This window comes from Xenopus laevis, chromosome 7L (genome assembly GCF_017654675.1).
Source record: "Xenopus laevis strain J_2021 chromosome 7L, Xenopus_laevis_v10.1, whole genome shotgun sequence".
NCBI lineage: Eukaryota > Metazoa > Chordata > Amphibia > Anura > Pipidae > Xenopus > Xenopus laevis.
The window spans coordinates 123592800-123664888 of record NC_054383.1 but is presented as its reverse complement, the minus strand read 5'-3'; the positions used below and the strand labels follow the sequence as shown (position 1 = coordinate 123664888).

The 72089-nt window shown below is 41.2% G+C and overlaps 1 protein-coding gene across 2 annotated transcripts; it reads left to right on the top strand.

Annotated features, from left to right (window-relative positions):
- The first annotated feature begins 39992 nt into the window (after positions 1–39992).
- mob2.2.L (Mps one binder kinase activator-like 2, gene 2 L homeolog) lies at positions 39993–71745 on the top strand. 2 transcript variants are annotated; one of them, XM_041568317.1, is made up of 6 exons: positions 39993–40086; positions 52305–52402; positions 52976–53142; positions 59975–60068; positions 68491–68615; positions 70837–71745. In XM_041568317.1, the coding sequence occupies exons 1-6, from the start codon at positions 40018–40020 to the stop codon at positions 71112–71114; spliced, it is 831 nt and encodes a 276-aa protein (XP_041424251.1). In that variant the 5' UTR covers positions 39993–40017; the 3' UTR covers positions 71115–71745.
- The last annotated feature ends 344 nt before the right edge of the window (positions 71746–72089 follow it).

Here is a 72089-nt window from a genome sequence, read left to right as displayed (position 1 = left end):
GGCTATAAACATCTTCAGATGGTTGAAGGGACCTCTGCCATTGACTTCTACGTGATCGTGAAAGATTATTTTTGGATTCGAAAAATTGCAGTTTTTTTTAAAACCCAAAAATTCAAGTTTTGACTGAAAAATAACCTTGAAAACTAGATTTTTTTGGGTTAAATACAACTCAACCTTTAATATATCTGCCCCTTAAAGGAGAAGGAAAGTCGTCTTGCACCCCCAAGTGATTGTATTGACTTACCTGAAACCCCGGGCTGGTGCTCCTATCCGCAGAAAACTGCACTGGCCCGGGGATATACCAGTGAGTACCACGGAACTATCCACTTGCGTTTTCTTCTGTCTTCAAATTTCTGGCGCAGTAGAACGAAATAGTCAACTTTTTAGATAAAGTTCGGCATTTCGTTCTACTGAGCATGTGCAGCCAGCGAAGGAAGATGAAAGAGGATCGCTCTGTGGTGCTCATTGGTATAACCCCGGGCCAGTGCAGTTTTCTGCTGATTGGAGCACCGGCCCGGGGTTTCAGGTAAGTCAATAAAATCACTTGGGGGTGCCTAATATTTGGCACCTCAAGTGCAAGACAACTTTCCTTCTCCTTTAATGATATATTATATATATTATAATATAATATATAATATTTATATATATATATAAATATTATATATATATATATATATATATATATATATATATATATATATATATATAAAAGTAGGAAATAGCGACACTCACAGGTTTTTTAAAGTTGCAAAAAACAAAAAAGATGTTTATTGTGGCTCACAATACACAATAAACATCTTTTTTGTTTTTTGCAACTTTAAAAAACCTGTGAGTGTCGCTATTTCCTACTTTTGCATTTACTCCAAACTGGCAGGCACTCAGGTATTCTCATTTGTAAACGGTGTGCACCTTTAGATTACATATATATATATATATATATATATATACAATATATATATATATAATATTGATCTAATTTATGTGGCTTGTCCAATAATGAGGTCTTTGAGTCTTCATTATGACAGCATAGCTTTTTAAAATACATGGGGACCTTGATTAGACAGCAGTGGTATAACTAAAAAATTATAATTTTTAGGTGTTTTAAATTCTCTCCTCCCCACCCCCTCCGTCACTTGTTTGGGGTTGGCAGACAATAGGGATGGGCAAGGATTCATACACTAGACCCCACAACAGTCCATGCCCCCAGTTCCCAGGGTCTGCTGTATGGCAGTATGGCTGCCTGACTGTCAGATAGGGACTCGTTTATCGATGCTAGAGGCACAAGTACTAAATTCAGCCCCATACATGTAGGACTGGTGGCACCAGGCTCTGCATCTCACACCAGATCAATAATCTGCATAATGTGCAGAGAGCAGCTCACATGGACTCAAGGGAGCTCTGTGCTTAATGTCTGCCAGGAGTTTAGGTCTACCCATTGCCTTGTGTCCCCTGGCTCTCTGCAGCTTGTTTGTTTTGAACGATGTGCAAGCCAGGGTGTTCCAGCAGCAACAGGAGTTTTGTGGAGGGGATGGAGGTTGTCATGGGTAGTGGGGACCTTTACACCGTGGGTGATGGGCCCTTGGGGTGATGCCCCAGAGGACTACTCAGAGGACTAATGAAGCACATGAAGGCCAGCAAGTACTGTATATACCTTACAACACTTCTAAACACAAAAAGAGAAAAAAAAAGTGATCTGCAGATCTGCAAGGGTGAACATTTGGCTACACCCACTCCATTAACCCCAGACTTGCCAGAAGAGCAATGTAGAAATGATAAATACTCATTCCATTAACCCAAGACATTCCAGTAAGACCACTGCAAAAATGGCCAATTCTCACGCCATTAACCCCAGACATTCCAGTAAGACTACTGCAAAAATGGCCAATTCTCACTCCATTAACCCCAGATATTCCAGTAAGACTACTGCAAAAATGGCCAATGAGAACTCCATTAGCTCCAGACATTCCAGCAAGACCGCTGCAAAAATGGCCCCTGAGCACTCCATTAACCCCAGACATTCCAGTAAGACTATGTCATGGTCGGCACCCAACACCAGAACAAATGCCAAGCACCCTGGTCTCAGCTCGTGCTTCACCTGTAGTGTGACCGTCTTTGTCCTCAGGAGGAGCCCTCAGCTATTAGGATGCCACCAGGACTTAAACGAGAGGTGCAAGGCAAGAGGTTCTGGATAAGCAGAGGGGCACGACTGTTAGCGAGAGTCTTTGGGCAGAAGGTCGTAGTACAAGGAGTTAGGCAATAGAGTAGTCAGATCATGCCGGGTTGGGGCAGGCAGAGAATAAACGTAGTCAGGCAGGCAAGGGTCAAACCAGGAAGTCAATCAGAAGGGTTACACAGAAGAGGTAGTCCATGTTCAGGCAAGGGTCAGGAATCAGAGGTCAGAATAGTCAGAAGCCAGGCAGGGGGTCACAACAGGAATCAATACAGAGTAATTCAGAAGCTCAAACACACAGAAGCACCAGGAACTAGATCCTATAACGGGCAATGCAAAAATTCAAAATGTCTCTTTAAATACTTTTAAAATTCGCGCCATTGCGCGCTGGCGTCATCACGTCAGCGTGCATGCGCCAATGAATAAGGAAGATGCGCGCCACGTGCCCTGACAACCTAGACTTTGGAGGAAGAGGAGTGGCAGCATGGCGGTCGTCCCCGCCGAGGGGGCAGTAGGCATCCCTACCGACCCCCTCGAATCGCTAGACCACCAGGGTGAGTAACCATTGTTATAGACTACTGCAAAAATGACCCATGAGCACTCCATTAACTCCACACATTCCAGTAAGACTACTGCAAAAATGGCCCATGAACACTCCATTAACTCCAGACTTGACAGTAACATGACTGCAGAAAGAGAAAGATTGAAAGCATTACTTCATCAAGCACAATACCACACTTTACCTCTTTCCCAATCTTAACATTGCTTCTCTCTCTCTATTTCTCTCTTCCTCTTGCACCTAGCTGAAATGTCAGTTAAAAAAAAAGATGGCTGAGCATTTCACATTGGAATGCACGGCCATCTTTAATTTATTCTTGCTGACCGGGGAGCTGTGGCTTTAAGCAGGTCTGGACTGGGAGTCAAAATAGGCCCTGTCATTCCAAACACACACAGGCCCAAAGAGCCCCCTACCAGCCCACTATATGGTAACTTTCTATGGAACCCCCTCTGGCATTTGCCAGAAACCACAGATTGCCAGTCCGTGCCTGGCTATAAGGTGCTAAATACAGCCCTGTTTAACACAAGCAGTAGTCTTGCACTGAGTGGCGTATAACCTGTGCAACCCAACAGGCAGAAGTGTATTCATACATTTCATTTAAGAGCCCAGAGACCTGTATGTACGGGTGCAAGTGTATCAAATCCATGAAGCTCCCTCCCAATGTGAAAGCTGTGCATGATGTAAGCAAGCTGTGTATAGCATGTGCACTAAATTTAACTCCCTCAATCAGTTTGGGAATGTGGTTGCTCATAGGAGTGTTCAGTGCACTGATCCAGATGGTGATTTCATGCCCTGCTGGCAGGCAATGATATTTTCTCAGTGCCCTTCACATTTAAAGGAATAGTCTGCGACTAATATTCATAGGCAGGGACTGTCCTCGCTAGGGGCTGAAACTGCAGCTGCTGCAGTAAAATACAAAGGGCAATTGAAACAAAACATTATTTGTGGTATATCCTTTGAAATAATACAATTCTGAATGTCTATATCAATAATATCTATGAAATGATATCATGCAAATTTCCCGTGACCCATATCTTGTGGGAAATTCCCATAAAATCACGGGTATTCCCATAATATTCTGGGCATACTCACCCATGAGTCATGGGGACTGGGAACTGGATCATTGGAAAGAAGGGGCCCATAGTTGTGAATGTATTGCACTGAGCTAAGAGTTGCATTTAATAAGCTTCTCAGTACAACTATTGGCAATGAAGAATAAAAGCAGTTGTTTACCTTTCAATTAACTTTTAGTATAATGTAGACAGTGATATTCTGTGACAGGTTTTTAATTTTTTATTATTTGGGGTTTTTGAGTTATTTTGCCTTTTATTCAGCAGCTCTCCAGTTTTATTCAGCAGCTCTCCAGATTTCAACAATCTAGTTGCTAGGTGCAAAATCCCCAAGCAACCATGCATTGATTTGAATAAGAGACTGGAATATGAATAGGAGAGGCAGGGTCGGACTGTCGCACTTGGGGCCCACCGGGTTCAAAACCTCGGGGGCCCCGTGTGCATGCGCGAATGCCGGAGCAATGCGCGCCTGTGTGAACGCCCGGCCGCCGTGCTCATGCTCACAAGGAAAACTTTGGGAGACTTCAGAAAACGAAGCAGTCGATTTTTCATTCTAGCAGGTGGAAGACAGGGGGAAGCAGTTCGGGGAGATTAGACACCCCACAGAAGAGGCGATTAGGCGCCGGGCGACTAAATCTCCCCAAATCTCCCAGTGTGACCTTACACTTACAGAGCATTAGCTTTTTATATGGGGTCAGTGACCCCCATTTGAAAGCTTAAAAGGACCAGAAGAAGATGAGAAATAATTAAAAAACTACAAAAAATTCAATAATGAATACCAGTCGAAAGGTTGTTTAGAATTAGCCATTCTATAATATACTAAAAGTTACAGTAAGTAAAAGGTGAACCATCCCTTTAAGTGTTTATTGCGTAAACATGCAATGTTTTGGGGGATGCCGCTTTCTCAGAAGGGACCCTTTTTTAGGTTTTATGATGGAGTCACTTTTGATTTATGGCAAAAGGGTGAGTCTAGAGATAAACATATATTATATGACAACATATAATAATGAAGTAATTTAAATGGGAAAGGTAAATGCAATGTCCATATGAAAAGCCTCACCCTGTAAATTCTTATTAAAGAGATAGATTTCCTTAAAGGCGTTGACCACGTTCGAGTTAACTTTTAGGGGCAGATTTATCAAGCATCGAAGTGAATTCGAGGGAATTTTTCGAAGTAAAAAATTTTTTTTTTCGATACTTCGACCATCGAATAGGATACTACGACTTCGACCTCGATTCGAAGTAAAATAGTTCGAATATTCGACCATTCCATAATCGACGAACTGTCTCTTTAAATAAACTTTGATTTCAATACTTCGTCAAATTAAACCTGCCAAGGTGCTATGTTAGCCTATAGCATTCGATGTAAAAAAAAACTTTGACTTCGATATTCAAAGTCAAAGTATTCCAATTCGATGGTCGAATTTCAAAGCTTTTTCTACTTCGAAATTCAACCCTTGATAAATCTGCCTCTAGTATGATGTAGGGAGCGATATTCTGAGACAATTTGTGGTTTTTGAGTGATTTAGCTTTTTATTCGGCAGCTCTATAGTTTGCAATTTCAGCATTCTGGTTGCTAGGGTCTAAATTACCCTAGCAACCATGCATTAAATTGAATAAGAGACTGGAATATAAATATGAGAGGGACTCAAGAGAAAGATGTGTAATAAAAAGTAGGGAGGCACTGAATCCAGGATTCAGTTCGGGATTCGGCCTTTTGCAGCAGGATTCGGATTCAGCCAAACTAAATATGAATCCTAATTTGGGGTGGGGAGGGAAATCACATGACTTTTTGTCACAAAACAAGGAAGTAAAAAACAATTCGAATTTGATTAGTTTTCAGCCAAAACTTTTGCTAAGGATTCGGGGGTTCGGCTGAATCCAAAAGAGTGGATTCGGTGCATCCCTAATAAAAAGTAGCAATAACAATACATTTTTAGCCTTACAGAGCATTGGTTTTCTAGATGGGGTCAGTGACCCCCATTTGAAAGCTGGAAAGAGTCAGAAAAAGAAGGCAAATAATTCAAAAACGATAACTAATATTATATAAATAATTTAGACCAATTAAAAAATTACTTCGAATTTGCCATTCTATAACACATTGAAAGTTAACTTAAAGGCTAACCATCTCTTTAAAGGGCACCTATCACCTAAAAATTATTTCCCACAACAGAGCAGAGCCCACACTCTAGAAACAATAGTATTTTACGAATAAAAGCCCCCAATCTGGCCTCTGTATTCAGTAACGTAACTACACTGCGAGGGGCCGTGCAGCCAAGCTCCCCCAACCCCCTCCATAAGTGATCTTTGCTGCCGATTCGCATGCGTGCAAACCACTGGTGGGCCCCAAAGGGGTGCGGACCTAGGTGCAATCGCATCCCCCGCACCCCCAGTTGTTCCGCCACTGCCTGTATTTGGAGGGTGCTCCCTCTGATGGGCGCAGGTATGAGCATAATAAGTGTCCCCGTCCCGGTATGCGCATTGCATGCGACTTAGATCGGATTAGATCAGTCAGCGTATCCATTATGTCCATCAAAGTTACAGTGTCTGGGTGTCAATCTTGAACGTTAGAAAACCACCACTATAACTCATTTTGTGTTTGCGGCATGACTGGGACCTGTTTGACAAAGATTTAGGGACACTTTGCTGCTTGCGTTATCCCCCACCCCCTATGAGGTCACTTATGGAAATTTCTCCCATGCATAAGAACTAAAAGTCAGTACCCATCACCCTTTCCCATGACTGGTGAGAAATACATGACTAACTGAACAAAAATATCCCCAGTTTATCTGACAAATCCCCCATGGCCTACTCCTAGCTATGTATTCATGTTCGAGCAGAAAGAGAAAGGGACCAACATCAGCCTCAGGTTATTTTCCCTATAGTCAACACAGCCGGATCCTGAATAAAAGTCATTCATTGCAGTGTTCTAAAGGCAGATGATGAAAAGATGAGAAACACAGGCTGCTGGATATTATTATTAGCACCTCTGAACAGAGGATTGAAGAGCCAAGGGGGGATTTAGTGAAAATATAAAATATCACAATGGCTCTACTGCCCTAATCCAGTGCCGCTCAACTTCTTCCATGTTTGGGCTCATCGCCTTTTCAAAAAGCTGTTTGAGATTCTCCATATATTAAAATTATGATGTGGTTAATAAAAATACTACAAAGGGCCATGAAAATCCCCAGAAAAGGTTGCTCCCTGCTTGCACCCCTCTAGTTAGATAAGCCTGGTCTAAATGTATCAAATGGAAGTTTCTCTGTGCTGCACCGGGTATTTATGCCTCATTTATAACATACAGACCAGGTCGGACTAGATGGGCCCTGCTGACCCAGACCAACACCGCCATCTCCCACCCCAGCCTGGATCATGGACGCAATAAAGGAGTTGTGGCTGGGGCATGTTGTGGAAGCCCCAGAGGGCCTTGGACCAGTCCGGAGCTGCATACAGGCCCTGGCCCTCAGAAATTTATTCTCGAGGGGGAAGGGTTGTTGGGGTGGCTGTCCACGGTAGTTATGCCACTGCTCCAGTTGGACAGCCCTGCCATAGCCTTGTTATTAAAGGGATACTGTCATGGGAAAAAACATTTTCTTCAAAATGAATCAGTTAATAGTGCTGCTCCAGCAGAATTCTGCACTGAAATCCATTTCTCAAAAGAGCAAACAGATTTTTTTTATATTCAATTTTGAAATCTGACATGGGGCTAGACATATTGTCAATTTCCCAGCTGCCCCAAGTCATGTGACTTGTGCTCTGATAAACTTCAATAACTCTTTACTGCTGTACTGCAAGTTGGAGTGATATCACCCTTCCTCCCCCCCCCAGCAGCCAAACAAAAGAACAATGGGAAGGTAACCAGATAGCAGCTCCCTAACACAAGATAACAGCTGCCTGGCAGATCTAAGAACAGCACTTAATAGGAAAAACCCATGTCCCACTGAGACACATTCAGTTACATTGAAAAGGAAAAACAGCAGCCTGCCAGAAAGCATTTCTCTCCTAAAGTGCAGGCACAAGTCACATGACCAGGGGCAGCTGGGAAATTGACAAAATGTCTAGCCCCGTGTCAGATTTCAAAATTGAATATAAAAAAATCTGTTTGCTCTTTTGAGAAATGGATTTCAGTGCAGAATTCTGCTGGAGCAGCACTATTAACTGATGCATTTTGGAATTTTTTTTTTCCCATGACAGTATCCCTTTAAACATTCTGCACTGTGCAGAACAAATTCCGGTGCAAAACAGAAGGCTATGCTTGTTACCCAGCAAGATGAAGTCTTAACTGTAGGTAATTTACCGGCCTGGCCAGTTAGAATGATGGTTGATCCCAATGTTATTAATAGGGAAAAAAGATAAATATATAGGAAGGCCGGTATTTTTTTCCCAGAAAAGGTGGCAACCCTACCTGTAAGGTGTCACTTTTCCCCCTTCCAACAGTCTATTCCCAATGGAAAACAATCTCTTTATGGCATCATAACCTTAGCCATTTAACCTCTAACTTTACTCTTTGATAAATATTACCCTTATTATGATACAGAGAGTGATATTCTGGCATTTGGTTTTCATTTTTTATTATTTGTGGTGTTTGAGTGATTTATCTTTTTATTCAGCAGCCCTCCAGTCTGTAATTTCAGCCATCTGGTTGCTAGGATCCAAATTACCCTAGCAACCATGCATTGATTTGAATAAGAGACAGGGATATAAATAGAAGAGGCCTGAATAGGAAGACGAGTAATACAAAGTAGCAATAAGGATACCGTTGTAGTCTTACGGAGCATTTGTTTTTAGATGGGGTCAGTGACCCCCATTTGAAAGCTGGAAAGAGTCAGAAAAAGAAGGCAAATAATTCAAATACTATGACAAAAAAATAATAAATTCTCTTTAAAAAATGTATTCAGATTCCAGATTCCTAAACTATCTTGCCAGGGAAATATTCCCAGTGCCAGTCTCCCTAGGTGTGTGCACTGCACTAAAGAGTCTATTCTGTATCAGAAGTGACATCTTCCAGCCCTTTATAACTGTAGTTATTTGTTATGCAGGTAGAGATAAATGTGTCTGTATTATACACTGCCAGCAGCAGGCATTTCAAATAATCTATTGGCCATATAGAATGTGCATTATTATACACAGTTACAGAGGGAGCTGCTTATCCCGCTTGCCTGTCTGGAATGTGTCTATATATAAGTAATGGGCAAATTAAATGTTAAAGAAGGGACCTTGAATGCCGCCTAGTGGTCAATTGCAACATAACAGCGTTGGAGAATTATTTTCCAATGATTGATTTAACATAGATGTTTGTGGCTTTAAATTCCTGCTGCAAATTGTTTACTCACTGTTTGATAACATTCAGATCGCACAGCCTGACCGATGATGTCAGGAGCTCCGTGGCGCTGGCAGTTACTTCCCCTTACCCTTGTGACTGTCACATTGATTATATGCAGCCAGCACAATACAGACTTAACTCTGTCACTACCACATCATCCCCATAATATCTATCTACAATACACCTACATTGTTTTAACATTTTCAATGACTTTATAGTTATTTGTAAATGTAATTGCTATTGAAAGCAGTACTGTCCGTCTATAGTCTCTGCACTGCTGGTTCTCAATCCGTAAACAATGTAGCAGAAGCCAGATCCGATGGAAAAATGGGCCTGGGGTTACAACGAGAGAATAAAATGGGATAAAGAAACACTGAAAAAGTGTAATGAATGTATATTGGAAAGCTGCTTAGAATTACATACACAGATTTTGGAGGAGTTGTTTAGAACTGTGTTGTAGGAGACTTTGATTGTGTTTATTGATCTAATTCTCTCACACATGACAAGCGGTTCATGCTTCTGCGGATATCAACTCTTTAAAGCCTGGCACTTGTATAATCTGCATGCTAATTAACAGTATTTGTACGCTGCATTGCTGCATAGATCCAACGCAGTGATGTGGATTTTAGGGGTTAGGTGGGATTAAGAACTGCTGAGGACTGGGGGTTTGGAGGCAAAAGGGAGGACGGCCCTAACAATTTCAATGGATATTGACATCCCACAAAATGTGTACAGATGAAGGATGAGATGTGTTCAATGCTGTACGCTTAGGGGCAAATTTACTGAAGGGTGAAGTGACTATTGCTAGCGAAAATTTGCTTCACCGATTTACTAACGGGCGCTGGCGTAAATTCACTAGTAAAGGAGATAGACTCTAGCGCTACTTCGCACTCTAACGCCAGGCGAATTTTCGCTCTGGCGAATGGACGTAACTATGCAAATTCACTAAGATGCGGATTTTACTGACCGTTACCTCTTGCGCCAGACTTGCCTTCACCACCTCAGACCAGGCGGAGTGCTATAGAGTAGATAGGAGTTCCTCGAAAAAAAGTTGAACATTTTTCTAAGTCCCAAAAAACGCTGGTGACTTTTCAGTTCTTCAGGGTGATAGGCTGAAAAAGATCGTAATTTTTTTTTTAGGGTACCCGGCTTCCCCCCTACATTTCCTAACAAATGGCACATAAACTATACACTGGGCTCACGTATAGGGCAATATAACAACTTTATTTTATTTTATTAATGTTTCCCTGGGCTTGTGTAGTGTAATGTATTTACTGCAACATATACGTCCATTCAACTTTAACTTCCCGCCATATGCAAATTAGCCAATGATAGCGTAACTGCGTTTTGCTTGCCGAATTAATGCTAGCGTAACGTCGACATCTTTCTGCGCCCTGGACGCAACTTTGCATTTTAGTGAATTAGCGTTGTCCTGGTGAATTTTCTCCTGGCGAAGTGTGGCGATGTGAGCGAAGCCGTCGCTGGCAAATTTCCGCAGGTTAGTGAATTTACACCTTAGTATTTGTTAATGGTACTTGCGCCAAACATGCTCCTTGCACTTCTATATAGTTGCAGTCAGAACCAGGCCAAGACGTATTTGCTCCCTGCCAGACTCAATTCACCCCCCATACACTGTGCCAGTGATTTATTCACTCTAACCCACATCTCCATCATCACCTCCACCTCAAAGCCACTTGCACATTTTGGATGCTCACTTCCAAACTGATTCCACCTTCATAGTGTGCCAGTCATATCTTTGGGCTCTCCCTTAGAAGTGACCCCTTCAATCCATCTTGTACCCTAGGAAGCTGCCTCACCCTGGTTCTGGCCACTCAGCACCAATGTGTTTCTTTTTCTGATTTTCTGTTGAAAATGCCTTTCATAACAACAGAAAATATACATCAGCACTATCTAAATAAAGAATAATAATAAGTCTAATTGCAAATGATATCACAGTGTCAAGTGCAATGGGGAACCAAATCTGGTTATGGTGAGAAGGGCTGAAAGGAGCCAAAAAGCCCTTAGCTAGCAATTATATGCAAAGTGATGCCTTCTGGAATCAGAAGGGATTTACTTGTCTCATGCCATATAAACAGCACTGCCTAGATACCAAAAATGACAGTTTTAATTCTTCCATAAAGCATCATAGGCAGAGACATGCAAATCATTCCTATGTCCCTTTGGCCAACTCTGCATCCAGAACCGCTGGTTTATAGCACAGATACAGCCTAATGGTTCACAGCCGTATATCCAAACTTGCAGACAGGCTGTTTCAATCTTGTTAGATCTCATCAGTGCAAGATATTGGAACATGGCTTCTGAGAGTAGCAAAATGGGGAACCAAATCTGGTTATGGAGAGAAGAGCTGAAAGGAGCCAAAAAGCCCTTAGCTAGCAATTATATGCAATAATATGCATTATGATGCCTTCTGGTATCAAGCGCTAAATTACACTTCCAGTATAACAATTTAAATCTGGTACTCTGCTAAATTGCTGTGGATAAATATACTGTATCATATATGGGGTTAACGCTAGTGATGGGCGAATAAATTCGGCAGGCGTGAATTCACTGTATTTTTATGGATTTCCCATGACTTTTGTTTGCTGTGCCATTTAGATGTTAGATGTTAGCTCAGTATTGCCCAAGGACAACTCTCACCCGGTTACAAGCTAATGGCTTTCTTTTAACTTGAAACGGACTTGACTTCTCCATGAATTGAAGTGCATGGCCATCATTGGAGACTGCCCTTTATCTGCCACTTGTGCATGGCCTTTAATGGAGACCGGGCCCGGACTGGCAATCTGTGGGTTCTGGCAAATGCCAGAGGGGCTGCTGTAAAATTCCATAGATAGTCACTATTTAGTGGGCTGGTAGGGGCTGTTTGGGCCTCTGTGTGTCAGGGCCTATTTTGACTCCGAGTCCATACCTGCTGGAGATTGCCCTTTATCTGGCAGTTGTGCATGGCCGTCACTGAAGACTGCCCTTTATCTGGCAGTTAGGACGTGCAAGCACTTCATCCAGCCCGGCCCCGGGGTACAACAAATAACAAAACCAATTCACAAAAGATGAAAGTGGAAATCCGCACAGAGAGAATATATACTACCTGCACCTTATCTCCCATTACAAGTATCTCATTGTTATGTATGTTTTCTAGTGTGAACTATAAATTGTACCTATTGCAAAAAAACTGTTGGACTTGATAAGGAAAAATGTATCATATACTTTAATGATCCTGATACTACCATGGCCGGTATTTTATTTTCCCTGTGTATTTGTCTAGCGAAAGCACTTACAGTGCAGTATGTAAGTTTTCTGTTCTCTATTTTCTAATATCTTTAATTTATTCTATAGTAACTAATTGGCCCACTATATAAAAACAATTGGCAGCACTGATTTAGTGTGCAAGGGTTGCTAGGGTCCAAATTACCCTAGCAGCCATGCATTTATTTGAATAAGATACTGGATGGCATATGAATAGGAGAGAACCCAAATAGAAAGATGAGTAATAAAAAGTACCAATAACAATACATTTTTAGCCTTACAGTGCACTTGTTTGTTAGATGGGGTCAATGACCCCCGTTTGAAAGCTGAAAAGAGTTAAAAGAAGAAAGCAATTAATTCAAAATCTATACCAGTTAAATAATGAAGACTAATTGAAAAGTTGCTTAAAATTAGATCAATTTAAAATCAATTTTTAACATACTAATAGTTGAACATTAAAGATGATATGAAAAATCCTTGGAGGGCCACATCTGGAATAGGGTCATCTGAAAGGTGGTAAATTATATGAATATGAATACCTTCCAATATTACTCTTTCTTTCAAATAAAGGTGGCCATAGACTCAAAGATCCGCTCGTTTGGCGACATCGCCAAACGAGCGGATCTTTCCCCTATATGCCACTAAACTGCATGGCTATATTGGGGGTAATTCGAACGTTCGAATTACGATGCGCCAAGGGGCTCCGACGGGTCAGTCGGTTAAAAATCCAACCTTCCCGATCGATATCGTGGCCAGATATCGATCGGGAAGACCCGTCGGAAGCCCCCATACACGGGCAGATAAGCTGTCAAATCGGTCCAAACGACTGATATCGGCAGCTTTATCTGCCCATGTATGGCCACCTTAAGACCTTCCCATGATTGTCCAATTTCTAGTATCCAACCAGATATAGGGAAAATTTGGGTAGTTATGTAATGCGAAGGGCATGTCACTGAAATGCAGAAGGAATGCGGTTAGAAATGTGGGGAATCTCCACATCATTACATTGTAAAGTCAGCAAAATGTCACAGGTCTAGACAAATCCGCACAAACACTTATTACAAGGTAATGCACTGTGAGAAATATTTTTGGAACCTTAAAAATGCGCCTATAAAGATTCTTACCTGTGAAAAACAAAACCCTGTGAAAAACAAAAAGGTAGGTTGATCCTGTTTTATATATATAGATATGCATTTATATATTTGCTTGATGAGTATATAAAAGTTTCTTCTTCTCTTCCTGGTGGCACTACAGCTCGTGGGCAGCCTAGGCTTGCTCTTGTAGCTTTTGTAATGGTTAGTTTTCCGAATCAGTTAGGGGTATACCCCATTACAGCTCCCCTGAAAGCTGTCTTTTCTGTAAGCCTTTGTGGATACCTCCACTACACTCAAGGCAGCAGAGATCTCGGTCCTCTTCAACTTACGGCTGTAGATGGAGAGTCACCTCATCCACAAGCTCCACCATAGTGAGGTCCTTCCTCTCCACCATCTCTGCCCTTATGGTGTTGAGTGGCTGCAGTTTTAACTAAAGACACTGGAGTTCCACCTTCTCAAAGTTTCCTTCTAGGATAAGTACAACATTTTTTAGGGCTGAAGGCACCACCCCACACCAGAGATCTCAGTCCTCTTCAACCCAGATGGTGAGCCACCTTTTCCACAAGCTCCACCATACTGAGGTCCTTCCTCACCATCATCTCTGTCATTAATGGTGTTGAGTAGCTGCAGTTCTAGCTAAAGGCACCAGAGTTCCACCTTCTCAGAGTTACCTTCTAGGATAAGTGCAGCACTTTTTAGGGCTAAAGGCACCACCCCGGAGACTACCACATCCCCTATAAACTGCCAACAACTATCCATGACTGCAGATACAGCTAGCCTCCATATTTGGAGTCCAGTTAGTATGTTCTTTGGCCTTGTATATTTTTTAAATTGAAAATGGAGGAGGGTAGGTTTCCTGTTTACATCAGACTCTGTGTCACAATTACCATATCTTATCTCCTTAAGAATCGCCAAAACCTGTTTGTTAGGCGCTCTGCACTTTGCAGAGTGATTTGTCTAAGCTGGGAAATTGGGTAGCAATCTTGAAAATGAGGTTCAATGTTTATAAATGCAGGTTATGCACTTTGGCAAAAATAATATAAATGCAAGTTATACACTAAATGGCAGTGTGTTGGGAGTTTCCTTAAATGAGAAGGATCTTGGGGTTTTTGTAGATAACAAGTTGTCTAATTCTGGGCAGTGTCATTCTGGGCCACTAAAGCAAATAAAGTTCTGTCTTGCATAAAAAAGGGCATTAACTCAAGGGATAAAAACATAATTCTGCCTCTTTATAGGTCCCTGGTAAGGCCTCATCTGGAGTATGCAGTGCAGTTTTGGACTCCAGTCCTTAAGAGGGAATGAGCTGGAGAGAGTGCAGAGACTAAGTGCAACTAAACTGGTTAGAGGGATGGAAGACAAATTATGAGGGTAGAATGTCAAGGTTGGGTTTTTTTCTCTGGAAAAAAGGCGCTTGTGAGGGGACATGATTACACTTTACAAGTACATTAGAGGACATTATAGACAAATAGCAGGGGACCTTTTTACCCATAAAGTGGATCACCGTACCAGAGGCCTCCCCTTCAGACTAGAAGAAAAGAACTTTCATTTGAAGCAATGTGGGTGGTTTTTCACAGTGAGTTTTTGTCAGGGGTCTATAAGCTCCAAGTGCAGGGAAGTCTGGACCAAGGAGAAAGCTTTAGGACAAGCAGGGGCGCTCCACCAATGAGGCGAGTTGAGACACTCGCCTCAGGTCGGCAGCGCCCCCCTGGTTGCCAGGGGCGGCAAAAATGCCGCTCCTGGTAACTAAGAGCCGAATTTCCGGTTTTCAAACCGGAAATTTGGCTCTTCTAGTGCAGAGAGCGCTATTGCGCTCTCTGCACTAAGCGTCGCGGACCACCCCTGCTCTCTCCGGCGCTGTAAAGGTTAGTGCCGTGGGGAGGGGTGGAGGCGGCGAAAGAAGGCCGCCTCAGGCAGCATAATAGCAAGAATCGCCCCTGAGGACAAGGTACAAGTTTGCAGTAACCAGATGGATCAGGAGTATTTGTCATCAGAGTTCTGGCAGTAGTTCAGTAAGTAGGCAGCAAGGATCAAGGTCAGAAGGTTCAGGAAGGGTCAAAAGTCCAGGAGAATACTAATAATCAATTAAGGAATACCCACGAATACAAGGTAGAATTTCCTATAATTGAGCATTGAACCAGTTACCTCTGCGTCTTCTTTTCTCAAATTGTCACGCCAAACGCATGACATTGTCGCACTGGCGACAGGAAGCCGGCATCTTCCCACATGGGTCCTGGGCGCGGTGCCGCCGGAGGGAGCGTTATCGGGCACTCCTGACAGTTTGTGGAATGCACTGCCGGGTGATGTTGTGATGCTGATTCAGTTAATGACTATAAGAGGGACTTGGATGATTTTTTGGACAGACATAATATCAAAGGCTATTGTGATACTAAGCTCTATAGTTAGTATAGATATGGGTATATAGAATTGAATTAAAAGTAGAGAGGGGTGTGTGTATGGATGCTGGGTTTTCATTTGGAGGGGTTGAACTTGATGGACTTTGGGTTTTTTTTTAAACCCGCTGTATCTATGTAACTATGTAAATATGAGTGACAGATAAGACACTGAAAAGTATTTTCCTAGGGGACATTATGTTGGGTTGTCAGGATACATTGAATGCATACTATTGTGCATGCTAATATTTGATATTTCCCATGGAGTTCCTTCCTTGATAAGTTGCTTGGTTGAGCCAAACACAATTCACATAGGAGTAGAAGTAAGAGTTTTTCCTGACATTCAAGGTTTTTTTCAGGACAAAATTTTGATTTGTACAAAACTATATGATTCGAATTTTCGCGTCGGAACCATTCGATCGAATATTAGCCATTTACATTTTTTCTTAAATAACCTCCCAGTCGAATTGTGAGTATTTGAATTTAAAAGAAATTCACATGAATTCAAAATGTAATGTTTGATAATGGGGTCAATTTGTACCCAAATAGAATTACTAAAAGATCTCCTTCTTGAGTCCGTACATGAACAATGATTTCTCTGATACTGTCCTCCATAATAATGTCTAATTTCAAAAATTCTCTAAAATATACATGCACTGGCTCAACAATGACACCAAACTTCAGGAAATAGAACTTCTCCAATCAAGGAGAAAGCATTCAAAAATGTGGATCAGGGTTATAGGGTTATTGTGATCATTTCTAAAAACTGAAAGTTTACCAGAGCTTGGAATGGAAATGAAGCTTCCCTTTCATTTATTAGGGTGAGACCATAATTAGCTTGTTTACTTGTGCGCCCAGAAAGGCTTACTCACACGTTCTCCTGTATTCTACACCCTTCCAAAGCAGCTCTGGAGCCTGCAATCATCACTAGTGACGGGCGGGTGTTTCCTGTCTTGCACGTCTGTTTACTCAACATAATATTATAAATAAAATCAGAAATACATGACCTTGTTTCAAAAATTATAAATTCTTGCTGCACATTAGAAGTATATGCTTGGATCTGACAGACATCAGGAACCACTGTATCTGCTCCTGGTGATCACTGGATCCTGATCCGAAAACATTAGCACTGTATATGGCCATTCTCTCATCCTACTACACAAACACCACACACACACTATACATGACAAATACAACACTCTATACACATAAACACACACATGACTACTTACCTAATAGAAACTAGAATGATAGCAATGTTCTTCCTTTTACCCACTAAGTTCTTCCTTTTACCCACAAAAGACTTCAAGGGGTTTTTGTCAGTAGGGTTGCCACCTTTTCTGGAAAAAAATACTGGCCTTTCTATATATTTATCATTTTTCCCTATTAATAACATTGGGAACAGCCATCATTTTTACAAATTTTTAAAATACCGGCCAGGTGGCAACCCTAGTTGTCAGGGATCGTGTGGGCCCATATGCCTGTAACTTTCTTGAATCTCAATCCTCCAAATCCCATCCCAAATCCACCCAAATTCAATTCCAGGCTCCTAACAGGACTTATACCTGTCTACCACTTATGGCAGCCCTGGGGATTGCGAAAAACAAAATTATTGTGGTTTACTAAACACAGACACAATTTTTCTACTACCGATCATCCAGGCTTCTATTGCTTGGGAGAAAGGAGGCTGAGAACAGGGGAGAGACAATAGAGAACCTTATTGCCCTGCCCAGAGGGGATGGAGAACAACAGCAAAAAAAAAATATGTTATATATAAAAAATAATTACACCCCATTAACCGTACATACATTTACAAAGGCAGCTGTAACTAGCTCTGTTTGCTATAAATAATATCAATTTGCATCAAATTGAGTCACCAATAATTGAGCTCTAAAACAGCTCTACACTAAGAGACATATCACATGAGGCTAAGGATCTATAGTAGCTTCACCAGGCAAAGTATGGAGCAACATAGAGTCACACTTAAGATCACACTAAGCTTAACATGTGTGTAATTTGACAAGCACAACAGAAGTAATGTAGGGAAGAGGCAAGAGGGAACTTTGTTGCTCTGCCCTAGAAGAGATGGAGAACAAAAAAATGGAATCGCAAATTAGTATTTCTCCTTGCATTTCATATCACATATGACAATAGTTCATTTCTTTACACAGGAAGCTGTAATTAGGTCAATTTGCTATAGAGAATATCAATTTGCATTTAATAACAGGGATATCAGGTCACACGCAGCTGATTTCTGGCAGTGCGTAACCACAGAAGTCAAATTGTCACCAGTAATTGTGTTTGATCATTTCTAAGCCCAATTGCAAAATACCTTTCTGTTATCTGTTCACGGTGAAGTCAATCATCAACAGTCAGCTCCCCAAAATGCAGGGTCTATAACTTTATTCTTGCATCTTAGATGTCTGTTTGAATAGATAGCTGGCAGAAACCAAGACAAATATAGTACAACATATTCAATTGACCCACAATCGACACACATGAAGCTCTGTTGGTTCCTTTCCAGGATTAACCGCACTAGACCAGTTACAGCTATAAATAAACTGGGACAGTGATCCCCAACTAGTGGCTCATTAGCAACATGTTGCTCACCAGCCCCTTGGATGTTGCTCTCAGTGGACTCAAAGCAGGTGCTTATTTTTGCATTCCATCCTTGGAAATACATTTAGGGGCAGATGTATTAAGGGTCGAATATCGAGGGTTAATTAACCCTCGATATTCGACTGGCGAATTAAAATCCTTTGACTTCGAATATCGAAGTCGAAGGATTTTGCGCAATTCGATCAAACGATTAAATCCATCGAATCGAACAATTATCCTTCGATCAGAAAATTGTTAGGAAGCCTATGGGGACCTTCCCCATAGGCTAACATTGACTTCGGTAGCTTTTAGGTGGCGAGATACAGTACTTCGACTATAGAATGGTCGAATAGTCGAAAGATTTTTAGTTCGAATAGTTCGATTCAAAGTCGTAGTCGAAGGTTGAAGTAGCCCATTCGATGGTCGAAGTAGCCAAAAAAACTACAAAGGCAATACCTCCTTATGGCATATGCTAATTCCAGGGCTCCCTTGTACCCATGAACCCCCTATTTTGCAGGCAGCTCATTGAAACAGGTAGAAAGACTGCACGTAGGAACTGTTGTACCAATAAAGGAAACCACTGAATCAGTAAACAAGGAGGCCAATAAAATCCAAAGTATTTGATTTGTGCTTCCTGGTTCTTATCTGGGGAATTTCTCTGTGTTAATTCCACCGATGTGACTTCACTGCATGGAATACGCTTATCTAACTGAGATATTGGACAGGACCGGTTTGTGTCAGCAAGAGATTGTAAATCAAAACCTCACCCTGTATGTATGTGCAAAATATTGTTTTTCTTTCCAAATGTGAACCCTAATTTACAAATATAAATGATATGCTTGATAAAGGCTAACCTGTTCTCTCCTAAACATATTTAACCAACTTGTATTTTAAAGGGCTGGTTCGCCTTTAGGGTCAGGGCGCACGCTCAGAATCGGGGAGATTAGTCTCCTCTTCTTCGGGGCGACTAATCTCTCCAAACTGCCTCCCGTCGGCTAGAATGCAAATCGCCGGTGGGATGGCACTCGGAGCACTTCGTTTTCAAAAGTCGCCCGAACGGGTGACTTCGGAAAATTAAGCGCTTTGAGCGCAATCCAATCTGAGCGTGTGCCCTGACCCTTAACTTAACTTTTTGTATGTTATAGAATTCTAAACAACTTATAGAGCAGGCAAATTCCACCCTGCATCCCCAGGCTTCTTGGTAGAGGAGAGCTAGAAATCCAAACTGCAAACAGCTGCATTCCCCATACAAAATCTCAGCAGATAAATGATCATTAATTGGAACACATTAAATAAGACTGATGTTGCTACTCTTGGTGCATGTTATCATTTTGATATTAATGGATGCAGGGCTAGTTTGATCCTTTGCGCCAAGACAAGGAAAACTTTATTGGTGCATTGATTAATGCATCCCCCACCCATTGATCAGGGTTTATGAGGATGCAGAACATAGTATAATATGCAGAATAAACAGTTATGAGTTTAATGACAGACGTTCCAAGACAGCACAGAAAACCTTGAGCATAATGAAGGATGACATGGGCTAGGGTTGGCCAGTATTTTACCGGCCTGGTCGGTAAAATATGGTTGATCCCAATGTTATTAATAGGGAAAAAAGACAAATATGTAGGAAGGCCTGCATTTTTGGCAACCCTACATGGGCCATATATTTTCTATTTCGTTATTAGTAAATTAAGACATATTTAACCATATCATGGCCCCAGATTCTCCCAGGTGCATCATATATTAAATAATGCATCAAAACAGATTCTTAAAGGAAAACTATACCCCCAAAATAAACACTTAAGCAACAGATAGTTCATATCATATTAAGTGGCATATTAAAGAATCTTACCAAACTGGAATATATATTTAAGTAAATATTGCCCTTTTACATCTCTTGCCTTGAGCCACCATTTCGTGATGGTCTGTGTGCTGCCTCAGAGATCACCTGACCAGAAATACTGCAGCTCTAACTGTAACAGGAAGAAGTGAGGAAGCAAAAGACACAACTCTGTCTGTTAATTGGCTCATGTGACCTAACATGTATGGTTTGTTGGTATGTTTGTGAGTACAGTGAATCCTACGATCCCAGGGGGCGGCCCTTATTTTTTAAAATGGCAATTTTCTATTTATGATTACCCAATGGCACATACTACTAGAAAAGTATATTATTATGAAAATGGTTTATTTACATGAAGCAGGATTTTACATATGAGCTGTTTTATGCGATATCTTTTTGTAGAGACCTACATTGTTTGGGGGGTATAGTTTTCCTTTAATACACAATCCTACAGACTTCATGGGATAACCCATTATTAAAAAAAATAACAGATGGTCTCCCAGGACCTGACAAGGCCCCAAAATACATCAATGACCAGACCTTCAAGGAGTATCAGGTACACCAAAATTCATTTGTGTCTGGATGCAAGTTCCATTAATGAATGGTGTAAATAAGCAAAATATTGGTGTCCATTGAATATTGACTTCTGATACTAGAAGTGATACTCCCTACCCCTGCTTTGCTTCATACCAGCATAGACATGTGTGTGACACAAGATTACAATGGCATGGTGAATTAAATGGCAGCTATTTGCTGACTACCCCATCTAATTACGTTACAAGATATGCAAAAAATGTGCATAATGCAGGTAAATACATTCCTGAGCAATAGATGACGATCTCTCCAGGTCCCAAGCATGCAGATAATTTATATCTGAACTATGGATATCGGTTGGTTGGGGGATTGGGCAGGTTTGAGAATGTCAATGTAGGCTATTAAATCTTTCATAAGCACTTTATTCATCCCACCACAGGCCTATGGAACACCGACAGCGTATCATTTAACCTCCCTGTATCTAAAATCATACCTCCCAACATTCTGGAAAAGAAAGAGGGACAAAAAGAGAGCGAAAAAATTTTGAACATGCCACTTTTTGCTGCCACACTCCGTAATTACCATGCCCATTTTACAAAATTTGCCAGGTTATGAAAGTTTGAACACATTTCTGTAGTGTTTTACGTTTTATTACAGTTTTACTGATAAAGGTGAATTGCCCTTTAAGTTGTGAGTCTAACTTCTCCCAAGGGACAAATACGGTTACAAATGTATCTTAAGTATCTATTCTGGGCTCTCTGCCAAGAGTCAATTAAGTTAGAAACATTGTATCTTTTTTGGCTGTTCAGTGCAGAGAAATCGGAACTTTTCAGTACAAATGCAGGACTGCGGGTTGTGCTTGTCAAAGGAGGGACTGTCCTGCTCAAAACGGGACAGTTAAGAGGTGTGCTAAAAGTTGTGAGAGAGGGCAGAATGCACAGCCCAATGCCACCACATCCCTTTTTGCAATACAGATCTGTGCTTTCAAAATTGCCCCCAGTAGCTCCCCATTGCTGCTGCTTGTACCCTAATGATTTGGGACACTGTGTAGTGTAATGCAGGGCGGTGTAAGAGCTCAAATGGGGGTAGTTTGGGGCAAGTGGGGGGATGCAGTGTGTGGGCAGTAGAAAACTTGCACCCTACAGGTCTCTAAATGATGACTAAGGCTTAGTAAGTATATATTTAAATGAATAGTTAAATCAGGTTGAATAGTTAAATCGCGTTGAAAAAATACCAAATTCCATCAAGTTCAACCCACACTGACACTGACCCCTCCATAACCTCACCTAAATTATATATGCCCATATCTATACTAACTGTAGAGTTTAGTATCACAATAGCCTTTGATATTATGGGGCAAATTCACTAACCTCCGAAAATTCGCCAGCGACGGTTTCGCTCAAAGCAAAACATTTCGCCAGGCGTAGATTTGCCAGGACAACGCTAATTCACTAAAATCCGAAGTTGCGGCCAGGGCGCCGAAGGCTGGCGAAGTTGCGCTAGTGTTACTGCACCAAGGAAGAGAAGTTGCGCTAGCATTGCTTAATTTGTATATGATGGGAAGTTAAAGTTGAATGGACGTATATGTTGCAGCAAATACATTACACTACACAAGCCCAGGGAAACTTAATAAATAAAATAAAGCCCAGTGTATAGTATATTTGCCATATGTTAGGAAATGTAGGGGGGAAACCGGTTACCCCAGGGAGGAAGTACTGCTGGAGTCTATCTCCTTAACTAGTGAAATTATGCTGGCGACCACTAGTAAATCTGCAAAGTTCTGAAATGACATCAGGCGGGCGAATTTTCGTCAGCGTTAGTCACTTCGCCCTTTAGTAAATTTGCCCCTTAGTCTGTCCAATAAATCATCCAGGCCACTCCTAACAGAGTCAGCCATCACAACATCACCCGGCAGTGCTTTTTCTTCTTTTCTTCTAGTATAAAGAGGAGGCCTCTGGTACGTTGATCTTATTTATGGGTAAAAAGGTCCCCTGCTATTTGTCTATAATGTCCTCGAATATCATGGACTTACATGACCCAATAGGCTGTTTTTTTCCTTCCAATAAGGATTCGTTATATCTTAGTTGGGATCAAGTACAAGCTACTGTTTTATTATTACAAAATAAATGAAATCATTTTTAAGAATTAGAATTATCTAATTAAAATGGAGTCTATGGGAGATGGCCTTCCTGGAATTTGGAGATATCTGGAAAGCAGGTTTCCCACACCTTTAGCTCTAATACTAAGGGGCAGATTCACTAAGGGTCGAATTTCGAAGTAAAAAATACTTCGAAATTCGACCCTCGAATTGAAATCCTTCGACTTCGAATATCGAAGTCGAAGGATTTAGCGCTAAACGTTCGTTCGATCGATCGAAGGATTTTTCGTTCGATCGAACGATTAAATCCATCGAATCGAACGATTCAAAGGATTTTAATCCAACGATCGAAGGAAAATCCTTCGATCAAAAAAAGTTTAGCAAGCCTATGGGGACCTTCCCCATAGGCTAACATTGACTTCGGTAGGTTTTATCTGCCAAAGTAGGGGGTCGAAGTTTTTTTTAAAGGGAAAGTACTTCGACTATCGAATGGTCGAATAGTCGAACGATTTTTCGGTCGAATCGTTCGAATCGAAGTCGAAGGTCGTAGTCGAAGGTCGAAGTAGCCCATTCGATGGTCGAAGTACCCAAAAAATACTTCGAAATTCGAAGTATTTTTCATTCGAATCCTTCACTCGAGCTTAGTGAATCGGCCCCTAAGAATCTCATTATCTGCTCAGCAATGAAAAAATACACAATAATTCAATGGCCCAGAGAGTCGCACAAGCTACTAAACTCCTTGTAACACACAGGAGGCGCTCCCTTCCCCAAACTTGCCTCCACTTATGTCAATAGACTTGTCAGACCTCTCAGATGTAGAGCTGATAGCAGCTGCATGTGGTTTCTGGGCCAGACGGAGCAAAGTGGTGCCAGCAGTGTATAGCTCTGCCTGCCTCTGGAACTGAATTCAACCTACATCAGCACTCTGTGCGGCTAATGTTACTAATGATCAGTGGATCACATTGCCAGGGAAAGAGAGAATCTCACTAAAGTGCCCGTCTCACAGCACTCAGCATTCTATAATGTATTGCTTTGCTAGTTCATCAGCAGTTCACAAAATGCACATCCATGATTTGTCCAATCGGACACAAGTTCCATTGAAAATTCTCAGAGTGGGGATGAAATAGTTTCAGGTGACTGTCATTAAAATGTCATTAGTGCGTCATTATTTTGGGGGCAAAGCTGTTGCATAACTCAATGGCAAGTGCAGATATGGGATCCGTTATCCAGAAACCCATTATATTATCCAGAAAGCTACGAATTACGGAATGGGCATCTCCCATAGACTCCATTTTATCCAAATAATCAAAATTTTAAGAAACTATTTCCTTTTTCTCTGTAATAATAAAACAGTAGCTTGTACTTGATCCCAACTAAGATACAATTAATCCTTATTGGAAGCAAAACCAGACTATTGGGTTTATTTAATGTTTTAAGGATTTTCTAGTAGACTTAAGGTATGAAGATCCAAATTAAGGAAAGATCCGTTATCCGGAAGACCCCAGGTCCCGAGCATTCCCGATAACAAGTCCCATGGTGCAACTTTTGTGGCTATTCGACAAGTCTGCAGTTGTAAATGACCCCTGTAGGAACAGAACTGTGAAACTCCGGGCTAACTATTATAGGGTAAAACGTTTGACAAAAATGATGAAAAGGTGACACATTTATTGCAGGGCCAGATTTACTTAGTGGGTGCCCCTAGGCCCACTGTCGTTCGTCGCCCCTGTCCCCCCCTCTTTGTTTGTGCAAATTTTCATCATCAATGGGGATTGGCGCATGGGAAATTTAAAAAGTGATTGTATCTCCAGCACATCCCCAGTGTTTTTGAACCAATGTGGGTGTGGTTGGGCAGCACGCCGCCCCCCTAAAATCCTGCTGGCCTTTCCACAAATCCGGGCCTGATTTATTGGCTAACTAAGATGACAATCATAGCAAGCTTTCAGAACATTTCAAAGCTGAAGAAGCTGTGTTGGCTCTGGCATATATATATACTGTATATACTGTATACAGCATTTTGTACACAAAAAACTGTGATAAACAAAGGGAAAAGCACATGTGCATAATATGGATTGTAAGCAGAGACAGACATATAGGGAGGTGGATTATGCTGTTGAAGCGAGGTACTTGGGTTTCAGGCAGGTGTGGCATTATCTGTAGTGATGGGCGAATTTGCGCTGTTTCGCTTTGCCGAAAAATTTGTGAATTTCGCGCGAAATTCGCGAAACTGCGAAAAATTCGCAAAATGGCACCGGCGTCTAGTTTTTTACGCCGCCGCCGCGAATTTTCACGGGCGTTTCGCGAATTTATTTGCTGGCGGCGAATCGGGCAAATTTGCGCCTGGCTAATAAATTCGCCCATCACTAATTATCTGTCCACTTACAAAGGACCCATTTGATGGTGGTACCACTTAGTTGTATCTGGCAGTGGCCCGGCCAGAATTAAACTAGCTACAGGCACAATAAGCCTCTCAGGTTTCATTCAGGGGATGTGTACGAAAGCCTGTATAATAACTTGGAATTTAACCCTAACAATTAGCCCCCTCTGTTGCCTTCTGAACCAAGTGCTTAATACATGGGCTATTAAAAGCCACTAGTTCAGTTCCTGCAGACTAAGGTAGCAGTTCATTAGCTCATGAACGGGTCTTCCCAAAATTGTGAAGGTGATATGATTGTTCCCCTAGAGGCCAAATATTTAGGCTAAGGTCAGATGATGTGAGCCAGTGAACCCACTGGTACTCACGGCTGGCTCTGGCACAGGATGCACTGCACCATCAATGTAATTAGAGGGCCTAGGGGCAGGGCTCACCAATGCCGGGGCCCAATGCCGGCCGGGGCAGATTTACCTGGTGTCCGGCAGGCTAGTTCGACCCTGCTACTGCTCCCCTTGCCTTTCAAATGCAAAATCTGCTGTATCTGCCTGAGCGGAAACAATACTTCCGGGTGGAGTCAGAGCAGGAGCAGAAGCGCAATGGGGCAGCGGATTCGCGGCCTGCAGAGGTTCCTTGACCATTAGATCAGCCATAGATCATTCAGAAATGGCTGAACTCAGTTAGGTAAAGATACCCTTGTTAGGGGTAGAGGACTTGGGGGGGGTAAATGACAAATGTACAAAACACAAATTACTCATGAACAGACTATAAAGGTGGCCATACACGTAAGGTTGCCACCTTTTCTGGAAAAAAAAATACCGGCCTTCTTATATATTTATCTTTTTTCCCTATTAATAACATTGGGATCAGCCATCATTTCAACCGGCCATGCTGGGTGGCAACCCTACATGGTTCTTTAGACCAATTTGGCAGTTTATATGCCAGAATATGGGGCCTTCATGATGGATATCTGGGCAAAAATCAGTCAGATCTCAATCGGGCAGGTTTGATCTTCCAGCCGCATGGGCTAGTTGATGCTGTCCTCGTCCCATCGGCTGGTATGCCCGTCATTGTAATCCAGTCTTTTGGCCGTAGATTAGCCCATTATATGGGCATATTGGGGAAAAGAGTGTATCTTATAGTATATGGCCCTTAACACAGTGCTTAAATACCCTAATGTTAAATTCAGTGTCTGCAGCAGAACCCAGTGATGGGCACCATACAAACAGCCTGCACATACCACTGAACAAAAGAGAAATACATTTTTCAGAACCTTTTGCAAGGTGCAATATGTGTATCATCAGAGGGGTTTGTCGGGGTACTTATACTATAAAGTATCAATGTTTGAATCAAATATGGCAGAAAATGATCATTGTTATTAAGTGCATTTCTGAACTTATCATGAGCCAAGGACAAGAACAAATGGAAGAACACAAAGTAATTGTCAGAACACTTCGGTGCTGGAGAGAAATACGACCTGGTAAAGCTGAGACTAATGGAGTGATATCATTTCTGCCAGAGGGAGATATTGAGACTCACAGGCAGCTGGACAGACATAGAATTAGACACAGACCTCTATACAGATGTACAGCTGGACACTACAGAAACATTGGAATCTACAGAAATAGACTGAGCACATAGGGGTATATTTATCAAAGAGTGAAGTTAATAGAGAAGTTCCGCCGTTAGAGTGAAATTCCGCCACTCTCCATTCATTTCTATGGGATTTTTATAGGCGTATTTTCACCCATTGATAAATACGCCTTTCAAAATCCCATAGAAATGAATTGAGAGCTGCGGAACTTCACTCTTTGATAAATTTACCCCATAGAGCCCAGCCGTTACGTTAACAGAGGGAGGCAAAATATATATCTATATGTGAAATATATTGGAAAGGATAAATAATAATTAAATGGGTGGTTCACCTTTAAGTAAACTTTTAGTATTTTATAGGATGTTCAGTTAGGCTTAATTTTTTCTTTTTTGATTTATTTGTCTTCTTCTTTCCAGCTTTCAAATGGGGGTCACTGACCCCATCTAAAAACAAACGGTCTGTAAGGCTACACCTTTATTGTTATACACCAGATGCTTATGTGAAGAATTTCTATTTTATTGTGTTTGTTCCCCTTTTTCCAAAAATTCCTTTTATTTTATTTTATTTTAGTCCTCCATTTCGGGGCTGTGCCTAATATTTAATTTTCAGCATGCATGTGCGTCTTCCACCAACAAATGGTTAAAGTGCCTACTTACAAGACTTTTATTTTTTCAACCACGTATAGTAGTGTTTTCCTTTCCCTTTACGACAAATTTCTGTGCCTTTCACCAAAAAACGGCTAAAGTGCCTACTTACAAAACCTTGGTATATGGCTCGCATGTAGTATTATTTTACGACCCTTTCTTCTTTTCTCAGTTCCTCCAATCAATCCCACATGGAATAGAGAACTGAGAAAAGAAGAAAGGGTCGTAAAATAATACTACATGCGAGCCATATACCAAGGTTTTGTAAGTAGGCAATTTAGCCGTTTTTTGGTGAAAGGCACAGAAATTTGTCGTAAAGGGAAAGGAAACCACTACTATACGTGGTTGAAAAAATAAAAGTCTTGTAAGTAGGCACTTTAACCATTTGTTGGAGGAAGACGCACATGCATGCTGAAAATTAAATATTAGGCACAGCCCCCGAAATGGAGGACTAAAATAAAATAAAATAAAAGGAATTTTTGGAAAAAGGGGAACAAACACAATAAAATAGAAATTCTTCACATAAGCATCTGGTGTAAAACGAATATTTCCAAAAAATACTACACTATATGTCGATTCTCTTTTTTTTCTCCCCTTCTTTTTGTTTCTGGTGAGTTTGACTCCGTTGCCATAGGCGCTGATCCATTTTTTACCTATATGAAGCATTCCACAGTTGAGAGACTGAATTAGGACCGGCAGGAGGGGACTAAAACTAAAGGACTAACCTTTTTCATTTCTGGTGCATATTTTGCATTTTGTGCATGTACTGCATTTAGAGAATTTCTGTGTAAAAACCTTTATTGTTATGACTACTTTCTATTCAAGCCTCTCCTATTCATATTCCAGTCTCTTATTCCAATCAGTGCATGGTTGCTAGGGTAATGTGGGCCCTAGCAACCAGCTTGCTGAAATTGCAAACTGGAGAGCAGCTGAATCAAAAGCTAAATAACTCACAAACCACAAATACTAAAAATAATGAAAACCAATTGCAAATAGTCTCAAAATATCACTCTCTACATCATGTTAATTTAAAGGTGAACAACCCCTTTAACCAAGGGATGATAAGGAAGATGCTAGCAGGCTCTTTAAGGGCAGAGACACAAGCTGCGAGACACCCAGCTACAAATCTCCTCTTCTTCAAAGCGACTAATCTCCCCGAACAGCCTCCCCTGCCTTCCTGCCGGCTAGAATGAAAATTGGCGGTGGGATGGCACTCTGAGCGCTTCGTTTTCTGAAGTCGCCCGAACTTGCCTCACGAGAAAACTTCAGCCGACTTCAGAAAATGAGGAGCTCAGAGTTGCATCCCACTGCTGATTTTCATTCTAGCCGGCGGGAGGGTAGGGAAGGCAGTTTGGGGAGATTAGTCGCCTCGAAGAAGAGGAGATTTGTTGTCGGGCGACTAATCTCCCCGAATCACAGCTTGTGTCTCTCAGCCCTTATCAGACAATACATTTTGTATAATGGGTAATGCTTACAAAGCTGAATCTTTAAGTATCAAAGACAGTTTTCACTCATGCAGTTATGCCTTTAAAGCCAGATGTAACGTTTCTGAGCCATGTCCAAGACTCCGTTGGAGATCATTTGCCCAAAAAGGTAGGAGATGAAACTAAAGGCAATCACACATGGGCTGAATGGACGGAGAGCATAAAAGGGGTCATTCATGGCGTCCCATAGTTTTCTAAGCACTTTTGCAACTTATTGTCGTTTTTTTTTTCCTGTTTCAAAGCTATTACGCTGTTTATAAACATATTTTTCCCAACTGTACTTTTGGAAGAATTAACCAGCAGGTGGCGCTGTTGTTATTAATTTCATTATATTAGCAGTTAATAAACAGTTTAAAAGCTTTGGAACGGAAACAAAAAATAATGAATTCCAAAAGTGATTGAAAAAGCCTGATGAGTAATTTTACATTCATTTTATTAAGGTTTGCATATCAGGTCAGGGGTGGGAGGTCAGGAGTTAGGTAGTGGGTCTGGGTCGGCAGAGAAAACTGTTTTTTTCCTGGTGTCCTGTCCTCCCAGGCCGACACTGGATAAAGCAGCGAAAATATTGATCTTTTCAGGTTTATCTACTATATTACTATAAACAAATTACAAAACTCCAGCTGCTCTGAAACCTATGGAGCCCATTCCTGCAGTGCAATTATAACTCCCATAATCCTCAGCTAACATGAGCTAAAGACCCAGTGATTTGAAAGTAAGCGAAGCATCTGGAGTGCGTGCATTCTTTCTGCAGCCGTTAGTAACTAGGGGGTGCGTCCTCCATTGTTTTGTGCCTGGAAGTCTGCCAGTGTACATTGTAGTAATGTTCCTGCTTTGTAGTTTGTAATTCAACTGAGAAGGCTTTGCACAGAGGAGCCTTTAATTGTAAGCAGCGTATCCAGAAAGAGATGCCAAGTGAAACAGCTGTGCAACAGATTTGGCACTAAAAGAAATCATGGAAAAGTGCAATACACAGTTCACCTCCAGTAACAAGATTGCATATTACAGATCTATTTAGTCATTATTCAAAAACAGAGATAAATACATTGAATAATACAGGGACTCTTAGGTGACCAATCAGACTAGGAAAGTATCCAAGGACCCTTCAATGTAGCCTCATCCAGTGAGATCTTCAGACAAGGCCGGATTTACATAGTGGGAGCCCCTAGGACCACTGCCGTTCGTCACCCCTGTCCCCTCGCCTTTATTCTTGCAAATTTTCATCATCTGGACTGGAGCAATGGGGATTGGCACACTGGAAATTTAAAAAATGATTGTATCTCCAGCGCATCCCCAGTGTTTTTGAACCAATGTGGATGTGGTTGGACAGCATGCCACCCACTAAAATCCTGCCACCCTAGGCACAGGCCTAGGTGGCCTTTCCACAAATCCGGGCCTGTCTACAGACCTGTCCAATCAATATCTACCCAATTTCTGTGCAGATATTGGTCAGGCAGACTCTCCTGAGGGCCCCATGCACAACTGCCAATTCTTCAGCTATAATGGACCTAGGCTAGGGTTGCCACCCGGCTGGTATTTTACCGGCCTAGCCGGTAAAATACCTGCCAAGGCCGGGGCCGGTATTACAAATCTACCGGCAATGTAGCTACATTGCCGGTAAATTTGTAATACGATGAACAGGAGCCCTCGGCCTGCCCCCAATCCCCTGCAACTTACCTTTTTCTTTGCCTCTTCTAGCGTCCGCGGGTCTCCGTAGCGTGGCCCCGCCCCTTTTGACATCATGCCCGCCCCTTTGAAGTCACGCACGCCCCTTTTGAGGCCCCACCCCCAACAGCCGGTAAAAAAAATTAAAAAAGGTGGCAACCCTAACCTAGGCATGATCTGCTTAAGGCTGGCTGGACACCAAGAAGATCATTTCTATGATCACTGGTCCATTAGGGCCGTGACCAACTTATTTGGCTAGTTCTTATCACAGTGCTACAGCTAATGCACCAAAAGAGAAGATCTTGGTTCAAGTAGTACATGGCCTATACAGGTATGGGACCTGTTATCCAGAATGGGGTTTTCCGGATAACGGATATTTCCGTCATTTGGATCTTCATACCTTAAGTCTACATGAAAATCATGTAAACATTAAATAAACCCAGTAGGCTGGTTTTGCCTCCAATAAGGAATAATTACTGTATATGTTATTTGGGATCAAGTACAAGCTACTGTTTTATTATTAAGGATGGGACTACACAGCTGACTTAAATGCGTTTCCATCGAATCCGATGCTGGGCGACGAAACGCACGCGTCAAGTCGAATGCGACACGAACAAGGTAAGTAATATAAAGTCGGATGCAGACGCAGCGTGCAGCATCTGACAGTCGTGTCACGTTGGATCACCATTGTGACACCATCAGACTTTACATCACTTACCTTGTTCCTGTCGCACCAGCGTCGGATCCGACGGAAATGCATCTAAGTCAGCCATGTAGTCCTATCCTTAATAATAGTGATGGGCGAATTTGCGCCATTTCTCTTCGCCGAAAAATTCGCGAATTTCGCGAAACGGCGAAAAATTCACGAAACGGCGCAGGCGTCTCGTTTTTGACGCCAGCGCCCGTTTTTGACGCTGGCGCCCGTTTTTGACGCCGGCGTCCGTTTTTTTGAAAAAAAAAAATTATAACGCCGGCGAATTTTTGATGCAAATTTTCGCGGGCGTTTCGCAAATTTATTCGCTGGCAGCGAATCGCGCAAATTCGCCACGAATTCGCGCCTGGCAAATAAATTTGCCCATCACTACTTAATAATAAAACAGTAGCTTGTACTTGATCCCAATGACATATACAGTAAGTATTCCTTATTGGAGGCAAAACCAGCCTACTGGGTTTATTTAGTAAGTTTATACGTTTTTGTCACCCAGTGTCGGATCCGACGGAAACGCATCTAAGTCGACGGTATAATCCTACCCTAAAGAGAATAAGGAAATAGTTTTTTTAAATTATTAATTATAAAAAAGGAGTGAAAATGGGAGATGGCCTTCCCATAACTGGAAACTTTCTGGATAAGAGGTTGCTGGACAACGGATCCCATACAGAATAATAACTGATTTCATATATACAAACAGAGTATATATATATATATATATATATATATATATATATATATATATAGAAGTAGTGGAGATTGCACTCACAGGTCTTAAGTGTAGTAAATAACTTTTTGTTGTGGACAATCGCTGACGTTTCGGTTGATACAACAGCCTTTCTCAAAGTAAAAAATGTGTCAAACAAACGGAAATAAATACACGGTGTGGCGGGAACAAAATCAAAAAAAAACAAAAAGCAAACCGTAGGCAGAGGAAGTGACGTGTGAATGACAACATAAGTGAAAAAAAAGGAAATATACGTAAAAGACAGAAGAAAAAACTACAAATTCAAATCAAAAACAAAATTCAGAGCCTGTCCATCGCATGAATGCGCTCAGGGTAGTTACATTACACATAGTAACTACCCTGAGCGCATTCATGCGATGGAGCGGCTCTGAATTTTGTTTTTGATAACTATTTTCATTGATATAGCCCCCTGCGTTTGAGAAACAGTTTTTAAATTATTTTTGTTCGTTTCACCTGATTTTTGTTCCTAATTATTAGTTTTTTCTTCTGTCTTTTACGTATATTTCCTTTTTTTTCACTTATGTTGTCATTCACACGTCACTTCCTCTGCCTACGGTTTGCTTTTTGTTGTTTTTTTTTGATTTTGTTCCTGCCACACCGTGTATTTATTTCCGTTTGTTTGACACATTTTTTACTTTGAGAAAGGCTGTTGTATCAGCCGAAACGTCAGCGATTGTCCACAATAAAAAGTTATTTACTACACTTAAGACCTGTGAGTGCGATCTCCACTACTTCTATTGATTTTCCTGATTGATGACTGCACCCAAGCACCGATGACCTCAATATCGTGAGTGCCGGTTCCCTACTCTAAATATATATATATATATATATATATATATATATATATATATATATATATATATATATATATATATATATATATATATATATACAGCTTGCTATGTGTAATGATACTCCAGGTTGCACAAAAACAAAACAAACCCAATCATTTTCACATTCCTGGTGAGTTTTCCCCTTCAGTTGTTTTGAGCTGAAAATCCAGACTTGGCCAGCTGTTGGCAGCCAGTTCAGGCTGTGGGTCTGGCTTTATTACAGGCCTGGAGCTGGCGTGTGCATTCACAGCTAGTTATCAGTGAAAAGCTGTGCAAACAAGAGGCGTCTACTTAATGAGGAGGGTGGGGGGAGGCGCAGCTGCAGGGCAAACTCTTACCTGTATTGTGCGCAGAACCAGCTGCCCCACAGCACCTGCCCGGCCATAATGTGTTTATTATAAATATACATTGCTACACACAACCATTAGGCCATTAAGCAGCTGATTTGTACTTTCTGTGCCTTCAGTTCTCTATTTATGGCTTGTTAGAAGGCACACCGAGTGTGACAGGGCAAGTGTATATTGTATAGTGCATTGCTGGCGCTGGGCAATTAGCTCCGGCTGGAGAGGTCACATTTTACAAATATCCAGCCGGCAGCCAACAACAGGCCAAAATGCCACCTATGGGGTAATTCAGAGAGGAGCCACAAGCAGAAGAAACCCTCACTAGTAGTGATGTGAAACCTGCGTCAATTCGCGTAAATTTTGATCCCGGGAATTAAAGTCAATGGGCGTCCAGATAGTGTTGCACACAACGGTTTTGACACAAGCGACTTTTCCGACGCACATCCAAATTTTTTTGGCGCTGGTGAATTTTCACGAATTTATTCGCTGGTGGCGAAATGCAGAAATTTATCGTGAATTTATTCGCCCATCACTAGCAAATGTGCAATGCAACTGTACTATCTAGTGGGCCAAATATCTAATTTACTAATTATCAAGGGCAGTCCGAGACCCTTGGCAACCCAGCAGGTTACGACACCCCCAATGTGCAAATGAGTGCAAGTCTACATGCTCACATGCACTGACCAACCAGCATCCGGCTGTGGAACAAGGTTCTAGACTAGGGGTAGGCAGAAGAGGTATGTTCCCTCCCCACAGGTGCTCCCTAGGCACATACCTCCCAACATTTGGAAAATAATAATAAATTAGTAAGAGGGACCAAAAGATTTTCTGTGCGGAGCACGGTGACATCTGAACACGCCCATTTTATGGCCACACCCCCTAAATACCACATCCATTGTACAGGTTATAGAACGTTTGAACACATTTCTGGGGGTTTAAGGGTCAGGTTTTATGTGTTGTTACAGTTTTGCTAATGAAGGTTAAATTGCCCTTTAAGCTGCTAGTCACAGTTTCTCCAAGAGATCTGCTGATCTTAATTGTATCTTTTCTTAATCTTAAATCGTTACAAATGTATCTAAGTGCAGCTGCCATGTATTCTGGGCTCTCTGTCCAAAGCCAATTAATTAGAAACATTGTATCTTTTTCTGGCTGTTCAGTGCAGGAGATCAAAGTAAGTCGGGACATTTCAGTATCAATCCGGGACTGCTGGCTGAGCTATCAAAATCATGAATGTCACGCAAAAACGGGACAGTTGGGAGGTATGTAGGCATGTGCTTCTTCTGCCCACCCCGAGTTCCAACCCTGATCAAGGGATCTAATTTATATTAAAGGACAAGGAAAGACAAATTCACTGGGCAGCTGCAATTCACTGGTGTCTCTAGTGGTAAGCTCTGACCCCAGGCCACCAGATTGATTTACTGGGTCTAGTGCATTTTCAGAACAAGAAAAATGACTTTACTGGGCATGTGCCAGTGCAGAGCAAGGGATTGCTGGGAATATAAAGGATGGTGGTAAAGTGCTTGAATGGAAAGTTCCCAATGGGCCAGTATACATATTTTTTAGAGAAGATGAACACTGGCCTGGAGTCCCAAGTCCCAAGTAGGGCAGAGACAGATATGAAGATTCGGGGAGATTTAGTTGTCCGGGTCGACTAATCGCCTCTTCTTCAGGCAACGCATCTCCCCGAAAAGCCTTCCTGCTGGCTAGAATCGAAATCGCCGACACGATGGCACTCGGAGTGATTCATTTTCAGAAGTCGCCCAAAGTTTCACTTCAGGCGACTTTCGGAATTTTTCATGATGTTGATAGCTCAGCCAGAAGTCCCGGATTGTTACCGAAGTGTCCCGACTTTCTCTTTGGTCTCCTACACTGAACAGCCAGAAAAAGATACAATGTTTCTAATTAAATGGCTTTGGACAGAGAGCCCAGAATACATGGCAGCTGCACTTAGATACATTTGTAACTATTTAAAATTAAGCAAAGATACAATTAAGATAAGCAGGTCTCTTCGAGGAATTGTGACTAGCAACTTAAGGGTCAGGCCACACTGGGCGTTTTGGGGAGATTTGGTCGCCTTTCGACTAATCGCCTCGTTTTTGCGGCGAGCAATCTCCCCAAAAGCCTACCCTCACTCTGTGCCAGTTAAAATGTAAAAATGCCGGTGATAATCACACGCGGCAATACGTTTTCTGAAGTTGCCCGCGATTAGTCCCCAGGCGACCAACTCTCCCCAAAACGCCCAGTGTAGCCTGACCCTAAAGGGCAATTTCACCTTTATTCGCAAAACTGCTTTTCGGGGAGATTAGTCGCCCGAAGAAGACGCGATTAGTCGCCCGGGTGACTAAATCTCCCCAAATCTTCGCATCTGTCTCTGCCCTTAGAGTCATTGGGGAGGGGGTGAATAACAATTGACTCCCCCAGTGAATTTGGTTTCATTGTCCTTTAAATTGCTCATGTCAAGAAAGCCTTTGTGCTGTGCCAGGGCCATACAATTCTGCCTGGCATTGCTATGTGTACCATAATCCTAAGAGCTCACAATTATATATGGCATGTGGAATGATCACTACTTGCTGAATAACCAATTAGGGATGAACAAGCACGTGGTGGCCCTGGGGTCATATTTAAAGGAACAGTTTTATACATTTATTTAACAAGTAAAATGGGACACATGATGTTTAAAGGAATGTTCAGTGTAAAAATCAAAACTGGATAAATAAATAGGCTGTGCAAAATACAAAATGTTTCTAATATAGTTAGTTAGGCAAAAATGTAATGTATAAAGGCTGGAGTGACTGGATGAATAACATGATAGCCAGAACACTACTTCCTGCTTTTCAGATCACTAACTCTGGGTTAGTCGGGACTTGAAGGAGGGCCACACGGGACATAAATGTTCAGTGAGTTTGCAATTGATCCTCAGTATTCAGCTCAGATTCGCAAGCAACAGTTACATTACCCATATGCCCCCCTCAAGTCATTGATTGGCTACTGCCTGGTAACCAATCAGTGGAAACCAAGAGAGCTGAAAAGCAGGAAGTAGTGTTCTGGCTATTATGTTAGACATCCAGTCACTCCAGCCTTTATACATTACATTTTTGCCTAACTAACTTTATTAGAAACAATTTTTATTTTGCACATACAATCTATTTACCCAGTTTTTACACTGACCTGTTCCTTTAAACACCACGTGTCCCTTTTTACTTAAATATATACAGAAATGATATAAAGGAATACCAGGTGAACTAGCAGGGGAAATATGTGTATGAGTGAATTTTATTTCTGCTGTTTTGTAATGAGACACAGACTTCAAAGAGAAAGGGGTCACAACTCATTCTCCCGGGGACACCCTGCATTTGGCCCTCCAGGTGCGGAGGAACTAGTTCAGCAACTACAGAGCTGCATTATATAGTATTTTGTGCCTTGAGGGGTATAAATAATACTTGCTGAATCTGCAAAAATAGTGTCAGACTGTAAGTCTGCTGTATCCCTCTCATGTACTTCAAGGCTAGCAGGACAGACATCACATTGCAGAACCAAATGAGTGGACAGAACTCTCCTTCCCCCTGTGTCTCTTAACAAGTGCCACTGAAAGGGTCGCTCAAATATCTATGGACCTAACTGTATAGTTTATATTACATTAATATATATTTATTTATATATTTTTTTTCATTTGCCTTTTTTTTCTAGATTTCAAATGGGGGTCATTGACCCGGCAGCCAGAAACTGCTAATCTATGAGGCTAACATTTAATTGATATTGTTGCTTTTTATTACTTATCTGTCTGCTCAGACCTCTCCTATTCATATTCCAGTCTCATCAAGCACTGCATGATTACTGGGGTAATTTGGACCCTAGAAACCAGATAGCTGATGGCTATTGAAAATGGATAGCCACTGAACAAAAGTCTAAATATTTTTAAAAAAAAACACACAAATAAAAAATGAAGACCAATTGCAAATTGTCTCAGAATATCAATCTCTACATTATGCTAAAAGTTAATTTAAAGGCGAACAACCCTTTTAATCCTTGTAATCCTATGTTTATTTTTGCTGTTTGTTTCCTGATATACAGCACTACATATAAAGATTGCACTATATAATAAGTACTTATGTTTATGTGGGTGTAACTGGGCATGGCTCAGGCCTTAAAGGTCTAAATGAACAAAGTATGCGTCTATTTGTGTTGCAAATGCTTTTACTATATTCATCTTTGGGATTATCCAGTCGCCATTTAACAGAGAGGGGATAGTCCTCATGCATTGCCCAGGGTCAAACCACTTTATATTTTTACTAATTATTTTACATTCTTGGGGAGGGAAATATATATAAATATATATATATATAATTCTTGAGCACAGCTTGGATTCCCAGGCTGATTATATGGATGAGGATACAGAGGAAGCTGTGCATGTGAGAGACACATGGGCTGTGTGCTGCATGCGTGTTTAATATAATGTACTAGAGATTTTGCAGATGCAGCACTTGGAAAGATCTGCACATCAAACAATGAAAAGAGATCTGTTCATATGGAGAATGTTAAATAAGAAACAGCTTAGGCCCTTTTGTTTTTGGTTTCAGAGAACATTCTCCTAAAACTGTCAGTGCTGGTTTGATTTGGGGCGATATGAAACTGTTTTTTCAGGTGCCAAAAATATGGAAGGTTTCCTTTTATTACTGGATGTACCACATTCTACATGTATTCCTATGAGGGGTCATTTTGGCGTCGGACCTTTGAGCACAATGATCCCATTTATTTGTACTTTGCGTCTTTGAAGACTTGGAGCACAGAGACCTGTGACTGCCCCCCAAGTATTTAGAGCTGACTGTGTTAATTAGTCAAAATTGTGGGCAGAATTGCTACCTGAATGAGCACTATTGGTGCTACACATGGTGCTCCATTTTGGTGCTAACCAGGGGCGATCCTGGCACCTCCGCTGCCTGAGGCAGCTTGTAGTTGCTGCTGCCCCCCTCCCCTGTGTGCTTACCTTTTTGCGCTGGAGGGGGTCCACAAGGGCAGCACGCTAGCGCAGAGAGCATAATTGAGCTCTCTGCGATAGAAGAGCTGAATTTCCAGTTCAAAAATGGAAAAAATTAAAACTGGAAATTCGGCTCTTAAAGTACCAGGAGCGGCGTTTTTGCCTCCCCCGGTACCTAGTGGAGCGATGCCGTCTGAGGCGAAAGGCTCAAGTTGCCTCATTGGGGAAGCGCCCCTGGTGCTAACCCCTCTAATAACTGCTGATTAGTTACCTGCTGCAGTGTTATGGTTGCAAGATAATGTTTTTGTAAAGGCTGGTCAGCTGAGTGGCCCTCCAACGTATTTTTATGATCCCCAGCTAGCTCTATAGCTTTACAGACTAAAAGGGATGGATCACCTTTAAGTGAACTTTTAGTATGTTATTGAATTGCCATTTTTAAGCAACTTTTCCATTGGCCTTTATTTTTTATTTTTTGTATAGTTTTTTAATTATTTGCCTTTTTCTTCTGACTCATTCCAGCTTTCAAATGGGGGTGGGTTGCCACTTCACCCCTCTAATTTAGGGAACCACTACATGGACATTTTATGTGTGATCCGACGTGATATGACAAAACGCCTGCGACAAGTTGAATGCGACAAAAATAAGATAAGGATAGAAATGTCGGATGAAGTTGCAGCGTTGATCCGACACAGCATGACTGTCAGATGCAGATGCTGCAGGTGTTTTGTTGCAGCGCGTCAGAACGCGCCGAAAACGTCCATGTAGTCCTACCCTTACACAAGGCCATTTTTGCCTGCACTCCCCTGCGTTGCTCTTTCTTTCTTCCGTTCAGCAGCAGGGGAGCGCAGGAGTAGATGCTGTACTCACACGAACACATGTAAGGTCGAGAAACAGCATGTTGCATTTCATCTGCGTTCAGCGCATACATGCATCTGTGTGAGTACAGCCCCCTTCAAAATAATTGACTGCGTCTACTCCTGCGCTCTCCTGCGGCTGAACGGAAGAAAGCGCAATGCAGGGGAGCGCAGGCAAAAACGGCCGTGTGTAAGAGCCCTTATGTGCAGCCATGCATCATGCATCTAAACAAGTTGCTAATTAGCCATGCAAGCTGTGGATACTATATGTTCTAGGTTTTAAAGGGGTGAGGTGGCAACCCTAAATGGGGTGACTGACACCTTCTAAAAACAAATGCTGTGTAAGGCTACAGATTTATTATTGTTGCTACTCATCTTTCTATTTATATAACATATATTCATATATCAATACAAGGCCACTAGGGTAATTTGTACCCTAGCAACTGGATTGCAGAAACTGCATACTGGAGAGCTCCTGAATAAAAAGCTAAATAAAACAAATAATAAAAAATAAAAGCCAACTGCTACTTGCCTCCGAATATTGCTTACTACATCATACAAAAATTTGAAGGAAAACTATACCCCTCAAACAATTTATGGCTCTATAAAAAGATATTGCATAAAACAGCTCATATGTAAAACCCTGCTTCATGTAAAGAAACCATTTTTATAATAATATACTTTTTCTAATCATAAATAGAAAACTGCCATTTTAAAAAATAAGGGCCGTCCCCTGGGATTGTATGATTCACGGTGCACACAAACATACCAAACATGTAAGGTCACATGAGCCAATTAACAGACAGAGTTCTGTCTTTTGCTTCCACACTTCTTCCTGTTACAGTTAGGCTGGAACGACACGATGTGTCTTCTTGAGATCCTACGCGCTGAGAGGACGCGCATGCGAGAAGACGGATGTGGCGAATATAAGGTAAGCAATAGAAATGTCGGACCTTGTCGCTGCATGCATCCGACACGACTCACGAGGAAACTTCAGGCATCTTCAGAAAACGAAACACTCCCAAGTGCCATTCCGCTGGAGATTTACATTCTAGCCGGCGGGAGGCAGTTCGGGGACATTAGTCGCCCCAAAGAAGAGGCGACTAATCTCCCCGATTCTGATGTGTGCCCGGACCCCAAAGGGCACATTTACTAATCTCGAGTGAAGGATTCGAAGTAAAAAAAACTTTGAATTTCAAAGTTATTTTTTTTGGGTACTTCGGCCATCGAATAGGCTACTTTTACCTTCGACTACGACTTCGAAATGAAAGATTCGAACCAAAAATCGTTCGACTATTTGATAGTCTAAGTACTGTCTCTTTAAAAAAAACGTCGACGACCTACTTCTGCACTTTAAACCTACTGACCACCAATGTTAGCCTACGGGGACCTTCCCCATAAGCTTTCTAAGTTTTTTTTTTTTTTGATCGAAGGAAAATCCTTGGATGGATTAAAATCCTTCGAATCGTTCGATTCATAGGATTTAATCGTTTGATCGAAGTATTTGTGGTAAATCCTTCGACTACGATATTCGAAGTCGATGGATTTTATTTCGATGGTCGAATATCGAGGGTTAATTAACCCTCAATATTCGACCCTTAGTAAATGTGCCCCCAAATGTAACAGGTGAACAACTCATTCCAAGTGTATCACTTTAAATAGCATCTTGTTACGAATGAATTAAAACCTTGTCTCCCCTCAGCACATTGTTGCTCTGGTTATTGTCGCGTTTGCTAAGGTTCTGCTCGTTATGGAAATGAGTGTAATCTGTTCAGGTGGGGCCCACCCTTTAGGCTAAACTAAAGGAAACAACAGTTGGGAAGTTCCAGTTTTCTGCATGTCGGAGGGATTGTCTCACTAACGTGTGAACGAGTCTCCAGGCTCCAGGCTCCCGGGCTAAATCACTAGAATATATATCTTGTTTGGTGGGTTAGGCCTTGGGTTTGGAATCAGTTAAAGGCTAATCAAACAGGATCTGTAAATAAAACATAATAAGGATCGCTGCTGCTCTAACACAATGATGCTGCTGCATATAATCTCATCATTATACAGATTATGGTACACACTTAAAAAACACCCAATTCTTAAAGGAGTTGTTTACCTTTAAATTAACTTTTAGTATGCTGTAGAGAGTGATATTGTGAGATAACTTGCAATTTTTTTTTTTTTATTTGTGGTTTTTCAGTTATTTAATTTTATATTAAGCAGCTCTCCAGTTTGCATTTTCAGCAATCTCGTTGCTAGGGTCTAAATTATACTAGCAACCATGCACTAATTTGAAAAAGAGACTGGGATATGAATAGGAGAGGCCTGAATAGAAAGATGAGTAATAAAAAGTAGCAATAACAATAAATTTGCATCCTTAAGATAGCCATACATGCAAAGATCTCTCCCCGATATTCCCACCTTGAGGTGGGCGATTTTGGGTTGATCCAATCGTGGGGGGTCGGATCACAACAACGAGAATACAGGCGGTTAGACCGTCTTGATCCGATGGGATTTTTAAACCTGGCTGATCGACATCTGGACAATTTATGGCCAGAAATCCATTGTTTTTTAGATGGGGCCAATGACTCCCATTTGAAAGCTGGAAAAAATTCATAATTTCCAGTTTGCAATTTCTGCAATCCAGTTGCTAGGGTCCAAATTACCCTAGCAACCACAGATTGCTATCAACGAGAGGCTGGAATATGAATAGGAGAGGGGACTGAATAGAAAGACGATTAATAAAAAGTAGTAATAACAATACATTTGTAGCCTTAAAGAGTATTTGTTTTTAGAAAGTATTTGTTTTTCCTCCATTTGGAAGCTGGAAAAAGTCAGAAGAAGAAGAAGGCAACTAATTCAAAAACTACAAAAAAGGAAAAATGATGGCCAACTGAAAAGTTGCTTAGAATTAGCCATAATATAACATACTAAAAGGAGGTGAACCCTCGCTTTAATCCTAGGCCTTTTACCTGGTGACATCCCGTATCATTTTAGATTGTCCACTTCTAATGCATTTTTGTTTGAATGGGATAAAATAATTTCTTTGTGCCCCCCTGCCAGGAGATGATTTTTGTCGCTTTTCAGCGCCCTGGAGCTATATGTCTGTTACTGCCATTCAGCACAATGAAGTCTCAGGACTGGAGCTACGTGATTTAGCATAGCAACCACAATCACTAACTGGCCGCTGGGAGCAGGCACATCTCTATTAGTTACAAGATACTGTTTCCTTGTTGGGTTGCAGCTAATGATTAAAATGCACTTTGGGAAAATGCAGCATGAGGGTAACTTTCTGCTCTGCCAGTCCAGGAGTGATATGTTTCCATTGGACTGGGCCTATTCACATAGTACAGAGAAAACAAGTGATTCACTTCCCTTTGGCTGTGATATAAGTGATACGAGTGCTAGTGACTGTGCACCGAGGCATGCTAGTGCATGTGCTACTGCCAGCGCTCCGTGTTTATGTTTCCGTATGTGTACAAACAACACTGCACTCCTGTCTGTAAGAATGTGTGACTAGTAACTGTCAGTTATGTAAGGCTGGTGGCACACGTGTCGGCAGGTAGAAAACAGACGCTACCATTTTGCATAGAACACTATGGGAAATATGATAGATAAAGGGGTTGTTCACCTTTAAATTACAGTTTAGTATGATGTAGAGAGTGATATTCCAAAACAGTTTGCAATTGGCCTTCATTTTTTATTATTTGTGGTTTTTGAGTTATTTAGCTTTTTATTCAGCAGCTCTCCAGTTTGCAATTTCAGCCATCTGGTTGTTAGGGCTCAAATTCCCCTGGCACCCATATGGAATATGAATAGGAGAGGCCTGACTAGAAAGAGGAGTAATTAAAAGCAACAATAACAATACATTTATAGCCTTACAGAGCATTTGTTTTTTAGATGGGGGTCAGTGACCCCTAATTGAAAGCTGGAAAGATTCAGAAAAAGAAGGCAAGTAGTTCAAAAACTATATAAAAAAAATAATGAAGACCAATTGAAAAGTTGCTTAGAACTGGTCATTCTATAACATACTAAAAGTTAACTTAAAGGTGAACCACCCCTAGTTTTAGTGGCCATGGTGTTGGTACAGCAAATGTAAATGACATGTGAGCAGGGGAAGAACTAGGGGTAGACACTTGCTTTGGACACAACTCAAGGGGGTACAACCTATAAGTTAACTTTTAGGGTCAGGACACACAGGAAGATTCGGGGAGATTAGTCGCCCGGCGACAAATCTCCTCTTTTTCAGGGACGACTAAATTCCCCGAACTGCCTTCCCGCTGGCTAAAATGTAAATCGCCGGCGGGATGGCACTCAGAGCGATTCATTTTCCGAAGTCATCCGAAGTTTCCTCATCAGACGACTTCGGTAAACGAATCGCCGTCCCGCCGGCGATTTACATTTTAGCCAGCGGGAAGGCAAGGGAGGCAGTTCAGGGAGATTAGTCGCCCTGAAGAATAGGAGATTTGTCGGCGACTACTCTCCCTGAATCTGCCTGTGTGCCCTGACCCTTAGTATGTTGTATAATGGTTAATTCTAAGCAACTTTTCAACTGGTCTTCATTATTTTTATTTTTTTTTATATACTTTTTTAATCATTTGCCTTCTGCTTACTCTTTCCAGCTTTCAAATGGGGGTCACTGATCCCATCTAAAAAAAAAAAATGCTTTGTAAGGCTAAAAATGTATCGTCACTACTACTTTTTATTACCCATCTTTCAATTCAGATCCTCTCCTATTCATATCCCAGTCTCTTATTCAAACCAAGACATGGTTGCTAGGGTAATTTGGACCTTAGCAACCAGATTGCTGAAACTTCAAACTGGAGAGCTGCTGAATAAAAAGCTAAATTACTCAAAAACTCAAAAAAAAATGAAACCATCAACGCAGAATATCACTCTACGTCCTACTAAAAGTTAACTCAAAGGTGAACAACCCCTTTAATCCAGCGCTGCTGATGGAGACTTGAGAATGTTTTAGATTTAAATCCATCCCCTGTGCCCAGCGGTAAGATGATGCCATACATGCAATGCAGTTTTTTCTGGCATTCTTGTTGTTGTAGAACTACAATTCCCAGCACTCTTCTTCGGGTCTGCATACACAAGATCGCTTTCAGCCAAAAGCTGTGGGTTTTTGCTGAGATCTGGAAATGTAAAGGATAATAATGGATAACGGATGTTGTGCACATGATGAGGCACCACAGAGGAGAGAAATAGTGCTTACACTGTCTAATATGAGGCATAAGAAGGGGAAGTGAATATATCCTTATTGATTTGCTCCTGTATTACTGGGTCTGAGGAAGATGCATTGGAGAGAGGGGGTCGTGTATATGCTAAGTGACATAATGCTTCCTCGGTTGCCACAGAACAAACCCTCCTACACCCATTGCCTTGAGCAGGGATTGGTCGTGTACACTGAATAAACCCAGTATTTGCAGTCAGGTTGGGGCCGGTCTAGAGAGTGGGAGGAGAGGATGAGTAGACTGGGCTGTTACAGTGCCTGGAAAAGCAGGTTCTACCTCTTTTGTTTGGCAGGGTGTTTATTCGAAAGCAGGAGAAGTTGTGGATTAGAGTGTGTGTCGCTGCCAAGGACTGAACTCATAGGGGACTCAGGCCGAGGGCCACAGAGGGCCAGAGAGACAAGAGCGGAGAGGTGAGTTTGCACCACTTTCTTGCATTCTTCTTGTTAAAGGCACAGTAACACCAGGAAATACAACAAGGCAAATGTGTACATTTACTTTATCCTACCACGGCTCACGTTGCCCAGCCAACAGCTGATATGCCAATTAGGATCACACTAAAGGTGGCCATAGACGCACAGATAATATCGTACAAAACGAATTTTCGTCCGATATTCGTTGCGTGTATGGTGGAAAAAGAGCCGACCGATATCGGCAGAAGACTTGGATATCGGTCGGCTTGTCGATCGGGCTGGATGGAAAATTTTGATCGGGTGCCTTTGAAGGGACCCAAACATCGGCCATTGTTAGTGCTGAATCGTCAGATATAGGTAAAATTCTATTGTTTATTCCCGTATATCTACCTGTATATCTGACGATTCAGCTCTACACGTGTGTATTGAAACGAACGATCTTTCTTGGAAAGATCTTTTCCAAGAAAGATCATAATTGTTACGTCTATGGCCACCTAATTAACAAACACCTAATTGGCTACAAATTGGTTACAAAGGAGTTTGATCGACCATCTGAATTTCATGTTCACGATTGTAAGCTCTTTAGAGCTTCCAATCGTAATCACGAAATGATCCCTTATTTGTTTCGTTTACTTGTATTCACCCTTCTATTTTAGAAGATGTCGTTGCTTTATGTCAGGGGTACTGTCAGGCTCGCCGGAGGTTTAAAGGGGAAGTAAAATTGAAACTTCCAGGAATAACAGATTCCCTGGGTGTTTATGTTGAGAGGAATATCTTCGCGCCCTCACAATAAACACATTTTTCCCCTTCAGTGGTGGGACAGGTTGAGACTGGAAGGAGGGAGGAATGGAGCTTGCGGCAATAACCTGACGGAGATTCCAGCCATCGCTGACAGGTTCCTGCATGTAACTGTGAAACCATCTGCTTCCTCCTGAGCCATGCTGGGAGCTTCCCTGACAATTACAGGGGGATACACTACTGCCCATCTGGGCTTTTGTCAGACAGACTATACTATAGACTATAGATATAGTCACTCTTCTTGTAATAAAAATGATGGTGAGGATGGTGGTAAGGTTTATCCTTACTGTCATAAGCGTGCACAGCAGGATTAAGTAGGCATTCCAGAATCAGCCATGTGCTTTATATCTAAAAGCCATGGAGACGTGTCTTTGCTGCTGACTTCCAGCTGAGGCTGTACTACAACTCCCATGATTCTCCAGTTTGTAGTTCAGCTGTAGGTGCAGCTTTATTTAATGGCCATTCTCCTTGATTACATGGAATTGAGAAGCAGAAGATGCTATAGAATTGGCATCAGGGTGCCAACATTGGTTGAGAACCGCTTTATCAATGAACCCCAACGCCAAGGAGTTTTATTGAAGTTGGAAGTAATCAAGTAAGTGTTCTTTGTGAGTAGCTGATACGGGTGCTGATAGATGCACAATAGACACAACGGCCATGTGTTAACAGAATGAAATCTATTAGAAGGCAATTGATTGTTACACTGACCATATTGTGGGCATATAATGAGATTTTAGAAAAGAGCGAGTTTCAGTCTTTTGTGCACCCGTAGCTGTGGCAGTAAAAGATGGAGCACTGTCTGGATCAAGCTCAGCACTTTTATGTATCTGATAAAATGATTAACAGCTAGACTTACCCATTGCCCATTGCCATTCCTGCTCATGGAAATGTCGCTGATAACATTTTTGTCACAATTGGAAACAGCTTCAGCCAAAATGCCCCCTATCTGTCTGCCATCCCCAATGAAAAGTGAAGCAGGATGCCCACCTAAGGCAGATGTTATATATATACATTTGTCATATTTATCATATAAATATGTCCCCAGTACCTAGGATGGGGATCCTTAACATTTCTTACCTGTGAGCAACATTCAGGTGTAAAAAGAGTTGGGGAGCAACAAAAGCATGAAAAATGTTCCTAGGGTGCAAAATAAGTGCTGTGATTGGCCATTTGGTAGCCCCTATGTGGACTGGCAGCCTACTGAAGGTTCTGTTTGGCAGTACAGCTGGTTTTTATGCAACCAAAACCAAAACAGGAATTTTAAATAAGCACCTGCTTTGAGGCCACTTGGAACAACATCCAAGGGTATAGTGAGCAACATGTGTTGCTCACAGGACACTGGTTGGTGAACACTGACCTAGGGTGACACCAAATGCTGGCCAAGGCCAGAGACTAATGGCAGAATCTGGTAGCTAACCTGAGAGGCAGGGCTGTGCTTTGCAGAACATCTCAACTATTGGTTTGGCACATGTGTTATATTGTTTTTGTAAAGCGGATTTGGTTTCTGGTAATGGAGTTGCAGGGGCTTCAACCATAAAGTATGTCTAGGGTGGTTGTACCCTGGACGTTTGTGGACATCCACCATAAAATAAGGTTTTCTCATTGTAGGTCCGTCAATGACCCATACTGTATATGACTATAAGAATTAGTAACTAGCTAATTAGGGTGTTTTGACCAACCCTGTTTCACAGCTGATGGTAAAAGTACCCAGTGGGCCCTTAGCTTGATACTAACATTCTGGTTATTAAGCTGAGTAGAGTATGAAGTTTGAATCATTGTCTGTATTTTGTGATAGAATTGTTTTCAAAGATCTGGACATCAAAAGGCAATAGAGTAGGCGTTTGATTTGAGATTACACAACTACTCCATAGTAAGCCAATGTCAACAATCAAGTGTTTTTAAATATAAAGGTGAAATTACCTTCCCAAAGAGCAGATTTGTGCCGAAGCTGGCTGCTCACTTGCTGGAGTAAACCGACTGATTTGATCGCTCCACCACTGGGAGAAGGATCAGATCACAATAGGTGCCCAATGTGGGCTGATATAGGACTTGGTATGAAAAGCAGCTTCTCTACCATTTGCAGTATATTTATAATGGTTGTCATTTGGTGGTATGTGTCAAATAAATATAAATCCAAATTGCAAGGCCCTCTGGCCAAGGTTGAACCTGAACAGCTTGGCTGGCTTTATTCATTCGTCTTGGTCTAGAACTAACTTCGGTGCCTTCAAAGAAACTCACCTATGGCTCGTTTAGATGAAGTGTTACATGCAACGTAAACATGCCTTTTATTGTGTTTCAAACTGTAGTACTGGATCATAGAGTCCTAGAAATTGTTTTATGGTTGTGTTTCAGCCCTATAAAAAATAGAAAGGCCATTAAGTTACCTGCTCGTGCGGAAAAGAAAATGGCTGAGTAATCATAGTTGATGTATAGGCTTTCTATGGAGGAGTCTCTTTGCTGTGGGAAGTCCTAAGGGGGGTCTGGCTTTTGTTAAATACAAATTGCTACCTAGGAATGCTGCATCAGCTATGGCTTGTGATATTATTCCCAACTCTAAGGTGGCTTTAACCTTGTCAACAATTTACTGAGTCCGATCAGCAGAACTGAATTGGATGGAGTGCCTTGCAAAGTGCATTTCTGTCCTCAGCCTCAATGGACTTATCCCTGTCAGATCCCATCTCTCCCCCACAGTCTCCTTATTTACCCTTCTAATCTCATCCTCTGCATCCTCCTATATTACCCAGGAAGTCATTATCCTTCTCCATCTTTCAGCTACTCCTATCTATCTCCCCTCCATTCAGTCTGTTGGCAAATGCATTTTAATACTCGATGATGGGTCTCATGGGAATACGTTGAAAGGATAAGGGCACTCTGAACTCATTCTTCCATCATTCATAATTGTTGTGTTTCTGCCTTTCATATGGTTTGCCTTTTCCCTATCTGGTTGTGGGATATGTTGGTTCTTTACAAATAGACTGTAACGATAGCACTAATTAAGTGTAGCAGAAGAGAAGAGCAATTTGCACATAGAGAGGTGAGCCAATATCACTGGGTGAGCCGGAACTAAATTGATTAATCCAAGGTAAACAATGAAGGAGATGACATTGCTGATGTCGGCTAGAGCATTGGGTGTGAACAGGATGTCAATGAAAGGGAAACAGGGCTAAGCCTATCTAGCACTGACTGACTGTGCCCTTCAAAGGTTGCTCTTCCCCCACCCAGGGGTAATTAAAATTCAATTATTTCATCAGGGATACACCGAGGTCAGTAGGAATCAAAAGAATATTTTTATTGCTAGGCCTTGTCCAATGTTTTGAAGAACTGTGTATCCCCCTTGGGTGCCAGTAAGTTCTCCGTTCGCTCCCTCACTGACCGCTCAAGCGATAGATCTAATCAACTTGCATCAGCAACTTTATTCTCTGTAGAACAAGCACAGCACAACTCCATCATTATCGGACTATAACCCTGGCCAATCGCTCTCACATATAAATACTTTTTTTCTAGCCCTATCATTATTTACCTCGTTGGTGACAAAGTTGTTCTGTTTCCCACACTGCCAAGGGCAAAAAAAATGTAAAGGTCCATGAGTTAAAAATAATTTTTTTTTATGGAAAGTCAACCTTCTCACTAAATTGCTCATTATTGTGGATATTTAAAGAGAGCTATATACTATTTTTAGGTTTACTATGTGCCCATAACCTTCCCTGTCAGCATATTTTCATAGTATTCCTAAGGGTCAGGGCACACGCTCAGATTCAGGGAGATTAATCGCCCAGCGAAAATTCCCTCTTCGGGCAAATAATCTCCCCAAACTGCCTCCCGCCGGCTAAAATGTAAATCGCCAGCGGGGTGGGATTCAAAATTATTCGTTTTCAGAAGTCGCCCGAAGTTGCCTCACGAGGAAACTTTTGGCACCTTCGGAAAACTAATCACTCCGAGTGCCATCCCGCCGGCTATTTACATTCTAGCTGGCGGGAGGCAGTTTGTGGAGACTAGTCGTCCCGAAGAAGAGGAGATTTGGCGCCGGGCAACTAATCTCCCCGAATCTGAGCGTGTGCCCTGACCCTAAGGGCGGGGGCTGCCATATAACAGGATTAAAGCTTCTTCCAGGGCTATACAATGTGTATTGCACTTACCTCCTGATAAATGTAAGCTTTTCTCTGCATGTAAACTGGAAAGGTTTTCTGTACAGAGTATTATATTTTTGTTGCAGTTTTCACTACACAGATTTAAGATATCCATACATAAGCAGATATTCAAGGCAGGCTCAGCATTTCTTGGCTGAATTGTCTTGTGTGTGGGGCCAAAACAATTGTCTTCCCAAGTGACACCTGATTAGGGCTCATTATTTATTGAGCTGGTGAGAAATCTAGAAGACCACATTGTCATAGATCTTATCATGAACTGAAGTATCAGGCCTGAAAGACCATGGGAAGCAAACTCAACAAGGTTGAAGGGAACTAAAGGGTTCAGGGCCTTATCATACAATATATATGGAAATGTATTTATTTATATTTACCAATATAAACTGGCGTGCCAGAGCTTGCCTAGGTGAAAGGCAATCTGGGTGGAGAGTAGTGCAGGGCGCAGACTGGGTAGTGAAATATATGGGTTGGGTAGATGAAGTTCTGATGGCAGCTGAGCACTTGTTATTATAGAGAAGGAATACAGAATGTCAAGGTGAATAAGGGCAAGCTACAAAGGAAGGAGACAGTTTGAGGAAGGAATTGGGGGGAGAGTCTGACAGATGGAATTTAGGAGTGAATTCCAGACAATGTAGATACAGTAAATACTAAAGCTCTGTGAATTATATCACTGGATCTTTCTACTCCTGACACCAGGAATCTGCAAACTGGTTCTTCTGCTGAGGCAAACTACACATCCCATGATCCCCCAGCATCTGTTCTTACATATTTGAGAAAAAAATAATTTTATCAAGCAGCAGGCCAGAACCTCTTTTTTTTGGGTGGAAGGGGGAGATGCCTTCTTGGAATGGTATTTAGACAAGATGCCAAGTTTTCATGCCAAGTGATTCCATATTTAGCTATGTATATCTAGAAAAATTGTCTGAGGAGGGATTTACAAAGGTTGCCCTTAAAGCTTGCATGCAACGTCATACATCTGCTCACAGTCGTATGAAAATGTCAAGCTCCGTAGCTTTATTAGAACAAAAACATGTTTACTCTGCGCCATATTCAAGCCTAACAAATACACGTTTCACAGAAGTTCATTCTCGGGCTGGGAAATGTTTTGCATGTCAACAGTGAAAAATATGACTATATATAGGGACTTTCTACAGGCCTAATGCAGTTGGAGAGAAGACGTACATATGCAGATTTAATATGAATATGTTTGGTTTGTGCACTGTATCATTTGTGTTTTCCACATACACAACTGTGTATCATGTATATTATAATAATAATACAAGAATTGTGTGTATATACATACAAAAGTGTTTACAGGGTGCTTATACAGGTATGGAACCCTTTTATCGTGAATGCTCGGGACCTGGGGTTTTCCAGATAAGGGGGTCTTTCCGTAATTTGGATTTCCATACTGTACATTTACTAAAAAAAATCACTTAAACATGAACTAAACCCAATAGGATTGGTTTTACTCCAATGAGGATTAATTATATCTTAGTTTGGGATCAAGTACAAGCTACTGTTTTATTATTACAGAAGAAAAGTGAATTCAACGGGTTTCCCTGTACAGGTACAGGTATGCGACCCGTTATCCAGAATGTTCAGGACCTGGGGTTTTCCGGATAACTTCCATAATTTGGATCTTCAAACCTTGTCTACTAAAAAACCATGTAAACATTAAATAAACCCAATAGGCTGATTCTGCTTCCTATAAGGATTAATTATATCTTAGTTGGGATCAAGTACAAGCTACTGTTTTATTATTACAGAAAAAAAATGTATTCATTTTAAAAATGTTGTATTATTTCTATAAAATGGAGCCTATGGGAGTCATTCTGTAATTCTGAACTTTCTGGATAAAGGGTTTCTGCATAACGAATCCAATACCTGTATATTGAAAAAAAGTCCTAGACGTGAGCCATATCACTGCTATAGGCAAATGGTAAAGAAGGAGCAAAAGCAGACACAGATAAAGCATACCTGGTACAGGTATGGGTCCTGCTATCCAGAATGCTCTGGGCACGTCCTTGGTTGTGCACAACCACAGCTGGGGGCGAAGTGGCTGGCTGGGCGCCCTAGGCACTGACTGCCATTGAGGTGGCAACCCTAAGTGGCGTACATCAGAGCTCTCTGGGCTCAGGCTGTGAATAGCAAGTCAGGGTGGCGTGCAAGATTTAATTAACCAGACCCACCCGTCAATAACAATTCACTGAATCTGCTGAAGAGCGGAGAACACAATGCACACTTTTCATTTCCAGTCTGCTGACAGAATCCTCGGCAAGTCCCAGACTGGGTGGCTTGTGATGACAAACCCTGGCTGTTTCACATTATCTCTGTTCTCGTTCCACGCATGGATCATTTCCATATTAAACAAACAGTTATGGCTTCTACTTTCCAGAGCAGAACAGGGTGCCGAGCCAGTGAAGATTGCTTTTGTGCTCTGTTTTGTCTATAGGAGGGTGGCACTGTTTCACTGGGCTCATTTGCATGACACTACATGGTTTCTTCCATCTGTAAGGACACAAAGCAAATTAAAAGGTTCCTGATGGTTTTTCTTTGATTCACCCACAGGTTTTGGGATTTACAGAGAGAGAACCAGTCTCATTGCTCGGCTCTCTGGACACCATGGTGTTTCAAGCAATGGGGAAACTGCTGGGGTACAAGCACCGGTGAGTATATTCTTCACATAATGTCTTTATATCACTAGATAAATGTAGTTACAGAGTGTCTGGAATTTTCACAGTTTTGAATAATTGTCTCAATGAATAAATTTCCAAAGCTTATATAATAAACACAGAAGCAGTTTTGAGAACGAACTTCTCAGTGTCATAGCATTGTAGTCCTGGAGCACAAGTCAATTGTTATCAAACAGATATGGGACCTGTTATCCAGAATGCTGGGGACCTGGGGTTTTTCCGGATATTTCTGTAATTTGGATTGCCATACCTTACTGTAAGTCTACTAGAAAATCATGTAAACATTAAATAAACCCAATAGGCTGGTTTTGCTTCCAATAAGGATTAATTATATCTTAGTTGGGATCAAGTACAAGCTACTGTTTTATTATTACAGAGAAAAAGGAAATCCTTTTTAAAAATTTGGATTATTCAAATAAAATGGCATCTATGAAAGAGGCCGATCTGTTTCTGGATAACGGATTCCAAACCTGTTCTTGTATTATACATAATAGGCTTTGCCACCATTTGCAAAGACATCAAGGTCTAAATGCACTTTCTCTCCAGGACCAAGTCTATAAACAAGGACAAAAAAGAGAAAAAGGGCTCCATAGAGCCCGAGAAGATGTACCTGGAACCTCGATACACAGCTGCCCGCATTGTGGAAGCTGATATCCTTATGTTGGTAGCATTACCAAAAGGTCTAAATGTGGATGAGTGGCTGGCCAGCAATGGTAAGTTATCCTCTAGGCCAGTGGTCCCCAACCTTTTTTTACCTGTGAGCCACATTCAAATGTAAAAAGAGTTGGGGAGCAACACAAGCATGAAAAAGTCCCTTAGGGTGCCAAATAAGGGCTGTGATTGGCTATTTGGTAGCCCCTATGTGGACTGGCAGCCTACAAGAGGCTTTACTTGGCACATTACTTTGTTTTTATGCAATTAAAACTTGCTTTCAAGCTCTGAATTCAAAAATAAGCACCTCCTTTGAGGACCCTGAGAGCAACATCCAAGGGGTTGGAGAGCAACATGTTGCTCGCGAGCTACTGGTTGGGGATCACTGCTCTAGGCTCTCAAAGGGCCACTACAGCTTTTTTATAACCATCTATTTTTTGTTGTATTTATAGTTGGTTCTGATAATCTATAGAAGCTTTTATACATGTATGTGTAGTGTAGCCACCGGCTGACATGCACCTCTAGAGAAAGGGGCTGAACTACCATTGACCAATGGCAAAATCACATGTAGACCTGTTGCCCAATGACTGCATCTAGAGTCAGTGGCATTCCTCAGTCAATACAATTTTACTTCCATCCTGACCATTGACTGGAATGGATAATTCCAAGCAACTTTTCGATTGAATTGAATTTTTTATTTTTTTATAGTTTTTGAATTATTTACGTTCTTTCCAGCTTTCAAATGGGGGTCACTGATCCTATCTAAAAAAAAAACAAATGCTCTGTAAGGCTACAAATGTATTGTTATGACTCATCTTTCTATTCAGCCCTCTCCTATTCATATTCGAGTCTCTTATCAAATCAATGCCTGGTTGCTAGGGTCATTTGGAGTCTAGCAACCAGATTGTTGCAATTGCCAGCTGGAGAGCTGCTGAATAAAAAGCTAAATAAATCAAAAACCACTAATAATAAAAAATTAAAAACAATTGCAAATTGTCTCAAAATACCACCCTCTACACCATACTTAAAGTTAATTTTAAGGTGAACAAACCCTTTAAAGGAGAGCTAAACCCTAAAAATGAATATGGCTAAAAATGCCCTATTTTATATACTGCACTTATTGCACGAGGCTAAAGTTTCAGCTTGTCAATAGCAGCAATGACCCAGGACTTCAAACTTGTCACAGGGGGTCACCATCTTGGAAAGTGTCTGTGACACTCACATGCTCAGTGGGCTCTGATTGGCTGTTGAGAAGCTAAGCTTAGGGCTCGTCACTAATTATCCAGCAGAAAATGAGCTTCCCCTGTAATATAAGCTGATGCTACAGGTTTGCTGATTATTAAATTCTGATGCTAATTGCACTGGTTTCTGTGCTGCCATGTAGTAATTATCTGTATTAATTACTAATCAGCCTTATATTGTGACATTTCTATTCTATGTGTACTGTATATTGTGAGTGGCTCCCTAAGCTCAGTAAGTGACAGCAGCACAGAGCATGTGCAGTGAATCAGCAGAAAAGAAGATGGGGAGCTACTGGGGCATCTTTGGAGACACAGATCTTTACTGCTAAAGGGCTGTGGTTGCCTTGGGCTGGTACAGAAGCCAAAACATAATAAAATAAAAATAAGCATTGTGTCTTTCCTTTGCACCCCCCCCCCCCACCAAGATGGCACTAATAAGGCATTTATACAAAAACTCCATCTTTCCAGCTGCAGGCTAGAACCCATGTGTATGCTTATAGACTAGATGGATTCCCCGTGCAGGGTTTTTAGCTTTTTTTCTCCATTACATTGCAGGGTGATTGATTCAAATTGATAGATGCCCCATAATCTGTTCAGTAGAGTCCAAATGGTGTCTCTGCCGTATGCTTTGTGCTGTAAACCATCTGGTAGCTGCAGACTGAATAAGCTTTTTGTAGCTCTTCACAATGACTCTTGTCTTCTGTTATTTACTGCGTGGCATGTGTGATAACCGTATTAAATGAAATGGCTGCTTTGCAAACCTTGCAGCCGATATTCTTACAGGCCAAAAGGCTTCATGGCTGGCACGACTCCATGCACTTTATACACAAAGCCCAAAAACGACTGGGGAGCCATTTCATTGTGCAGCTCCATCTGTGTACAGGGTGCAGGTTTGAGTCTCTAAATATAACATGCCCCACCTTGGGTGTCACTGTAAGAACAGTAGTGTATAAAAGGGAGCAGGCATTTTTGGGCAGTAAACCAGCTGTGTTGTAAAAAGTGTTTTACTGTGTGCACATACCAGGCAAAACTGGTTTCATTTGCAACCATTAAAGTTACTGTGCCATAAGGTGACTAGTCCAGCTCTATGAAATAAATCAATGACTTCTTTAGAGGCTGCAAAAGACTAAACAATTATCTATGGAGGCACATATATTCCCTGATAAATGGCTGTGGTTCCCGTGGTCTGGTATAGAAGCCCAAAACATAATGTGCAACGTTTCTGCCCTATGCTTTAGTTCTCCTTTAAAGGGGCTGTTCACCTTTAAATTCATATGATGCAGAGAGTGATATTCTGAGACAAGTTATAATTGTTTTTTATTTTTTTATTATTTGTAGTTTTTGAGTTATTTAGCTTTTTTATTCAGCGGTTCTCCAGTTTGCAGTATCAGTTGCTAGGGTGCAAATGACCCAAGTAACCATGCATTGACTTGAATAAGAGACTGGAATATGAATAGGAGAGGCCTGAATAGAAAGATGAGCAATAACAATATATTTGTAGCCTTTCAAAACATTTGTTTTTATAGATTTACATTTAAAAGCTGGATAGAGTCAGAAGAAGAGGGCAAATACAATTTTTTTTTTTTAAAAAAAAACTGTAAAAAATAAATAAAGAAGAGCAATTGAAAAATTGCTTAGAATGGGCCATTTTATTACTTACTAAACACTTTGTTGTTTTCAGACAGTTCACTAGAAATAAAGTCTTTTTCCATTTACTTTCTATTTTCTATTTGTAACTGTTTTTCTAATATTGAAGAGTAAAGTTTCATTTTTCACCTTCATGTCTCTCTAAAGCAGCACGGTGGGTTCGTCGACTGTTCTAAATTGATATATTTAGTTGATACGTTTCTTATGTTTGTCTCTGCTGAGCAGAATACCTGAGTTTTATTACAGGCAGCTGTTAGAATTACAACAATAGTTGCTAATGTTACACAGATGCTGCTGAGAAATGTAGCAACTAAAAGAAAAAAATGTTCAGAATCTGCCCCTTGGTCACTGAGCTGCCAGACAGAAACACCAGAGACAAAAACTGTATAAAAAAAAAAAAGATAGAAAGCAATTAAAAAAAGTCTAAAATTCTGGTGAACAATCTGAAAACAACTCAACTGAGAGACACACGGGCAGATTCGGGGAGATTAGTCGACCAGCAACAAATCTCTTCTTCTTCGGGGTGACAAATCTCCCCGAATTGCCTTCCCCTGCCTCCCGCCGGCTATAATGAAAATAGCCAGAGGGATGGCACTCGGAGCAATTCGTTTTCCGAAGTCGCCTCATAGGAAAACTTTGGGCAACTTCGGGAAAACTAAGCGCTCCAAGTGTATTTTGATTATAGCTGGCAGGGAGATTAGTCACCCGCCCGTGTGTCTCTGCCCTAAAAGCGTTTGGAAGGTGAACAACTCCTTTAAAGGGGAACCACCTCTTTTTAGCCGACCTTTCAAAGGCAAAGTCAGCAACTGAGTAGTCTGTTTATGGGGCCCTCCTGACTTCCTTGCCTACAGATATCTGGGTATAAATTGGCCACATATGTATTAGAAGATCCCTTGTAATAGCATGTCGATAAGGTCCTCTCCCTACAGGTCTACAGAGACCCACAGTGTGAGCCCATTGTTGTCCCTGGGATCAAATGAACAGATCAGCCCAACTTGGCTCAGTGTGTAGGTGAAATTATGCCGTGCAACTGTAAATACGTGCTAATCTGGATAACTGCAGCCTTCTGTGCTCTCTGGAGACCTTAGGGCAATAGCACAGCAAGATTTTTTTACTGGAAAAGCAGTGGTCAAAGAGCCTTCTCCACCTGTCATCACTTGCTGGTGAAAAGAATAGTAAATGCCCTGGCAATTACAGTCATCCGGTGTGCTAGGGGGGGATCTGATGTGGAATGCTGGGAGCTTGTGGAGTGTCTCATTATGCTGCCACATAACTGCCACGTACAAATGGCCCAGGTTCTCTTGAGGTCAAAGCTCCACCGCCGATTCATTATGGCACATTTGTGACGTTTACCAGGCTTACCAATCACTGTATTCTGAGTTGACTTCTAATATCCTCATACAAACAGGGGGTACTTTATTTATTATAATACACAAGTTTCAGTAAGTCAAGAAGTGACATCACTAAGCTCTGATTATAACCGATGACATCACTAAGCACTGTTTAGAAGGCTATAATTGACAGGATATTCATGGCTCTTATATATATAGATATAGATATAGATATATAGATATATATATATATATATATATATATATATATATATATATATATATATATATATATATATATATATATATATATACACAGAGAGAACTTTTACCTAAATGCTCTTCTCTACTCCCCTACAGAGTTAATTTTTATACCGTTGTTATCTGTCGGAGAGACTATTTATAGGTATAGGGAGTCATGGCTTTTTTTTTGTTTTGGAATACGCCTCCCTTTAATTATAAAACAGAAGTTCCTTTATTACAAAATGTGCCCAGTTCAGAGGATCCTCAGCATGTGTTTCTTATGTGGCTCAGCGGTTGAAGACAGACAGAGAACAGGATTTCATTCTCCTCCAGCTCCTTAACCACCTCCTAATTCATCCTGTGGTTTTTTCATTTTTGGCTTGGAAAAGGAGTCTGTGTTTTTGTTAGCGATTGTGTATCATACTCTCATTGCTCATACAAAGCATCACAGTTAGTGTCGCTTGGAATAAAGGTTGACTGCGTGGAGTGTCGTGTTAACTCTGTGTGTGCGAATCATATCATTTTAGGTTAAAGGCAAATTGAAAATATTTTAGAATTTTTAGAATTAGCCATAACTTTTAATAAAAGTTAACTATTCCTTTAAGAAAAGCAGGCTGAAAAATCCAGTGTAGAAAAGTAGTACTTTGTGCCCACTTCATGCCCACTAAGGGTGGTGGCACACGTGGCTATTCGGGGAGATTAGTTGCCCATCGACAAATCTCCTCTTCTCCAGGCGACTTATCTCGCCTTAATGCCTTTCCGCCGGCTAGAATGTAAATCTCCGGAGGGATGGCACTCAGATCACTTCATTTTTCCAAAGTTGTCCGAAGTTGCCTCACAAGGAGGTTTTGGGTATGAAATACTGATCATTTAACGGGGTGGTTCGATGTATTGTATGTTATAGAATGCCCTATTCCTAGCAACTTTGCAATTGGTTTTCATTGTTACTTCTATGGTTTACATTGTTATACTTCTATTGTTACTGTTAATTTTTTATTATTCACCTTTCTATGCAGGCCCATTAATATTTACATTTTCATCTCTCGTTCAAACCACTGCCTGGTTGATACGATAATAAGGCCCTAGCAACCAGATAGCTGCTTAAATACTAAGGGGCCCATTCACTAAGCTCGAGTGAAGGATTCGAATGAAAAATACTTCAAATTTCGAAGTATTTTTTGGGTACTTCGACCATCGAATGGGCTACTTCGACCTTCGACTACGACCTTCGACTTCGATTCGAACGTTTCGAACGAAAAATCGTTCGACTATTCGACCATTCCATAGTCGAAGTACTTTCCCTTTAAAAAAAACTTCGACCCCCTACTTCGGCAGATAAAACCTACCGAAGTCAATGTTAGCCTATGGGGAAGGTCCCCATAGGTTTGCTAACCTTTTTTTGATCGAAGGATTTTCCTTCGATCGTTGGATTAAAATCCTTCGATCGATCGAACGAACGTTTAGCGCTAAATCCTTCGACTTCGATATTCAAAGTCGAAGGATTTCAATTCGAGGGTCGAATTTCGAAGTATTTTTAACTTCGAAATTCGACCCTTAGTGAATCTGCCCCTAAATGTACAGCTGCTGTAAAAAAAAAAAAGGTAAATAACTGGTAAATCATAAAAAATGAAAACCAATTGCAAATTGTTTCAGAATATCAATGTCTACATCATATCAAGAGTTCATTTAAATGTGAAATGCCCCTTTAAAGTGTCACTTTATGTATCCAGTAGTGTATGTGTGTATATATATATATATATATCTATATATATATATATATATATATATGTATATGTATATGTATATGTATATGTATATATATATATATATATATATATATATATATATATAGATATATATATATATGTAGATATATATATAGATATATAGATATAGATATATAGATATATATATAGATATATATATATAGATAGATAGATATATATATATATATAGATATATATAGATATATATAGATATATTGTGTGTGTATATATATATATATATATATATATATATATTACACAAAATCCGTGCATTTCTTGTAAATTATATCCTTATAAACGTTGAGTTCTGATGTCATCAGTTATAAATGGTGAGTTCTGATGTCATTTCTGTCACATGACTCACTGAAACTTGTGTATTATAATAATTAAAGTACCCCCAGTTGCAAAATATGAGGCCTTCGGCCTCGTGCTTTTATATGGTCATGAAACTCCTCTGTAACTTATAATATCCTTATATTTTACAAGAGGGGGTACTTTATTCACTATATACGTATAGCTTGGCACAGCTAAGGTACATTTTTCTTCCTGCCTGTTAAGCAATGAAAGATCTTATACAGGTTGTAGTAGGCTGGGTGTCTATCTGGATGACCCATTAGAGGGTCTTGAACAAACTCTGGGGTTAATCTGTTGATTCTTCTATTGCAGCCTCTGCCTTTTATAACCACGTGAGCCTTTTCTACGGCGCCATTTCTGAATTCTGCACAATATCATCCTGTCCCACCATGAAAGCCTGGTCCGTGTAAGTAAAGCTTTGGATTCTATACATATCGACACTAGATATAACTCCTTATTCACATTACAGGTATGGGATCCGTTATCCGGAAACCCATTATCAAGAAAGTTCTGAATTACGGGAAGGCCAGCTCCCATAGGCTCCAGTTGAATCAAATAATTCACATTTTTAAAAATGATTTCCCTTTTCTCTGTAATAATAAAACAGTAGCTTGTACTTGATCCCAACTAAGATATAATTGATCCTTATTGGAGGCAAAACCAGCCTATTGGGTTTATTTCATGTTTAAACCATTTATAAAGTATGGAGATCCGAAAATTTTGTTGTACAGGGCCCTGTGGTTTCTAATGGTGGCCCTGATGAGACGGGTAATGTAAAAGCATTGGGCAAATACTTTTATGGCAAAATTATAAATAATATGCAAAGATGTAAAAAGGGTTTAATTGCTGGTGTTAGTATCTCTTTAACGCTAACATATAACAATTAATATAGATGTAAAGGCCGCCAACCCCTTTGAGGGTATGTGTGTGGGTAAAATTCATATCCAAACTTTGACCCTCTGGCTGTTGTTGAACTACAGCTGCCACATTCCCAGACAATCTTCTAGTCTGAGTTCAATAATTGCTGGAGGGCCTGCTGTAGACATATGATTGCACTGCAAAATCTGAATTATAGCCATTTCCAATGAAAGAACTAAGTGTGGTCAATAAATCAATACATCTCTCTGCCGCAACCAACCAGTTCTTGTGCTGTGGCTGGAAAAATACTGTAACTCCCAGCAACCCCTGCCGTTGGAGTTGGGAAACAACAAATTGTATTTTATTGCTCAGAGGTCAAATAAAGAACATTAACAGGCCATCGGGCTATTTAAATCCCAGGAAGGCTTGTGTAACATGTTCTTCCCCGGGGACTGAATGTTTGTGGCATAACTGAGGCTTCTGCTGGGCCCCCGCAATGTTTATTAAAGGCAAAAGACGCATAACCTTAGAGATAGATTACTTCAGTTTGCCGAAAATATCATCAGCTTCTTCCTGTGATATAATGTCATCATTAGTTCCTATATAGTAACAGGAAGGTAAATGCCATTAGAACAGATAAACAAAGCGGCTGCCTGCAGGAAATTACAGCCTTGCATGGAATGCGATGATGGTGGATTCCTGCTGCATTGGGAAAGATTCTATCCATTACCTCTTTAATGGGCTGGTTCAGCTTTAAGTTAATATGTTATAGAATTCTAAGTAACTTTTTGATTGGCCTTCATATTTTTTTTTATAGTTTTTGAATTATTTGCCCTTTTCTTCCAGACTCTTTCCAGCTTTCAAATGGGGGGGGGGGTCACTGTAAGGCTATAGATGTATTGTTATTGCTACTTTTTATTACTTTCTCTATTATTCCAATCATTGCATGGTTTCTAGGGTGATTTGGACCCTAGCAACCAGATTGCTGAAACTGCAAACTGGAGAGCTGCTGAGTACTGCAAAGTACAAACTGGAGAGCTGCTGAATAAAAAGCTAAATAACTCAAAAACCACAAATAATAAGAAATGAAAACCAAATGCGAATTATCTCAGAATATCAGTCTCTACTAAAAGTTAATTTAAAGGAACAGTAACACCAAAAAATGAAAGTGTCCTAAACTAATGAAAATATAATGTACGACTGTGCTGCACTGGAATAAGTGTTGTGTCTGCTTCAGAAACTCTGCTATAGTTTATTTAAATAAGCAGCTGTGTAGCCATAGGGACAGTCATTTAAAGCTGAAAAATGAGAAAAGGTGCAGGACACACAGCAGATAACAGATCATCTTTGCAGCATACAATGGCATACCTCCCAACATTTTGGAAGTAAAAAGAGGGACAAAAAATCTTTTCCCGCACGTAGCGCATCAATTTTTTGACCACACCCCTTTCTGTGACCACTCCCCCCTAATTACCATGTATCTTATTTGCACCTGTTAGCTGTTCTGGGCTCTCTGCTAAAAGCCAATTAAGTGAGAAACTTTGTTTCTTTTTCTGGCTGTTCAGTGCAGAGAAAAGAGGGACTTTCCAGTACAAATGAGGGACTGCGGGTTGAGCTGTCAAAAGAGGGACTGTCCCTCCGAAAAAAGGGACAGTTGGGAGGTATGCAATGGGATTCTTCAGAACTTATCAGTTATCTACTGTGTATTCCTGAGCCGGGCCAGGCACCGTAGGCACCGTAGGCAACCGGTGGTCGCGGTGCTGAGCGTGTGCATGCATGAATTGTCGATTGTGTACACATGCACGAATTGGCACTCCCGCACACATGCGCGGATCAGCGCATGTGCAGAAGCGCAGTTACACGACAAATAGCACAAACATTCGGGGAGAGAGGGTATCGGACATGGGGTAGAGTGGGTAAGTGCCTGCTGGCGTCCCCCAGCTTTGCGCCTTAGGCACGTGCATACTCTGCCTACCCCTATTTCCGGCACTGGTGTATCCTGTGCTTGAATGGCTGCCCCCATGGCTACACAGCAGCCTGTTTATATAAACTATAGTAGTACTTATCTGTTATCTACTGTGTATCCTGTGCTTGAATGGCTGCCCCCATGGCTACACAGCAGCTTGTTTATATAACTATAGTAGTGTTTCTTAAGCAAACACACCAGTTGTTGCAGAGCAACACTACATTATATTGTCATCAGGGACGGATTTAAATAGTGGGCGCCCCTAGGCCCACTGCCCTTTGTCGTCCCTGTCCCCTCCAGGGGGACAGGAGCAATGGGTATTGGCAAATGGGAAATTTAAAAAAAGATTACCAGCGCATCCTCAGTGTCTTTGAACCAATGTGGGTGTGGTTGGGCAGCATGCCGCCCCCCTAAAATCCTGCCACCCTAGGCCCGGCCTAGGTGGCCTTTCCACAAATCCGCGCCTGATTGTCATTTATTCAAAACATTTTCATTTTTTTGGTGTTACTGTTCTTTCAAAGAGCCACCCGTCCTAGAATTGAAAGTGCTAACATTGTTGCACCATTATGCCAACGCCATAGATTCTACATTTCCAAAAATTGCTGCGTGTAAAAAGAGTTAATAGTCATAAGTGGTTTGCCCCTGGAAACATTCTTCTTGACCACTAGAGGTCATTGTTTCATTAGAGTCTTTGGAGAAAAAAAACCCTGCCATACCTGAGCAAATACAGGTACGGGACCTGTTATCCAGAATGCTTGGAACCTGTGGCTTTCCGGATAAGGCATCTTTCTATAATCACCATACCTGCTAAAAAATTATTTAAACATTACATAAACCCAAAAAGATTGTTTTTGGCTCCAGTAAGGACTAATTATTGCTCAGTTGGGATCAAGTACAAGGACCTGTTTTATTATAACAGAGAAAAAGGAAATCATTTTAAAAAATTTGAATTATTTGGATAAAATCGAGCCCTCCCGGAACTTCGATCTTTCTGGATAACGGGTTTCCAGATAACAGATCCTGTACAAATATATATGGACAAGTAATGGCCTCCTGCACTCGGTTTATAAATAAACTTCAGTTTTTCGTGAAATTTTTTAGTTGCCCTGAATGTTGCTGATAGAGCTGAGCGCATCCTTAATTTAACCTCATGCCTCTATGGCTGTTGGCATTCCTTGGAAATAGGCGCAGGTTCCAAATTTGTTTGATGGGAAATACTTTTAGGAGAAGGCCTGGGATACCTATGTTATTACCCTTGCTTACACGGCTTAACCAAACCATCTCGCTGCCCCTTTCCCTCCCAACAGGGGGATTGGGAGTTGGGAATTCCAGGGTTTCTTTATTCCAACAGCCGTGCAAAGACGACCTTGTTGACACAACGTTGCCGTGTAACCTGTATACACAAAAACAGCTGACGGCAGCCCAGGGGATTATAATTAGCTGTATAGGCACCTGCTGCCTCCCTCGCTCGCTGCTCAAAAGACTGACACCCGCACCCACTTGCTGAATTTAGCCTTTAATCTGAGCCTGATCTAATGAGATGAGTTCAGTGTATTGAATTAACTTCCCATTCTTGCTGCAAGGTGGGTGCTTCATTAGTAACAGGAGTGCCCAAATGGATTAGAGCAGCTGTCACGCAAAGTCATGGGCTGCCAACATCTCATAGTGCTGGCTAGGACATTGCTTTAGCAAACATGCACCTGCTTAAAGGGAAATAAACCCCAAAATAAAATGTTGCATAATGAAGAAAAATGCAATTCTCCAGGGCCATTAATAAGCTAATTACAAAGCTGTTCATAAATGTAAATGCTTTTGACAGCAGCATCTGTCCAGTCCTTTTTAATTCTTTGCTCCAGCGGTTCTGACTTTTGATTAAGTTTAAGAATATTTGAATAAACTAGGGATGCACCGAATCCAGGATTTGGTTCGTTAGGGATTTGGCCAGGATTCGGCCTTTTTCAGTAGGATTCGGATTCGGCTGAATCCTTTTGCCAGGCCGAACCAAATACTACTTTGCTTATGCAAATTAGGGGTGGGGAAGGAAATCGCGTGACTTTTTGTCACAAAACAAGGAAATAAAAACGTTTTCCCCTTCCCACCCCAATTTGCATATGCAAATTCAAATTTGGTTCGGTCATCGGCTGAATCTTTCGCGAAGGGTTCAAGGGTTCGTCCAAATTCAAAATATTGGATTCGGTGCATCCCTAGAATAAACGTATACAGGTATGGGATCCATTATCTGGAAACCCGTTAGCCATAAAGCTTTGAATTACAGGAAGGCCATCTCCCATTCGACATTTTATCCAAACAATGCAAATTTTTAAGAATTATTCAGTTTTTCTCAGTAATAATAAAACAGAACATGCACCTGCTTAAAGGGAAATAAACCCCAAAATAAAATGTTGCATAATGAAGAAAAATGCAATTCTCCAGGGCCATTAATAAGCTAATTACAAAGTTATTCATAAATTTAAATGCTTTTGACAGCAGCATCTGTCCAGTCCTTTTTAATTCTTTGCTCCGGCGGTTCTGACTTTTGATTAAGTTTAAGAACATTTGAATAAACTAGGGATGCACCAAATCCAGGATTCGGTTCGAGATTCGGCCAGGATTCGGCCTTTTTCAGCAGGATTTGGATTCGGTTGAATCCTTTTGCCAGACCGAACCGAATACTACTTTGCATATGCAAATTAGGGGCGGGGAGGCAAATTGCATGACTTTTTGTCACAAAACGAGGAAGTAAAATATGTTTTCCCCTTCCCACCCCAATTTGCATATGCATATTCAGATTTGGTTCGGTAATCGGCCGAATCTTTCACGAAGGATTGGAGGGTTCGGGCAAATCCAAAATAGTGAATTCGGTGCATCCCTAGAATAAACGTATACAGGTATGGGATCCATTATCTGGAAACCCGTTAGCCATAAAGCTTCGAATTACCAGAAGGCCATCTCCCATTCGACATTTTATCCAAAAAATGCAAATTTTTAAGAATTATTCCATTTTTCTCTGTAATAATAAAACAGAACCTTGTACAGGTATGGGATCCAACATCCGGAAACCTGTTATCCAGAAAGTTCTGAATTACGGAAAGGTTGCCTCCCATAGACTCCATTTTATCCAAATAATTTACATTTTTAAAAATAATTTCCTTTTCTCTGTAATAATAAAACAGTACCTTGTATTTGATTAGAAGATAAAATTAATCTTTATTGGAAGCAAAATTTGGTTGGGTTTATTTAATGTTTAAATGATTATCTAGTAGACTTAAGGTAGGAAGATCCAAATTACGGAAAGATCCATTATCTGGAAACCCCCAGGTCCCGAGCATTCTGGATAACAGGTCCCATACCATACTTGATCCAAACTAAGATATAATTAATCCTTCTTGGAGATAAACCAACCTGTTGGTTTTTTTTATTATTTAAATGATTTTTTTAATAAACTTAAGGTATGAAGATCCAAGTTACGGAAAGATCCCTTATCCAGAAAACGCTAGGTCCCAAGCATTACGGATAACAGTACTGGAAATCGCTTGCGATGATATTTTCATTCATTAGGCAACGTTTTCTTTTTGGATTTACCATCCTTTTTAAAGCTACAGTATCCGTATCATAATGTCATGTATCATAAGATTTCTGTTTTTGGTTTATTGGGACTTCTCCCAGAGTAAAATAAGGGCACTTACACATGGGCGGTTTTGCCTGCGCTCCCCTGCATTGCGCTTTCTTCCATTCAGCCGCAGGGGAGAGCAGGAGTAGATGCAGTCAATTATTTTTTAGGGGGCTGTATTCACACAGACGCATGTAAGCGCCAAACGCAGGTTGGGACACAGCATGTTGCATTTCACCTGCGTTCGGCACTTACATGCGTCTGTGTGAGTACAGCCCCCCTCACAATCAACAGGCAAAAACGGCGGTGTGTAAGAGCCCTAACAGTAGTGCTATGTCTAAAGTGGGCCACATTCGGACATTGTGAGTCAGCAGGCAATTAGACTGTCAATTAGAGCTTTTATCAGCCTATCAATGGCCCCCTTTACAGACTGCAGGAAAGACCCCTGTCTGGACCCAGCCTCCGTCAATTGTCTGTCGAAAGCAAAAGAGCAGCCCAGTTCTATGACAGATGGTGTGTTGGCCGGTATTTGCATAATTTCATAATGTTCATGTATATTGCACAGGAATGTGCACTTTACTGGGTCAGACAATGCCGGCAGAGAGGTGTGAAGCAATAAAAACAGGTTTCAGCTGCACAAGAACTTCACATCCCGTTTTCAGCAGGGAGGGTGCAATTATAAGAATTCTGCAACACCAGGGACTGCCGGGGTGACATTGCTGATAGTTCAACTCTGTACACCTTTCAATAAATACCAACCATTAACTCATTTACATGCCACAGATCATTGAATGTGATGCTCGAGTTACAAAGTATAAATCCTAACTTTCCAGGTTCCTGGTTATGTTGTAGATCTCACAAAAGAAATTGACAGGCACTCCAGGGGTTAAAGTAGTGATTCCCCCAACCAGTAGCTTGGGAGTTGCTCACCAAGTGGCCTCAAAGCAGGAGCTTATTTTTGAATCCCTGGCTTGGAGGCAAGTTCACCCCCAAGAACATTTCTCATACTTGTGTTTCTCCCAAACTTTGTTCACTTTTGAATGTGGCTTTAGGGGACCCCTGGGTTTAAGGGACACTATCAGCAAAGTATAGCCTAAAGGCCCCCCTTATACAGTCCACTTATTGGCCCATGTGTGGGGCCATCCGACGGGCTTCTCCGATCGAGATCTGGCCCTCGATCGGGCAGGTTATAAAAATCCCGTTGGATCGTGGCCACATCTGTGCGTGTACGTGGTTCTGCTATCCGCCAGTATCGGATGCATTATGATCCGATCATTGGGCCCTAGGGCCCACGATCAGATCAGCCGAATATCGCCCACTTCAATGTGGGCATATCGGGGAGAGATACGCTTGTTTGGCGACACTGCCAAACGAGCGGATCTCTACGTCTATGGCCACCTTTATACAACAATCCAGCAGTCTAATTAACCGATTTGTAGTATACATTAACCCTTTCCTATCACCCTAACCTCTTTGATAATTATTGGTGATTTAGAAGCACTCGTCGTGTGGAGTGTCAGGAGGTAAAAAGGGGATATTGATAACACTTTATTCACTGTTCAGTTATCTATCAGGCAAATTTGGTTTTACCATCCCAAGAGGAACATGTCGACACATTGATGCAGTCTTTGTTCAGTGGTTTCCTCCATATAATCCAATTCTAGGTGCCAACGATTGGATCCGTAGGTGACCAAGTCAGATCCATTAGTTTGGACATTGCAAAACAAGCAGATCTGCTAGTGTATGGCCAGCTTACGGTGCAGAGTGCAGTGAGGGTGGGCACACCTAAGCCCTGCACTCTCCACTTGCCATAAGTACAAACATTCTTAACTGACTCTCCTTTGAAGACCTAGCGCTGTATTTATATTTACTATTCTGCACACGCCTTTATAACACACATGAACAGCTCTATGTTCCACTGCCTCCTTCACACATGTCAGACAAACACCAAAAGAAACAGTGCAGGGGCAAACAAACTTCTAATATGGAAAGAATGTTAAAAATGTTTTTCATTACAGTACCTTGTATTTGTTGTGCTATCATTAAAGGGCAGCTTGCACTGAACATACTTTTTTGCCTGTTGTCTTAATTACAAATTATTTATGGATATTTCTTGCACTTAAAAGGGGTTGTTTTAACTTTTAGTGTGATCTAGAGGGTGATATTCTGAGACAATCTGCAATTTTTTACTATATGTGTTTTCTGGGGTTATTTAGATTTTTATCCAGCATCTCTCCAGTTTGCAATTTCAGCAATTAGATTGCTGAGACCCATTGTCTCTTTCATTTCTCTGTCTGTGTTACAACACACCATTTGCCTAAGATTTGAATGAGTCTATGAATATATAGTGAGAGCTATTGCTGGATATTTAGTTTGTGTTTCTTGTATCCTTAGCCAATACCAGTGGACAGATGAGAAAGGCCGGAAGAAGAAGTGTTCAGCCCCACAGTACGCAGACTATGCTGCCAGTATTATTCAGAAGCTCCTGACAAATGAAGATCTGGTTCCAACAAAGCACTGTGAGTTTCTCATCTTCTCATTTGCTTATTAAGGCTGAGCATGTATGCTGTCTGGCTGATTAGCCCAAGGGTGGAACGGATGGAGATAAAAGAGCCGCACACTGTATACCTGTCCTTCTAATCATAAATTCTATCTGCACAAACAGCAAGAAGCAAAGAGGAGCTACAACTTTAGGGTGGTGGCACACGTGAAGATTCAGGGGAGATTAGTCACTCAGCGACAAATCTTCTCTTCTTCGGACAGCTAATTTCTCTGAAATGCCTTCCCGTCTGCAAGAATATGAATCGCTGGCGGAATGGCATACGAATCACTTCTGATTTCCAATGTCGCCCGAAGTTTCCTTGTGAGACAACTTCAGAAATGTATGCCATACAGCTGGCGATTTGTATTCTTGCCGGCGGGAAGGCATTTGGGAGAATATTCGCCGTTGGGGAGATTTGGCGTTGGGTAACTAATCTTCATGTGTGCCACCACCATTAGGCATTAACATGGGTCTCAGTTACCAGCAGCTTATAGCAGAAGCAGTAGCATCAGTCCTAGATCTACAGATCTTTCCACTGTATAAATGTTTATACTGAACAGATATTCACTGTGGCTGCTGCAGGCTGAAATGCACCATCTGGGAAACAGAATTTCTATAAAATATGTTTGATCAATGGCTCACTGGTGTTCTACCCATCCTCGTTGACCCCTCCTTCCCTTTAAAAAATGCAATTTTGAAAGAGATCTTGCAACAGTGGGATCCACATAGAAAGCAGCAGGGGACAATTTCAGATGTCTGAATAACTAAAATAAATTGTCCAGGTGCCCTTATGTGTAGATCCTCATGCACACACATGGTACGGTCCTCTTCATCTGATATCTGGCAGGCAGCCTCATTATCTGCATATATCTCTGACACCCCCTTCCAGTGGCTTAAAGGGCAATTCAACCCCAACATAAAATGTTGCCTAATAAATGAAGACATATTTCTAAGCATTTTTCTAATATACATTTATTAAAGATATGTTCAGTGCTTTTGAAGTTATTTGTATAAACAATTGTTACTGAAAGCAGCATTTGCTTAACTCCTGGTTGTTTCTTTTTAAACAATGCAATCGCAAATGTCTTAAGGTGGCCATAGACTTACTGATAATATCATACGAAACAAATTTTCGTACGATAATCGGTGGAGGCGAGCCTACCGATATCGGCAGAAGACTTGGATATTGGTCACCTGGGCCGATCGACGAGCCAACCGATATCCAAGTCTTCTGCCGATATTGATCGGTTTGTCTCCCACCATACGCGCATACGAAAGTTAGTTTTGTACGATATTATCAGTACATCTATGGCCTCCTTTACATTGTTCCATCAGGGCTTTTTGCTTTTTGCAAAACATTTACAAATAACTTAAAAAAACATCGAAAATGGGTAATAAATGTATACTGCAAAGTTGCTTAGAATCATATTTGCTTTCATTAGGAAAAAAAAATATTTTTGGGGTTGGCATTCCCTTTAAATATCATCTGAGAACATATAGACCTGCCCGACCAAATGTCTTCCCTCCAGTGATTCTTCGTCTTCCGAAGTCTTCCGAAGTCACTCGAAGTTGCCTCACGAGGAAACTTCAGGCGACTTCGGAATTCCAAAGCAATGCATATGCCATCCCACCAGCGATTCGCATTTTTGATGGCAGGAAGGCATTTCGGGGAGATTAGTCGCCCGCAGCAGAGAAGATTTGTCGCAGGGCGACTAATCTCCCCATCCGCCACCACCCTAAAGCTGTAGCTCAACAACTGCAGCCACACTGAATAGGTAGGAGGCCTCAGTCACAGTTAGGCAGAAGGTTCTTCATTTGGAAGGAGTGTGAACATCCACAAATAAACCTATTATTGAAATCGATTATAAAGAGCATAAATTCTGATAATTCATAAGGACAACACTGTTATGTAGGCATCAAATATTTTTTCTATAGGTTGAGGAAAAGCAACTGGTCCATCAAAACAAACAGCGGGTGCATCTGATTCAGAGAAGAAAAAAACCCGATTTTGTCACTGTCAAAGGGCCAAGAAATTCCATCCTGGCTTCCTAAAAGTATTTGTTATATGAAGTGGAATATATCTGTTATGGCTTACTGAGCAGCACATACACAGAGGAAGCCATGTAGTTGAGGCAAAACCATCATCAAAATATATTTCCTCATCTTGTTTGTTTTTTTTATCTGTGATTATTTTACAGGTAAAGAATTCCCGAAGTCCTTCAGGCCATCCATACAAAAGACTTTCAGGCTTCTCTTTCACCTCCTGGGGCACATCTACACGTGCCATTATAAGATGGTGGTCAACTTGGATATGCACCCACACCTGAACACCCTCTACTTGCATCTCCTGCTGTTCTGTGCGGAGTTTGAACTGCTTGATTCAAAAGAGATGGCGCTAAGCGAAGACCTGACCACAGCTCTGATTCGCTCCAGTCCCGTGCCCAAGACTACAGGAAGCCATTCGCGGAACACCTGAAATAAGCCAAGGAACTCATCTTTATACCTATATATATATATATATATTTTCTACTGCCACACAGACAAGCTTTACACCACGTGCATTACAAAGAACAATATTATTACATATCAATATACCAGATTGTATACTGAGTGGCACGCTTGCTGTTGGCCAAAGTGGACGTTAAAAATCTGAGCAGCGGATTGGCTGGAAAGTCTTGCAAGAGAACAAATGAGAGTGGGGACCAGTATGGTGCTTTTGTTCTCAGACATTCAAGGAGACAGTGTTGATGGCATAAAATTCAAACACTGAATGTGGGTGGCCAAAAATGTGCCATCCATAGTAGAGAGAGAGAGAGAGAGAGAGAGAGAGGAATGCTATAGTTGCTACGCAAATGCTGTATTGTGGAACAGACAATCAATAACCATTTGGACTCAATGTTTTCACTATTACACAGGTCAGAAATTCCAAATGAGGAGAATATCGTCCTTTTTTTTTGTATCTTTACTCACAAATTTTATCATCGACGGGGACAGCGTTACAGTTGAGGTTTCTATATTTTACTTGGGGGACTTGTTACTTTAAAAAAAATGCACTTAACTTTTGTAATTTATTCATTTGAGTATAAAAAACAGAAATGAAAAGAAAATCTGGTGTGATGACCTGATGTTTGTTAAAGCGACGGGTTTTCGCGACGGGGAGTCCTTCAGTAACAGTTGGAAAGTTATAGAATGGCCGATTCACTTTTCAGTTGGTCTTCATTATTTTATTCGTATTTTACTTTTTCTTCTGCCTCTTTCTTCTGTTAAACAACTCAAACTATACAGTAGGACATGTCTGTGAAGGTTCTCATTCATCCAGGTCATGGTATATCTATAGCAATATGTCAAATCAACTGGACTCGCTGTATTTCTCTTTTGGCAAACCAAAACAAAGAAGGAACTTCAGCAAGTTACCTGCAAAATATTTATTCCATCTTGTGGTAACACAACA

Coding starts and splice junctions, on each gene's coding strand:
- mob2.2.L (XM_041568317.1), top strand. CDS start 40,018: ATGTGTCTTCTTGAGATCCTACGCGCTGAGAGGACGCGCATGCGAGAA. Junction 40,087..52,304: donor ACGGATGTGGCGAATATAAG/GTAAGCAATAGA, acceptor ATTCACCCACAG/GTTTTGGGATTTACAGAGAG. Junction 68,616..70,836: donor TCTGGTTCCAACAAAGCACT/GTGAGTTTCTCA, acceptor ATTATTTTACAG/GTAAAGAATTCCCGAAGTCC.